Source organism: Helianthus annuus, chromosome 2, assembly GCF_002127325.2.
Source record: "Helianthus annuus cultivar XRQ/B chromosome 2, HanXRQr2.0-SUNRISE, whole genome shotgun sequence".
Classification (NCBI taxonomy): domain Eukaryota; kingdom Viridiplantae; phylum Streptophyta; class Magnoliopsida; order Asterales; family Asteraceae; genus Helianthus; species Helianthus annuus.
Genome location: NC_035434.2, coordinates 38542169 through 38614257, shown reverse-complemented (window position 1 = coordinate 38614257; position 72089 = coordinate 38542169). Strand labels below are relative to the sequence as shown.

Below are 72089 nucleotides of genomic sequence, written 5' to 3'. Positions count from 1 at the left end.
GGAGTTTGGGAGGGAAAATCTGTTACTGAAAAGATAACGGAAGATGCTAACGCCGTAGCAGTTATTTTTCCTTCCGTTAAGTCCTTTTGATCTTCGTTAAGTTGCTTTGATCCTGATGTGAATGCACACGGATCATGACTTGATCTACGGTTGGGGAATTGCCACGTGGAAAGTGGTTTAAGTGGAGATCTTTCCCCAATTACATGCTATCGTTGTGGTTTCAGGAATGTTTGTGATGATGACACGTGTCCAGACGGTTATAACCGTCTGGGTGGTGCACGATCATATTTCTTCTAGAAGGTTACTACTGTAATCTGGTGTGACACCTTACAGTGTGCACACAGCTGAATAGATCCCAAGTCTGGGTAAAATAATATCCAAGTTTGGATATTCGGGCGGACATATTGATCTCAGGGTTTTAACCCTTTGTTAAATGGAAAGCGGCGCAAGGGTTTAGGCTTCCCTTTGGGCGCGCGACTATTGCTTGTTGGTTTCTTTCTTCCTTTTGTAAGACTAATGCGCGGCCGCGCAAGGTTAAAAAGGTTGAAAGGCCAGTTGGTGGTATGGTCTCACATCCTTTATGTGAGGTTTTTGGGACCTTACCCCTTCAAGTCCCCCTAGTCTAGTGTTGTACTTATGTGAATAAGTGGAGCACTGGACTTAGGAGAGGGAAATGTCTTTTGGGGCGCGGAAAAATGAGAAATCTTTTTGTGAGAAGATTGAATTTTGTAATGATATATATATATATATATATATATATATATATATATATATATATAGTTAGAAAGGAAAAAATGTGACCTGTCATGCTCTGTTAGGTAATGACGTCACCTGTCAGTAAGAGTGGGTATTTTCCTCATTGGCCTTGAGATTTGTAATGGCGCTTTGTCAGGCTTTATTAATGAAGAAGTGACCCAAGTTCCTGTAGCGCCGTTTGGATGTGACAGTTCTGACAGTTAATGATGGATTTCTCTTTTCTCGAAGTTTTGAGTTCTCTTTATATATATGTACGTTTGAAACACTTGATCTTCTTAATTGATTTTTGTCAAAGATGATGAAACGTTCTTACCGCACTCGTCTCCTGCTAGATGCTCTTAGGGTGTACGATGCTGCCGAAGGTCTCGTTCTTCTTTCTTGTTCACCACCTCTCATCGTTGCACCAGTGAAGAAACTGATCGAGCCTGCTGTCCCTGCAATCGCTGATTCTGACTGCAAGGTCCCTCATTACACTAACGTTACTGCTGGTGCTGGTATCGCATTGGATGTTGATGGGTTGACGACCCGGTTTCCGATGCTTCGGAGGGGGGAATGTCGGTTGGTGTACCGACGTCGGAGGATTCGTCGGAATATGCAGGTGTCCACTGTTGATGATGGTTCTGGTGCCGATTAAATATTCAAGCCTAGGGCTTGTCTCTGTCTTTTGTTAATGCTTTTTTGTTGTAAGCTTTGGGTACTGGACAGGATTTTTGAAGATCATTGTTATGATCTTGTTAAGTGTTCATGTTACACTTTTTCTTTAGATAATGTATATTATGATATACTTTTTTGAAGATCATTGCTATGATTCGTATATGTGTAGATTACAATATGTTGCATGCGTATAATTACTTTTGTATAGGTAAGGCGAATGAGGAATGGTATTGTGCTCATGTGTGAACGTTTGTCAACAGCTTGCCTGTTTTGAGACTGTTCATGAGGTGTACAATGTTTGACCATATCGTTTTCGCGCGAACCAAAGAAATTTCATGCAATTTGTAATAAACAGTGGTGTAAGCAAAGGTGATATTTGTATTGATAAGAGCGCCAGGCTCGTGATACAAAATAAGATAAGGAAATACATTGCCTGTATGTTCTTTTCGCTTTGTAGGCTTGGTTCACATGTAACACCTGCGCAACTGTTGCGCGTTCCATGTGCGGGGAACTAGAGTCCCATCGACCCTTTTTAGGGTATATGCCCCCTTGCCTAAGACTTCGTTAATGACATACGGTCCTTCCCACCTTGGCGCTAATTTGCCGGGTTTTTCGACGTTTGAAGCCTCGTTGTCGCGCAAGACAAAATCTCCGGGGACAAAGGTGCAAATACGCACACGCGCGTTGTAATATTTTTCTAGCTTGGATTTGTACCTTGCTTCTGCTATGGCCGCGTTTTCGCGCCTTTCTTCCAGAAGATCCAAATCCAGCCTTCGTTCTTGTTCATTGTCCTGCTTCTCCATAGCCAACATGCGCGGTGAAGGTAGGCCTATTTCAGCTGGAATGACAGCCTCTGACCCATAGACTAGACTGAACGGGGTTTCTCCGGTGCTAGTCTTTGGCATTGTTCGATGCGCCCAGAGGATGCTGGGAAGTTCGTCAACCCATCCTCTGCGCGCTGTCCCGAGTCGCGCTTTTATTCCGTCAACGATTTGTTTGTTTATGCTTTCTACCTGGCCATTCGCTTGAGGATGCGCGACGGAGGCGAAGTTGTGCTCAATGTTCATTTCTTTGAACCATTTTTGAAGGTCTTCCGCGGCAAAGTTTGTACCATTGTCAGAAATAATGCGCAATGCCAACCCAAATCTGCAAATGATATGTTCCCATATAAATTTGCGGATTACCATTGCTGTTGTTGAGGCCAAAGCCTTAGCTTCCACCCATTTTATGAAGTAATCCACCGCAACGATGATGAATTTTACTGCACCTGGCGCATCAGGAAATGGGCCAACAAGATCGATGCCCCACTGTTGGAATGGCCAGGCGGAAGTAACGGGAATTAGCGGATTTTTGGGTCGAAGTGTCTTTGGTGCATGGCGTTGACATGCTTCGCACCTTCGTAATAGATCAACTGCGTCCATGTGCATTCCTGGCCAGTAGTACCCGGCGCTCATTATTTTTGCCACGACCATGCGCGGTCCTGCGTGTATCCCGCATAATCCCTCGTGGATCTCTCTGACCAGATACTGAGCGTCCGTTTTATCAACACAACGTAGTAATGGACCCATGAATGATTTCCGATAAAGGACACCATCCACCATCTCGTAGTTTGTTGCTTTGTGTTGTATTTTTCGGGCTTCTGCCTTTCCTTCCGGGAGTTTCCCGTGTTGAAGGTACAAAATAATTGGAGACATCCAGGACGGATTTCCCATTTCTATGACGCTTACTTGCTTTAGGTGAATGGAAGGATTGGATAGTACCTCTATGCGCACTTCTTTTGCTAAGTGTTTAAAGCTAGTCGCGGCTAACTTGCTTAGCGCGTCAGCATGTTTGTTCTCGCTTCTGTTTATGTGATTGACTTTGAATGTCTGAAATTGATTGATTAACATCCGTGCTTGTTCAAGGTACAACGCCATAGCCTCGCCTTTCGCGTCATAGCGACCGTTAACTTGTTCAGCTACTAGTTTTGAGTCGACGTTAGCTTCAAGGTTTTTTGCTCCCATTTTGAGTGCTAGACGTAGACCTGCTAAAAATGCTTCGTATTCTGCTTCATTGTTGGTACTTTGGAAATCTAAGCGTATGGCATATGTGAGTTCGTGATTATCCGGGCTGACTAATCGGAGACCTGCTCCTGCTCCGTCGTCGTTGGAAGCACCGTCGGTGTGTAAGGTCCAGACTCTGTCGTCGAAAACAGGCGTTGGGTTCTGGATTGCCTCACATTCTTGTATTTTATCAATGGGAACTTCAGTGGCGAAGTCTTCTAGGACTTGCCCTTTGATTGCTGGTCTTGGTCTGTAAAAAATGTTGTAGCCTCCTAGCTCGATGGCCCATTTAGCTAATCTCCCCGCTATGTCGGGTTTTGACAAGATTTGGCGCAAATGATAATTTGTCAGTACTGTGATGACATGGCCTGAAAAATACCTGCGCAAACGTCTGGATGCGTGTACTAGCGCTAGAACCAGTTTTTCTATCATTGAGTAACGAGTTTCAGGGCCGGTGAGCATTTTGCTGATGTAGTAGATTGGGGTCTGGATATTTTCCCATTCTACCATTAATACTGCGCCTACTGCTACCTCTGCGGCTGACAGATATAAGATTAATGGTTCTTTTTCTTTTGGCGCAGTCAGCGTTGGTAACTGGATTAAATATTCTTTCATTTGCTTGAATGCTGCTTCCGCTTCAGGTGTCCATTGGAAAGGAGTTTTCTTTCCGCAGTTCCGCAACGTACTGATAAATGGATAAGATTTTGCCGCATGATTGGTCAAAAATCTATTCAGAGCTGCTAATCGCCCGGCGAGTCTTTGCATTTCCTTGACTGTTGCCGGTGATGGCATTAGCTGAATGGTCTGCACCTTCTCTGGATTAACCTTAAAACCATCTTTGGTAACTATGAAACCCAAAAACTTTCCTTCTTCCATGCCGAAGGAGCATTTTGTCGGGTTCAACTTTAAGTTTACGCTTCGTAAGGAATCGAATGTGCGCTGGATATTGTTGAGCATTGTCTCCTCCTCATGGCTCATGATGACGAGGTCATCCATGTATACTTCGACAGTTTTGCCAATATCCTCGCTAAAGATTGTGTCCATTAGGCGTTGATACGTGGCGCCTGCGTTGCGCAACCCAAACGGCATTTTTGTGTAGCAGTAGATGCCTTTGTCTGTGCGGAATGCGGTTTTTTCTTCGTCTTCTTCTTTCATCTGGACCTGGTGATAACCCTTATAACAGTCGAGAAAGCATTTCCACCTGAATGATGCTAAAGAATCGACTTTTTTGTCTATCTCTGGGAGCGCATAGCAGTCTCTGGGGCATGCTTTGTTGAGATCTTTGAAGTCGACACACATTCTCCATCCGCCATTATGTTTTTGTACCATGACTGGATTGGCAACCCATGTATGGTATTTCACTTTGCGCAAGATTCCCGCGTTGAGCAACTCTGTTACTTGCTCGTCCATCGCTTTTGCTTTTTCTTCGCTGAAACTACGCCTTCCCTGAACAACCGGATCTACTGATGGTTTGATGTTTAAACAATGTTGCGCGATATCGCGTGGAACCCCAGTCATGTCTGCTGGGCTCCAGGCAAATATATCTTTGTTGTCAGACAACAACCTTTTCAGCTGTACACGTATTGTTGGTGACATGGCGTGTCCTAGCAAAATGGTTTGCTCTGGGTACTCGCCGTTCAGAACCCATTTATCTGGTTCGTTTGGTGCTGAAGCTTTGACTGCCTTTGCTGGTGGTTCATCATCTACGGACATGACTTCCTTGCTTGAATAGAGGATTGCAACTCCGGTTTCTGTCGGAAATCCACAAGCTGCGTGTGGAATGGAAGTGATCATGCTAAATTCTCTTTGTGACCTTCTCCCGAGCAAAATGTCATGTCGTGATGTTGCTGGCATGACCATGAAATTTACTGTAACTGTTCGTGAGTGTTTGCCATCTGATAAGGTCACCGGGAAAGCAATTTGCCCTAACGGGAAAACAGCTTCATTACAGAATCCGGTGAGAGGAAAATCAACCGGTTCTAAACATGCTTTATCTTCCGGATCTAGCTGTTTAAAGCACTGTTCATATATGATGTCCATCGAACTACCTGGATCTATGAACATATAGTCCGTCTGGTAATGACCAAAAATACCAGTGATAATCACTGGTCGTTCTTCCTGAGGGCCCCCAGGAACAACAGGGAACACCACTTGCTGTTCTCTCCAGTGTTGATCATAGCTTCGCTTGCTTGATCTTCGTGACGGTCCCCCTTGAACCATGTGTATTTGTTCCTGATGACTGCCATCTTTGTATTGGCTGGATTGGATGTTTCCCCAAGGTGGGGTTACTAGATCCAATTCCGTAATGTTGACTCCTTCTCCAGTTCTGATGTTTGGGGAATCAGATCTGGTGATTGTGTTCGAAGCAGTTTGGCATCTGCTAACCCTATGTTTTGGGGATCCTGCTATTTGGAAATTGTTTCCGACATTTGGTCGAGGACCAGGCTGTCGGTGAGGGGATGAATTTTCTGCCATGTGCAAAGGCAGAAAAATGAGATGAACTGAATCGAAACGAGATAGAAACTAGAAAACTGAGAAAACGGTGGGCGCCAATGAAGAAACACTAGATAAATGGTCGGAACCGAGATATCTAGGGGGTTTGAATCCGCATAAAAGGTTAGTTCTCTCTCAATTGATTCAGTTGCAGCTAAGTTCCTTCTCCGGTGATTCTGCAAAACAGAGCACCGTTAGCCTCGTCAAGGGGAGAAGAGGGTTCTCTCCTTGACCCGACTCCGGTGTGAGAATAAGTATTTGTAATGGAGAAGATAAAAGTATTTGAGTAGTGAAATGTGATCTGAGTTTATACCTGAAGAGTTCTCCTATTTATAACCAGGAGTTTGGGAGGGAAAATCTGTTACTGAAAAGATAACGGAAGATGCTAACGCCGTAGCGGTTATTTTTCCTTCCGTTAAGTCCTGTTGATCTTCGTTAAGTTGCTTTGATCCTGATGTGAATGCATACGGATCATGACTTGATCTACGGTTGGGGAATTGCCACGTGGAAAGTGGTTTAAGTGGAGATCTTTCCCCAATTACATGCTATCGTTGTGGTTTCAGGAATGTTTGTGATGATGACACGTGTCCAGACGGTTATAACCGTCTGGGTGGTGCACGATCATATTTCTTCTAGAAGGTTACTTCTGTAATCTGGTGTGACACCTTACAGTGTGCACACAGCTGAATAGATCCCAAGTCTGGGTAAAATAATATCCAAGTTTGGATATTTGGGCGGACATATTGATCTCAGGGTTTTAACCCTTTGTTAAATGGAAAGCGGCGCAAGGGTTTAGGCTTCCCTTTGGGCGCGCGACTATTGCTTGTTGGTTTCTTTCTTCCTTTTGTAAGACTAATGCGCGGCCGCGCAAGGTTAAAAAGGTTGAAAGGCCAGTTGGTGGTATGGTCTCACATCCTTTTTGTGAGGTTTTTGGGACCTTACCCCTTCAAAACCAAACATCTAAATTTGCGCCTTCCACCAAGAAAGCGCGTCTCCTTCAAGCGTACCAGTAGCAAACTTCACCCAATTTGCAGGGGGACACTCACAGACAGCAAAGACGGCTTCAACTTTCTCAATCCAGTGTAGAAGACCTATGGCACCCTCTGTGCCATTGAAAGGGAGTGGTTTGCAATCCATGAAGGTTTTAAAAGTACACACATGTGGTTGCGCAGGTGCATGCTGACTTGTTGTGAGAAGCGAAGCGAATAGGTTTAGGGGTGAAAGACGATGTGGCGGTAGGATCTAAACATCCTAAAATAACGGGTTTACCTCCAGGGTGAGCTGCGAAAGCTGCAGCCACCGTGTTAAGCAGGTTAGTGAATTGAGCCTGAGTCATGTTAATGTTTCCTCTTCCACGTCCACTCATTGTCTTCAAAATCAGAAAACATAGTATGAGTGTGATGTCGTAATGTAGCGAGAATGAGATAGAAGAGGGAGGTGTATCTATCTAACTAGGCACACAAGTACGTATAGCAGAACAGAAAGCATAAGGCAAGCAAGCAAGTAAACACTAGTCCGAGCTATGAGGTCTAATGTGTTGAGTCTTGCACTTGGAGTGTAGTGTCGTCACGAGTCACGGGTTATAGTCTGTTTTTTCTCAAAAAGATTTCCCCTTTTTAAAACCAAGTTCACTATAACCAATGGCTCTAATACCAATCTGTCACACCCCCAAATTCCACATGCGGAGTACCACCGCTTGGAGGCGTGACTGACCAGGATCCAGCCACCAATTATACTGAGCATTTCAATTTATATCATAAGTAGTATTCACCAACCACAAGGTTAGCAAATATCATAACCAAAGTTCAAAAGATTTAGATTCAAATAATAGTTTAGGTAAGTAGCGGAAGCATAGACAAAATAGTTTAAAACAAGGTTCTTAGTTCAAGTTTGTTTAGAACCCAACACACGGGTTAGACGACCACTACACCTCCACAAGTTGTAAGCTCCTGAGTCACTGGGTACCTGTAAAGCATGCAGTAGGGTATCAACATAATGTTGGCGAGTCCACGAGGTGTCAAGTGTTAGTTTTCGAAAACGTAAGTTGTTTAGATAAAGCATTTATAATCACGTTATGGGGAGCTACCCCATCTGTAAGCTCACTAAACTGTAGATACCGAAACTGTTGACGGAAAGTTGTTGTGCCCTGAGTCAATGTCTATCGTCATTCACCAAGATGCAAGGTCTACTAGTTCACGCCCGATCCCCCCGGTCACGGTGTGAGGTTGTCAAACCTAATAGCGCTATCAACTAATAACCCGTTCGCCCCCGGCGATTAATCGGTACTGTAAGCAGGGACTTAAGGTGATAGAGTTTCGTTTAGCTTGGATAGTTGTGATTTATAAATAATATCCAAACGTATCTCCCCCGAAGACAGTGAGTTAAAAGTACCCATTCGTATTTCCCCCGGAAATAATAGTTCAAAAGTATTTTTCCCCAAAGTTGGCAGTTTGTCCGTGTCCCTCCCTGGGACGCATGCTTTTAGTGTGTGAACTCACCTTGGGTTGCTCGGCAGATTAGGTTACTTGGTCAAGCACGCTGGTCACCACGTCCTAGCATGGTTACCAGTATAGGTCAGGTTTGGGTGCAGAGATGTCACGTATAATCCTACACATATCTAACACATAGCATGCATACAGTTATCTGTTGAGCTATTGGGCCGGCTCTAGCAATTGCATAGTCAAACAGTAACAGTTAACACATAGTTCAGTCAACAGGCAGCCCAAACAAATCACGTTTTGGCCCAATAACTAAAGTAAGCAGCCCAGTCGAGACAAGGGGGTCTCGACTCGAGAACATGCGGTCTCGAGTCGCAACCAGGAGGTCTCGAGTTGTAATGGCTGGTCTCGAGTGGTGCAGGCATGTCTCGCAAACTTAGAGGTCTCAAGTCCAGTCTCGAGTTGTCACTATGTGGTCTCGAGTCGCAATCACCGCGGTCTCGAGTCGCAACTTAATGGTCTCGAGTCATCACCTAGACGGTTTCGAGTCGCAACCGAGGGTCTCGACTCGCTTGTCTGAAGTTTCTGAAATACCTGCCAAGACTTGTACTAACCAATAGAATTTTGATTTCATGATATTGTGTACTATCCAATTAAATCACACAAACATGTTTTCTTGTCTAAAACCTTAATCAAATGGATCAAACACAACGATTCAAATCTTCATATCATACTCATATCATATTCATACGGTTCATCTTTTAGGGTTTTTCATATTCATTCAACATGTTCATCCTACACATAATCATGCATTTTGTGAACAAGAAATCATAACACATAATCAAGGCAATCTTGTAAACCATCATTAAACAAGGCATTGTTCCATATTGTCTAGCATAAATCGGATAGCCATAAACATCCCAAAACTATCATTCTTTTGCCATTCAAAACATCTTAACAAAATGTTACCCTACAAAAGTCATGTTCATCTTAGATATTGGAACCAAGCATGTATCATTAACAAACAAGAACCCATAAGATCAAGCAAACACCTTCATCATACATAATCAATAGCCACAATGCACATTATCACATAATCAACACTTTTATTATGCATATATATGTGTTTGCAAAGAAACACTAACCGATTGTGAAAAGGCACCGGGTCAAGGAAGAAAGTGAGAAAATGAAGTGTCCGAGTGATGATGATGAGCTTGACCGAGGCTCCTTGTTGTTGCCGATTGAATCCGAGAGAGAGAGAAGGAGGTGAGCTTGATTGTTAGGGTTTTAGTGAGAGAGAATGAAGGAGTGTGTGTGTGGGAGTGAGTGTGGGAGAATGATGGAAATGTCAAGGAAATGAGGAATGGTTGGCTTGGGTAAGGGGTTTTATACTCCCTTCTATGGTGCACCCTAAAGGGTTCGGAGTGGGCTCAGGGGAGAGGTGCGGCCCAAACGGCCCAACTGGTTTGGTTTACTCGAGACCGGGTGGTCTCGAGTTGGGTACGTTGTGGTCTTGGTTCACTATTATACACATACATATTTATAATACACATACTTAATACAAGGATCACATAACTCGTCAAGATACTTCACGAACTTTCATTTAATAATATAAGTACACCAAAGGCTAATACAAGAAGGTTGCTCGGGAAAACCCAAAGTGTCACATTTAATCCAACAGAAACAAGCAAAAAAAAGACCAATTTGAACCTTTTATTGTTGTTGAAACTTATGTGCATGATGCATGAAAGGCAATATCTTCAAATTAATAAATAGTCACAAAAACACCATGGAAACCAGAACTTTGTTAAATCTTCACCAGGCTCTTTGTTTTAAGAAGATATCAAATATATCCTGCAGCGATACGCTGATACATACTAGCCAGACGTTATCTTAACTTCACGTCCGTTTATTATTCTTTCATCTTCTGCTGGGAAGCTTGAATAGAAAAGGGGGTACCAATATTGCTCACACATAAATATACAAAAGCTTTAAATTTTTTTGAGTTTTTGGCATCAACTAAAACATTCAAAGAAAGTAAATTCTTTCTAACTAAAACCGTACAATAAGTTTACTTGGCTTATATTGTCATAACCACCAGAAGACGTTAATTGTTGACATGCAAAAACATCAAACTAAAAGCACGAGAGAAAAACAAAAAAACAAATCTTAAATTTCGACATGTGACATCGTTTGCAAATTAATAAACTCCACCGGTTTGAATTTTCTGTTAGCAACGCAAACTATAATTTCCATGTGTAATTATAATTAAAAGCTCCTGAGGACTGAAATCACTCCAGCTGGTCAGTAATTTGTATGGCTTATAAACTTATATTATCACCGTTTAAAAAGTTAAAGAAGGTTCTCATTTCTCAACCAGCATCATACAATTAGATATTTTTTTAAAGGTTCCTTAGTACAGTAACACTTGTTGCAATGTAAGTGTACTTTGTAATCCATCTTAAAGACAGTTAATGTACAGTAGTCTAGTTTTTTAAAACTTTAAAAAAAGAAGCAAAATAATTACCTTTGTGTATGGTGAACTTGCTATTAACTTGGTTAACCACAGCTAGGCTAAGTTGAATATTTTTACTCCAACCATATAGCAATGTGCAAAATCAGCAACATCAAGATAAACTCACAAATGGTCGGAGTTGTTACCTTTCGGGAATATGAGCACTCGCCTGACCAAGACACCATATCAGCAAAAATATACTAGCAATCACCATAGTACGTGATCTCTTATATAGAGAATATAATTAAAACAAAACATACCATTTATATCCTCCAACAACGAAAACCTCAGAGTACACCTTTTTGCGAGTCAATTTTGAGAAATTCTCTATTGTCCAAGTGAACCTTTCTACTGATGGTGGATCATCAACAGAATTAGCAGTTTCTGACCAAAAAAGGGTACTAAGTTGGTTAGTTTACTAACTATCAATCAATCAGATTACAAGAGCACGAACACGATATACACAGATTCATGGACAGAAAACAAAACAACACAAATCCATGAATACCTTCCACTGGTTGATATCCTTCAGCAGCAGCAAACAAGGATGTGGGGCTAACATGTCTTGATCGTTGATTAGTGTGAAAAGATTGATTGTTGTTGTTACATCAATGGGAGGCAGAGTCGTGAGAATCATCGACGGAGATTGGTGACGAGATCCGATCGGGAAAATTGCTTGTCTAGGACTAGTGCATTTTAAGAGGCTTGTGCCTAGGCAACAGGCTCACCCTTTGCACCTTCAGTGTGCCTCGAGTTATTAACTACCTAGAAAGAAATACTAAATACACATGCACTATTCACCTTATGTCACACCCCGACCGCGTCAAAACAACGAAACCGCGGCGGAAACGCCGGGGAGTGTTGCGACAGAATTATTGTTTCAACAACCATGGCAATTAAAGTTATGTATTATTAAGATTTAAGTTTACATTGTCTTAAAGTTCAAATAATAACATCATAATAACTGTCTTTTAAGTCACTAAGGCCCGAGTCCGCCTAAGTGAAGCACAACCAACAACATGCATTAACACCTGAAAACACATGTAAATATAGGTACGTCAGCATAAAAATGCCTGTGAGATACATAGGTTTTGTTTATGCAGATTCATGACTTGTATTTGAAAGAAGTGTTTAATAAAATGTAGTCATGAACCTTGTAAAATGTTTTCCTTTATGAAATTATATGAAAATCGATATGAAAATCAAATGATGATGAAAGGACAATGCATGGTTAAATAAATAACCAAGTAGAAGTGAATTTGTATAAAAATGTATACTTTGTAAAACAATGTCATGTTCTTGTAAAAATGTTTCATTTCTTGTCCAAGTGATTTAGATAACGTAAGAATGTATAATACAATAAAAGCACTTACATATAGGAAGTACCAGCGGCGTATCCACCATGCTTTTATCATATAACACATAGCCCCGTTACATAAGTCACTTATTAATAATCAATCAAAATGTCATGTTAAATGTCAAAATGGTTATGTATAAACCATGTATAATGTCATGTGTAATATGTATCATGTATAATCAGTGAAATGCATAGCAAGTAGGAAATCATCTACTTAACTATGTAATGATGTCAAATGTAAAAACAAATGTCATGTATGGTGAATAACTAGAAGTTACTCAACCCCATAGTAAAAAAATGTACAAAACAATGTTTTTGAATAAACCAAAATTTAAATCAAATGTTATGTTTTGCAGAAAAACAATGCTTTAGGATTACAAACATTTATGCAGTAATGTTAATCGCATACATTCAAGCCTTGCGACTGTGGCGACAGACCCTTAAACGAATTAAAGGTTTATCTAAATTATGTAGTCGGATTCTATCATTCCCAACTTCCAAACAAACCTAGGAAGTCGGAAACGGGAGTTGTCAATTCCTATGGTACCATTACATAAGTCCGAGCGGCGTGATCAATGTTAATGAATGTATTATTGTCCCGATTTAACATACCAAATGTCATAACCAATGTAAGCATGCTATGAAAACCATGTACTAGGAATGCTAAGTAAACATGCCTAGTAGAAATGTTCATGTAAAACAATTTGCTAGCATGCTGAGTAAACAGACATAGCAGAAATGTCATGTAAAACAATGTGTTCCATATGCTAAGTAAACATATGCAACAAATGTATAACAAATCAATGTGCTAGCATGCTTGACATACATAGCAAAACACAATTGAAAGCATGTACTATAAGTGTACTAGGTGAAACTAGCATGTTTGTGTCATAAAAGCATGAAATGCACGAAAGTAACACGTATCTACATGTGTATCACCCCAAAGTATTTGAAAACGGTAAAAGAGGGGAACTATGTACTCACTTGGGATTGCTAATTAGTCTTGAGAATAAGACCAATTTAAGCTCCAAGTATCACAGAATCAACCGGCACCTAGTATAGGTAACTATGTTAATAAATCGGCTCCTAAATCAGGAGATAGGATAGAATGAGGTTCTATAAATCAAATGAGTAATTGAACTCATATGGTATGATTTAATAGGCCCTACATTCTGATTGGAAAGTCTACCTAAGTGCTTTTGACCCGTTTCGACATATTATGGTAACATAAGCTACTATAAGGCGTCATTTGCGTAAAACTATGTTCGGATGGTTATCTATGTGCTATGTCAAGTCTTACATGCCCAATTATCCCTAAAAATGTTACTAAATCAGATTACAAGTCAAAAATATGTTCACATTGTCAAAATACGGATTTATGCTTTAAAAGGGCATTTTGGTCATTTCCTATGGGCATACAAGTTAACAAGCATATGACTAACCAATCCTATGTGATCATAAGGTATAACCTCAGTGGTTATTCCCTATGCAACTATGATCACTAACTAAGCTTGGTCGGATCCTAAAGATCGACCAAACTGGTCGGGTTCGGAAGTCTAAGGGGTTGTTTAGACCGCTTACCTTACGACCCTAAACAAGCACTAAACTAATGGTGTCGAGTTAAACATGTCAAAACATGTTTAACCTACTGATTTGGTATCAAAACGAAGTGTTTTGATACCCTAAAGTAGTTCCAAGACAAAATGTGTGCTAAAACGCATTTTGACCGAAACTTTGACTCGACACTACAACTAGTTAACGTGGTAATCAGCGGCTATAATCACGAAGGATTATAACTATCGTGATTACAATCACGTTTCAAAGTTCAATTGAACTTTGACTTGACCAATTGATGGTCAAAACCGAAAGTCAAACTGTTGCCCAAACTGTTTGACTTTCTGCACTACATAAAGAAAAAGTAATAAAAACAATGAAAGAAGGCTCACTTAAGGTCCTTGCTATCTTTTCTACAAAGAAGACAAAGTCCCAAATGCTTGAGAGAGAGCTCCAAAATAGATGTAGAAGAGAAAAGAAGGAAATGAGCAAATGAAACAAGTGAGGGTGTTGGCTATTAATAGTTTTTGATGATGAACAAGATCATTCCACTTATTTGTGTGGCGAACAAGCAAAGATCTCAGCCCTACAAATGTTGTTTGCTGATTGTAGAACTTGCTCAACACACAAAACAGCCCACAATTTGCAGAAACCAGTTTTAAAAACCAAAACAGCAGCTGATTTAGAACATTCTATCGCTGGGCACCCTTTACGGTTCGTAAGGGACTCCTTACGGTCCGTAAGGCCCCTGCATCTGATCAGCAACTTTTGCTTTTTGACAGCTTTGGCCCCTGAGCTTGTTTCGACGTGTTTTGGCACTTCTAACACCCGACAAGCCCATTTTTAAGCTCCATAATGAAGTTAAAGTATGGGGAACATGAAACATGCTCAAAAATATGCCGGATGTTGGTTCGTTTGGCCGTACGGTTGCGTTGTTCGGCTAATTACCACGAAAATCGTAACGAGCGCGAAAATGATCCAAATTGCGAAACGAATGGAATTTTTGCATGCCGATCACCAAAATAAAAATATTTTAGTGTGTAAAAAAATTTTGGATGTCCAGATGTGGCCAGACCGTAAGATATGCGCGAAAATGCAAACTTACGCAATTTTTGACACTTTTAGTCCCTGTAAGATCATATAAGCATGTTTTCGCACACCGAACCTATCAAAGCTTATTTCTAAGCCATGTTTAGGTTATATATGGAATGTTTAATTTATGATCAAGTTCCGGACAGTACGTTTCCTTATGAAACAGCAGACTTTTGCAAGTTGACGCAAATAGTCCCTAAGAGCGAATAAACTTGTTTTTGCCATACCAAAGCCTTTAAAACTTATTTCTGTTAGTGCATAATGTCTATCGCCTTCGTCAATCGGAACCGTAGCTGAAATAGAAGTAAAATAGGCTTTATATTGTAATTTGTAAGCAATAGGCAAGGTGGCATTATTGTAAATAAGGGGAAATCTGTGACAACTCGAACTTTAGACTTGCTTTGTGTAACGCTATGTGCATATGTGAACTAAATTATATGTTTGGATTTAATGAATGTTTTGTTATTGTGTGCTTTGTGTATGTACGTATGTTAATAACTCGGATCGCACAACACTAGGTAACCCGAACGCACAACATTCACACTCGCATAAGCCTTTGGGCCGTTTAGCTTGTTTTTGGGACTCATAGGCAACCGAGTTGGGCTCGGCCCACTCTCCTTTCACGAGAACAAACAAACTATAAGGGGTTTTGTTCTCTCACTTGTTACAACACATTATCACACACACAAACCCTAGGCGATTTCCTCCTCTCTCGTTGCTTGGAACCCGACGGCACACACACACTCTTTCTAACCGAAGACTATTGCTCGGATCACCTTTTCTGCCACTAATCGGTTAGTATGTTTGATTGTGTTTATGTATGATTCGTGTGGTGTTGCTTGTTTGTTTACCGAATGATATGTTTTGAATGAGTATTGTATGATGATTGGTTTATAGTGTTGTTAAATCGACTCTCATGTATGTTCACGTAAATCGGATTGCACGACATAATCAAGTTAAGTGTAGGGTGTTAATCGGCTGATATGTTATGAAATTCGGATTGTTAATTTGATTAATTGGTTTGTGAATGGGTTATGTTGTTGATAGCCGGATTCGTGTTCATGAGTTTGTTGTTCATACTTTGTTAGGGTTCATGTGGATTTAGGAATGATTTGCACTGTTTGATCGATATCATGTTAAACGATTTGATGAAATCGTGTTAATTGATAGAATGCTAAGTATGGAAATTATGTAACTGATAATCTAATCGTAACCGAATAGCTTGATTCATGGAATGATTGAACTAATCGCACAATTGGATCAATCACACAAGACCGGTCGATTGCACAAGGGAGCCCACCCGTACAAGGTTCCTGGATCGCACAAGGTCTGATTATTTGGGCCTGTTACGCTGTGTTGTGTGGGGCTGGATCGCCCAAGGTTCCACACGTACAAACAGGCCAATCGCACAACTGATCTGGTCGCATAAGGCCCAAACGCACAATACTTTTAGTCATTGCCTGATCGCACAACATCTGTGGATCGCACAAGCTGGTGCGGATCGCACAAGGTGTTGGGCCATACACTTATACCGAACTATTGGTGACTGTTGGGCCACAAGGCCCATGTCCCTGATCGCACAATCCAACTGTCGCACAACACGAACTGGATCGCATAAAGCTTTATGTTCATTAACTGTTGGGCCGAATGAGTGAATTGGGCTGAGTAATAGGCTAGTCGCACATGTTAAGCTGTTACATTGATTGGGCCGTGCAAGCCCAAGGCCAGTCGCACAAACAGATCTGAATCGCACAAGCCGGGTGATGTTTAATTATCTGGGCCGAACACATTGGGCTTACTTGTTTAAACCGTACAAGTTGTATGTATTGCTTAACTGTCAAATGTTGCCATGAATTATACGTGATAGTAACGTGTTAACTTATGTGATGCATACGTGTATTACCTTAGTCAAAAACCTGACTCGTGTGGTAACCCTGTTAGGACGTGGTTGACCTCTGTTAATTCAAGAGTCTTTTAGTTTTGTATCTGCCGAGCAAACCAAGGTGAGTTCACACAGCCAAGGCATGGGATTCCCGGGTTGGGAATTGGGTTGGAAATGTTGATATGGAATGACTACTCGTACTTACGCATTCACTAGGCTGTAGACCATCGTCCTCAGGATAGTCAGGACACGTTACGTAAATCCTGCGTAACCCAGTAATTGCCATTTGTCTCCCGGGCCGGGAGGACACGTTACGTAAATCCTGCGTAACCCAATACCCTCTACTGTCTTCCGGGTCAGAAGGACACGCTGCGTAAATCCTGCATAGCCCCCACGCGTACCACTGTCCTCGGGGAAGGGCACGTCACGTAAATCCTGCGTGACCCTGTACGTATTCCTGTTCTCGGTTTAAGAAGAACACATGGTTGCACTAGTCTAGTAGGTACCATAATGGGAATCCCCCATTGTTAAGGATGATCGTGAGAATCCCTCACCACTAGATGAACTTACGCATTACTGTTATGAACTTACTTTCTTTGAACTCGCTCAACTAGTTTGTTGATTATTTGCTGCATGCCTTGCAGGACCTTAGGTAAACTTGGAGCTTGCACCAGAGGAGAAGCGGGTCGTTGTGGACAAGAACACGTGAATGCCTATTAAATACTTTTACATTCACACATTGATACTTACGTTTTGGGTTTTACATTTCATGCTTCCGCTACATAAACAGTGTTTGGTTTTGAACATCAATTGTGTCTATGATTATTATTAAATGCTATGTTTGATATAATTGGTGGCTTGATCCTGGTCATGTCACGCCTCCAAGCGGTGGTACTCCGCGTGTGGATTTTGGGGGTGTGACAGATTGGTATCAGAGCCATTGGTTATAGAGAACTTGGTTTTAATATGGGAAAACGTTTTTATTAAAACCAGACTATAACCAGAACAGTGCTCTCAACGATCCACAACGACGCTTCGCTCCACGAGCAAAGACTCGACATCCTAGGTAATAAGGTTTATGTTTATTGCCTGTTTGCTAGAACTGCTTAGAACTTTGCTCGCATTACGTTTAGATACACATGGTACTATAGCATGAGAATCCCTACGTGCTTACGCTTTTCTGTCATCGCCCTACTCGCGAACCACTCTCATTTACGTTATTTTTACTATGAAGATCATGTCTGGACGAATCAACATGACACAAGCCCAGCTAGAGGCTCTCGTTCAAGCTCAAGTTGCTGCGGCACTTGCAGCTGCTCAAGCAGGTAGTATATCCTGTAGTTATAACTTACGCTAGGATCTTTAGATCCTACATTCCTAAACTAGCCCTTGTATTTAATCTCGTCCTATTCGTACACAATAGGTCAACACGCGCAGCAACCTGTCTGCACTTTTAAGAACTTCATGGACTGTCGTCCAAATTCCTTCAGCGGCACAGAGGGGGCAGTGGGACTCCTCCACTGGTTCGAAAAGCTAGAGTCAGTATTCGAAATGTGCGAGTGCCCTGAGGCTCGCAAGGTTAAGTATGCAACTGGCACCTTGGAAGGAATAGCACTGACTTGGTGGAACGCCCAAGTTCAGATCTTAGGGTTGGCAGCTGCTAACGCCACACCCTGGAACGATTTTAAGGAACTTATCAAGAGGGAGTATTGTACGCGTGAAGATATTCACAAGCTGGAAGACGAGCTGTATAATCTGAAAATGGTTGGATCAGAGATTGAAGCGTATACCAAACGGTCTAATGAGCTAGCCGTGCTATGTCCAACTATGGTGGACCCTCCATACAAGCGCATTGAGATGTATCTCAAGGGATTGGCGCCAGAAATCCAGAGCCATGTTACCTCGGCTAATCTTGACAACATCCAGGAAATTCAACGCCTCGCTCATCGCATCACTGACCAGGCAGTGGATCAGAATAAGCTGCCTAAGCGTGTCAACGCTACTGCTACAGTCACTCCTTCAGTTACTCCTGCTACTACTGGTGACAGCAAAAGAAAATGGGATGGAGATTCTAGTAAAGGTTCAGCATCCGTTCAGTCTCAAGCTCAGCAACAGAAGACTGACCACTACCAGAGTCCCAGTCAGCAATCCTCTGGTGGTCATAGACGGGGAAGATATCAGGGTTTTCACCCCAAGTGTCACAATTGCAACAGGCACCATAGCGGCCCATGCAACAAGGGTCGTTGCCAAAGGTGTCTCAAGATGGGGCATGAGGCCAAAGACTGTAGGAGTCCACGGCCTGCAAACCTGAACCAGCAACCGCAACAACCAGCTCCACAGAACCCACAGCAGCAACAGCAGCCACAGCGTGGAAACCGGGGACGTTTCTAGTGTGGGGCTGAAGGTCATTTCAAACGCGATTGTCCTCAGTTGAACCAGAACCGCAACAACAACCAGGGCAACGGGAATAACAACAACGGGGGAAACAACAATGGCAACGAGGCTAGGGGACGTGCTTTTGTGCTAGGTCGAGGTGACGCAGTGAACGATCCCAACGTGGTTATGGGTAAGTTTCTCCTCGACAATATTTACGTTACTGTTTTATTTGATTCGGGTGCGGATACAAGCTATATGTCTGTGAAAATGTGTCAACTGCTAAAACGTGCACCAACACTTCTACCCACCAAACATGTAGTAGAGTTAGCTAACGGTAAAAGTTTAGAAGCCATGCACGTAGTTCAGGGTTGTAATCTTATCTTAGCTGGTCAAGCTTTCTCTATCGATCTCATTCCCATAGTTTTGGGTAGCTTCGACGTCGTGATTGGGATGGATTGGTTATCCCAACACCAGGCAGAAATTTTATGCAGCGAGAAGATTATTCGCATTCCTCGTTCTGGTCAGGAACCTCTCGAAGTTCAAGGTGACAAGAGTGGTGCAGTGGTCGGCATCATCTCTTTCTTGAAGGCTCAGAAATGCTTACGAAAGGGTCACACTGCCATTCTGGCACTCGTTACAGACGCATCAGCCAAAGAAAAGAAATTGGAGGATATTCCAATTGTACGCGATTACCCTCAGGTGTTTCCTGAAGACTTACCTGGCTTACCGCCTCACCGCCAGGTCGAATTTCAAATCGAGCTCGCTCCAGGAGCAGCACCCATAGCTCGCGCACCGTATCGTCTAGCTCCATCAGAATTGGAAGAATTGTCAAAGCAGCTACAAGAGCTCTTGGAAAAGGGCTTTATTCGTCCAAGTTCTTCGCCTTGGGGAGCTCCAGTACTTTTCGTGAAAAAGAAAGACGGTACGTTCAGGATGTGTATCGACTACCGTGAACTCAACAAGGTGACGGTGAAGAACCGTTATCCTCTTCCACGCATAGACAACTTATTCGACCAGTTGCAAGGGTCGTGTTACTATTCGAAGATAGACTTGAGGTCTGGTTATCATCAGCTGAGAGTCCGGGATGAGGACGTCTCCAAAACCGCATTCAGAACTCGTTATGGCCACTACGAGTTTCTTGTCATGCCGTTCGGGTTAACGAACGCGCCTGCTGTATTTATGGACCTTATGAACAGGGTGTGCAAACCCTATCTTGACAAGTTTGTCATAGTATTCATCGACGATATTCTAATTTACTCCAAGAGTCAGGAGGAACACGAGCAGCATCTTCGCCTGATATTGGAACTCCTTCGGAAGGAACAGCTGTACGCCAAGCTTTCTAAATGCGACTTCTGGCTTCGTGAAGTCCACTTCTTAGGCCATGTAGTGAACAAGGATGGGATTCATGTCGATCCATCCAAGGTAGATTCGATCAGGAACTGGCCTGCACCATGAACGCCAACGGAAATACGCCAATTCTTGGGATTGGCAGGTTACTACAGACGGTTTATTAAAGACTTTTCAAAGATTGCTCAGCCGCTTACATTACTGACACAGAAGGGTGTCACCTATCGCTGGGGAGAACCCCAGGAGACTGCTTTTCAGCACCTAAAGGATAGGCTTTGCAGTGCACCTATCCTCTTTCTGCCAGAGGGCACAGATGACTTCGTAGTATATTGTGATGCATCCATCCAGGGTCTTGGATGTGTATTAATGCAGCGCGACAAGGTTATTGCTTACGCCTCTCGTCAACTCAAGGTTCATGAACGGAACTACACGACGCACGATTTAGAGCTGGGAGCTGTGGTTTTCGCGCTTAAGATATGGCGACACTACCTGTACGGTACCAGGTGCACGATTTACACCGATCACAGGAGTCTCGATCATATTCTTAAGCAGAAGGATTTGAACATGCGTCAACGACGATGGGTTGAACTACTGAACGATTACGAATGCGCCATCAAGTACCATCCAGGCAAAGCCAATGTTGTGGCTGATGCCCTCAGTCGAAAAGACACACTACCTAAGCGCGTGCGAGCGCTACAGCTTACGATCCAGTCTAGCCTTCCAGCACAGATACGAAATGCTCAGGTGGAAGCATTGAAACCAGAAAACGTCAAAGCTGAAGCCTTACGCGGCTCACGACAGCAAATGGAACAGAAGGCAGACGGCGCCTACTATGTAACGGGGCGTATTTGGGTTCGACTTTATGGCGGTCTACGCGAACTTGTGATGGACGAAGCACACAAGTCTCGCTACTCGGTACATCCAGGGTCGGATAAAATGTACCACGACATCAGCACTACTTATTGGTGGCCTAGCATGAAGGCCCACAATGCTACTTACGTCGGCAAGTGCTTGACCTGTGCGAGAGTCAAGGTTGAATATCAGAAACCAGCTGGCCTACTTCAGCAGCCTAAGATACCTCAATGGAAACGGGAAGAAATTTCCATGGATTTCGTCACAGGCCTACCTAGATCCCAGCGGGGGAATGATACCATATGGGTGATTGTGGATCGACTCACCAAGTCTGCACACTTCCTACCTATAAAGGAAACGGATAAGTTCTCCACTCTCGCAGACGTATACTTAAAGGAAGTCGTTTCGAGGCACGGGGTGCCCATATCCATCATTTCGGATCGCGATGCACGATTCACGTCAGAACTTTGGCAAGCGATGCACAAATCTTTCGGCTCACGATTAGACATGAGCACAGCATATCATCCTCAGACGGATGGGCAGTCTGAGCGAACGATTCAAACACTAGAATACATGCTTCGGGCATGCGTTATCGATTTCGGCAACGGCTGGGAGAAGCATCTCCCTTTGGTGGAGTTCTCGTACAATAATAGTTATCACACCAGCATCCAAGCCGCTCCATTTGAGGCATTGTACGGATGTAAATGCCGGTCACCTCTCTGTTGGGCAGAGGTGGGGGATAGTCAGATTACGGGTCCAGAGATTGTAGTGGACGCCACGGAAAAGATTGCACAAATACGACAACGCATGGCGGCAGCACGCGACCGTCAGAAAGCCTACGCGGACAAGCGTAGAAAGCCATTGGAATTTCAGGTCGGGGACCGGGTTTTACTAAAAGTCTCACCCTGGAAGGGTGTGGTTCGTTTTGGCAAACGGGGCAAACTGAATCCGCGATACGTCGGACCATTCGAAATCATAGAAAAGGTTGGCAAGGTAGGCTACAGATTGAACCTACCAGCGGAACTCGGAGCAGTTCACAATGTCTTTCATGTGTCAAACCTAAAGAAGTGCCTATCAGATGAAAACCTCATCATTCCTTTCAAAGAACTCACTATCGACGAGCGGTTGCAGTTCGTCGAGGAACCAGTTGAAATCACGGACCGGGATGTGAATGTCCTCAAAAACAAGAGAATCCCTCTTGTTCGAGTTCATTGGAACTCCAAACGTGGCCCAGAGTACACCTGGGAACGCGAAGACAGGATGACAGAAAAGTACCCCCAATTGTTCGCGAACAGTACAACCACGACTGAGGCTGAAGCTACTACTTCGGAATTTCGGGACGAAATTCCAGATCAACGGGGGGAGGATGTGACACCCCAGGAAAATCAGTGAACAATACAGTTTACCTAGCTTCCTCAGTGAGTGCATACCAAATTTCGGGACGAAATTTCCAATTAGTTGGGGATAATGTGACAACTCGAACTTTAGACTTGCTTTGTGTAACGCTATGTGCATATGTGAACTAAATTATATGTTTGGATTTAATGAATGTTTTGTTATTGTGTGCTTTGTGTATGTACGTATGTTAATAACTCGGATCGCACAACACTAGGTAACCCGAACGCACAACATTCACACTCGCACAAGCCTTTGGGCCGTTTAGCTTGTTTTTGGGACTCATAGGCAACCGAGTTGGACTCGGCCCACTCTCCTTTCACGAGAACAAACAAACTGTAAGGGGTTTTGTTCTCTCACTTGTTACAACACATTATCACACACACAAACCCTAGGCGATTTCCTCCTCTCTCGTTGCTTGGAACCCGACGGCACACACACACTCTTTCTAACCGAAGACTATTGCTCGGCTCACCTTTTCTGCCACTAATCGGTTAGTATGTTTGATTGTGTTTATGTATGATTCGTGTGGTGTTGCTTGTTTGTTTACCGAATGATATGTTTTGAATGAGTATTGTATGATGATGATTGGTTTATAGTGTTGTTGAATCGACTCTCATGTATGTTCACGTAAATCGGATTGCACGGCATAATCAAGTTAAGTGTAGGGTGTTAATCGGCTGATATGTTATGAAATTCGGATTGTTAATTTGATTAATTGGTTTGTGAATGGGTTATGTTGTTGATAGCCGGATTCGTGTTCATGAGTTTGTTGTTCATACTTTGTTAGGGTTCATGTGGATTTAGGAATGATTTGCACTGTTTGATCGATATCATGTTAAACGATTTGATGAAATCGTGTTAATTGATAGAATGCTAAGTATGGAAATTATGTAACTGATAATCTAATCGTAACCGAATAGCTTGATTCATGGAATGATTGAACTAATCGCACAATTGGATCAATCACACAAGACCGGTCGATCGCACAAGGGAGCCCACCCGTACAAGGTTCCTGGATCGCACAAGGTCTGATTATTTGGGCCTGTTACGCTGTGTTGTGTTGGGCTGGATCGCCCAAGGTTCCACACGTACAAACAGGCCAATCGCACAACTGATCTGGTCGCATAAGGCCCAAACGCACAATACTTTTAGTCATTGCCTGATCGCACAACATCTGTGGATCGCACAAGCTGGTGCGGATCGCACAAGGTGTTGGGCCATACACTTATACCGAACTATTGGTGACTGTTGGGCCACAAGGCCCATGTCCCTGATCGCACAATCCAACTGTCGCACAACACGAACTGGATCGCACAAAGCTTTATGTTCATTAACTGTTGGGCCGAATGAGTGAATTGGGCTGAGTAATAGGCTCGTCGCACATGTTAAGCTGTTACATTGATTGGGCCGTGCAAGCCCAAGGCCAGTCGCACAAACAGATCTGAATCGCACAAGCCGGGTGATGTTTAATTATCTGGGCCGAACACATTGGGCTTACTTGTTTAAACCGTACAAGTTGTATGTATTGCTTAACTGTCAAATGTTGCCATGAATTATACGTGATAGTAACGTGTTAACTTATGTGATGCATACGTGTATTACCTTAGTCAAAAACCTGACTCGTGTGGTAACCCTGTTAGGACGTGGTTGACCTCTGTTAATTCAAGAGTCTTTTAATTTTGTATCTGCCGAGCAAACCAAGGTGAGTTCACACAGCCAAGGCATGGGATTCCCGGGTTGGGAATTGGGTTGGAAATGTTGATATGGAATGACTACTCGTACTTACGCATTCACTAGACTGTAGACCATCGTCCTCAGGATAGTTAGGACACGTTACGTAAATCCTGCGTAACCCAGTAATTGCCATTTGTCTCCCGGGCCGGGAGGACACGTTACGTAAATCCTGCGTAACCCAATACCCTCTACTGTCTTCCGGGTCGGAAGGACACGCTGCGTAAATCCTGCATAGCCCCCACGCGTACCACTGTCCTCGGGGAAGGGCACGTCACGTAAATCATGCGTGACCCTGTACGTATTCCTGTTCTCGGTTTAAGAAGAACACATGGTTGCACTAGTCTAGTAGGTACCATAATGGGAATCCCCCATTGTTAAGGATGATCGTGAGAATCCCTCACCACTAGATGAACTTACGCATTACTGTTATGAACTTACTTTCTGTGAACTCGCTCAACTAGTTTGTTGATTATTTGCTGCATGCCTTGCAGGACCTTAGGTAAACTTGGAGCTTGCACCAGAGGAGAAGCGGGTCGTTGTGGACAAGAACACGTGAATGCCTATTAAATACTTTTACATTCACACATTGATACTTACGTTTTGGGTTTTACATTTCATGCTTCTGCTACATAAACAGTGTTTGGTTTTGAACATCAATTATGTCTATGATTATTATTAAATGCTATGTTTGATATAATTGGTGGCTTGATCCTGGTCATGTCACGCCTCCAAGCGGTGGTACTCCGCGTGTGGATTTTGGGGGTGTGACAAAATCCCTTATAATCTTGTGCCTATAAATAGGAGCCTTAGGGTTTAGATTTAGAACTTTTGTCACATTAGAGCTTGGAGAGCTAGGTGCTTAGAGAGAGAAACTAGAAAGAGAAAGTGGCAAAACGTGATTCACGGAGCTTGTATTCGTCACATCATAAATAGAATCACCGATTAGTGTACGTTATTGTGTGTTCGGTCACGCACGTTCACGGATTCCGCACGTCGAACGTTCGTTACGCAATCGTAAGGTGTCAAAACCGATCCTACAAGTGGTATCAGAGCTAGGAGCTCGATTGCACGATCAAACGCATTGATTCGTACCAGATTTCAGCCGATTCAGATCCGATTTCATCTATTTCTTCATCTTCTACCTATTTTTCACGTTTTTTACTGAAATTCGTCAAATTGAACGTGATTTTACGGTCCGAATCGTCTAAATTTTTGACATATTGTGCGAAAATCATTGATTTACAACCCTACCAAGTTTCAGATCCAAATTCGTAATCGTTTAGGAGAAATCTAAGATTTTCAGTTCGAATTCGCGTCATAGTTGCAGGTCCGCTCATAGTGACATAATCAGATAGGTTCGCTTTTAGTGTATTGGTAGATCTGCTTATTTGAACAATACACAGGTTCGCTTTTATGGTCCGTTTATTTGTCAAAGATCAGGTCCGCTTATAGGATAGCAATCAGGTTCGCTCATAGTGTCATACACAGTTGAGGTCCGCTTTTGTGACATTATTTGTTCCATAGGTTCGCTTATACTGTCCAATAGTGGGTTCGCTTATTGGTCATCGTTTAGAACTGTCATCATTGTGTCTGCCATGTTTAAATAAAAGGTCCAATTAGGATTGAGGTGTTAAAACATTGTCGGCTAAGTGATAATAGATAGGTCCAATATTTGATTTGCATATGCATTTAATCAGATTTTGTATGGCAATTAATTGAAGATTGCATGTAACTAAAAATTTGCGGCCCTATCAGCATTGTTATTCAGACCCACTAAACTTTGTGGCCCAATCACAGCCCAATCACATGTAAAGGTGATTTCCAATTAAGGTGAATTGAGAGATTCTCATAACTGTCACTGTCAAAGTTACGTAATCGAGGTCATTAAGGGTCCAATTAACAGCGAAATATCATAACAGTTTGTCGGGCACTTGTTGGTGCATGTGTTTATCAGCCCAACAACATCAGATATTTTCGGCCCAATAAAAGAAACCTATAGGATAATTTGGTCAAATCAGCGCTCATTAATGGCCCATGTAATCATATAGGGTTGTTTGATTAGTGAGCCACTAGCTTGTGGATTTCTTGGTTACAAACATTTTGTGAGCTTCGTGGAGGTTAAAATTTGTGAATTTTGAACGAAAAACAATTTTTGAATCAAGTCACTTAACAAAGAAAGTGAGATCAAAATGTTTGATGAGAAGGAAAATGCTAATCTTGAAAATTTAAATAACTGGACTAAGGAAGCTTGGTATGAGATGAGATATGATAAGGATGTTTATGATAAAAGATACGAAAATTTCTTGTGTATGAAGAATGAATCGATGGAGATGTTGAAAGAAAGGTTTTATGAGTTAATCATCAAATTAGAAAAACATAAGGTTTGGCATTCAAATGATGAAAGAATTTTAAAATTTGTTGATGCTTTACCTTTGGAGTGGGATAAATTCGTGAATGGACTGAAACGGGATTCTAGTTTATCGCGCTATGATTTAAGAAGTTTCATCAATACAATAACAAATCATAGGCTTCATGAAAATTCAAATAAAAGGAAACTATTGGATGAAATAAAAGAAGAATCAGGAAAGATAGATTTTGAATGTAATCATTAAAATAACAAAACGAATCGATGTGTGTCATCCAGCAAAGAATAATATGAGATACGATATTAAGAGGGGTTGTTATATTGATGAAAGTTCGAATCCTCTTGATTTTGTTAAAATTTTTTGTGCAGGTACATACAAGATGGAAACAAAGAAAGAAGCTGATGATGGAAAGATGAATGGAAATTGCTCGAAATGCGAAAAATCAGAAACAGACAATGTCAAACTTCGGAAGGATGTAGAGAGTTTGACATTGGAAAACAAAACTTTGAAGATCGAGAAGAAAGCTGATGATGAACAGATTTTGAGTTTGTGCCTGAACTGTGAAAATTGAGATCTGATAATGACAAACTTTTAAAGATTGTTGAGAGTTTAACATTAGAAAACAAAATTTTGAAAGAAAATGAAAAAGATTTTGAAAGTAAAAGAAAATCTTCAGAAAATGAAGATTTCTGGATAAAATTGGAAAACAAAAATCTGAAAGAAAATGAAACAAGATTTCAAGAACAGTTAACAGTTTTGGAAAATGAAAAATCTGTTCTTGAAAATCTTAAAATTGAAAATGAAAATTCTATCAAGTTTCATCTTGAAAGAATCTCTCGGCTTGAAAAAGAAGCTGAAAATTCAAGAATCAAGATTGATGAACTTGAAAAGAAATTGAAAGGTTTTGTGACTGCATCAGATAGTTTGAATTTTCCCTGTCCAAAACCGATCAATTCTGTTCCAATAAGTGACAAGGTCACAAATTTTGACAAAGTCAAAATTGAAGATTGTGATGAAATATCTGATGATGAAAAAGAAAAGAAAAGAAAAATATTTTTAGATTTACAAGAAAAATTTCAAAATACTGTTTTGCAATCTACTGAAATAGGTGAATGCTCAAAAGCAAAAATCTGTTAAGAAGAATGCAGAACAGAAACAAAAAGATAAAAATTTGAAAAATTCTAAAAATGAAAATAAAAGTTCATCACATAAATCATCCAATCATTATAAAAAATCACAAAAATTTAAAAATGAAAACTCAAAAATAGTTGGTAATAAGTGGTGCAGGTTTGACCACAGTGCTACAAAGCCAAATCCAGTTTTTCGGAGGAGTGATGACTACCACAAAGCCAGACAATGCTATGATCTGAGCGTTTGGTGTGATGGTGGTACATGGTACGATAACAGAGTGTGTTACAACTGTGGTTATCAAGGACACATCGCTGTTAACTGCCAAAGATGGAATTATGAGACGAAAAGATGCTTTAACTGTCAAATCAGAGGTCATATTGCCAGAGATTGCCCAAGGAGATCGATGGGAAGATTGAGGGTTGAATCTCAAAGAACGGAAAAGAAACCAGTTTACGTCAAGCCCAAAGAACAGAAGGTTAAAGAACCTAAAGTTCAGGAAGCAAAAGTAAAACTTTCTCAGGGGCAAAAAGACAGACTGCGAAAGAAGAGGAAGAAGGCCAGAGAGTATCTGGAAAGGATTTTGTCCTCGGATACAACAAGAAAATTAGAAAAGAGTTCTGATAATCCAGTTTGCTCATCAAAGACTGACAAATCAAGCAAACTGAGTTCATCAGATACAAATCTGAGGACAGACAGGTTAAATAAGAAAGAAAAAGTTCCTGGCAAGGAATTTATTTCTTCGGAAACAAAGGAGCCACGTGTTGGTGATGAATCTGACAGATCAAAGTCAGATAAGCCACATTCAGGCAATGATTCTGGTTCGTCAAAACCAGAAGAGCCAAGTTTTGAGGTAAAATTGTCAAAAACACCCAAGGCTGGTCAGGATTGGGTGAATCTTTTCAAATGAAAAACCCTGACTTGCCGGAGTTCCCAGGTTGGTAAGCGTGGAATATGAATCGGCATATTTCTTGAGAAATTTCACTTTGGTGATTTTTCGTCTTACATGTGGTAAATCAGGGACATTAATTTGTACTTGATTTTCTACAAGTGATGTTTGAGATTTAAAATTGAAATTGTTAAATATGTCAAGTGATAAAAAGAAAACAATGTGATGAAAGAACCCCGAATTTGTGAAATGACACACAAAACTAATTTTCTGGAAAAACCATTTTGATTAAAACAAACTTAAGTGTTTTGCAATCTAAATGGGAAAATAGTTTGTTGTCAGGGGGGGTTCTGATTGTTTATGCCAAATGAATGGCGAATTGAAGTGATTCGATATCAGTTTGTCATTTTATTTGTACAGTTTTCAAATTTTCCTTGAAAATCAAAATTGAAACATATTTTGATTTTAGGGGGAGAAAAATTTTTAAAAAATTAGAAAATTTGAAAATACCAAAAACATTGAAAAAGCAAAAATGAGTTTTGTTGAGAAAAGAGGAAATGATAGTACATCAGTGGACTATCACAGCACGCTAAAGAAATGAAATGTCAAATGTGATAAACGGTCTCACTAATGATGTGTCGATAGGTTTTCACACATTTAGTAGATTTATTCGGGATATAAACCTAAAATTTCAAACTTGCGAAATTCGTGGGGAACACTACTTGGATATATAGGTAACCCCTGAAATCTCGTTTGAAAGGTCTCTTATTCTGATATACGAGGTTTTTATACTCGATGATGTCTGGGGTATTATTCCGGGACTTCTGCTGAACAGAAGTTCTGACCTAGTCCTTGGATAATACTTTGCCTTAAATGCTTGAAACACAGCATTAGCCCTCAGCTGATTAGACAATAAAATTGATAATCATCTGTTGTAGTTGAAAAGATCCTCTAAAGGGGACATACTGCAAAGTCGAAACTGATATCTCTCTGCGCATACGGAAGTATCGACCTGAGATCCCTCAGTTCTCGCATTTAACCCCTAAATTATGTACAGATATCATTGTAGTATACTCACCTATAAGACTGAATATTGAGATTCTGGATACGGGAGTATATTCAAGAGGTGGGACACATGAATGAGTTAAGTTCTTAAAACATCTAAATCGTATCCTGAATAGATTGAAAATTGTGTGAAAATTTAAGAGGATAACTATATCGTCAATCTACGTGAATCGTTTAGAACTTAAAATGATTAAAGCTTAACGGTGCTAGTGATTTGTCTCATGAACTGATATGATCCTCTTACACAAACTCACAAAAATATTATCTGTATATATTTGTTTACTGCATTTCATTCAAAAACAAAAATCCAAAAAGATTTTCGGAGTGTTTTAGCATAAAATTTTGAAAATTCAAAAAGATTTTCGACAGATGATAGTGAAAAGCTGATATTCAAAATTCGAGTGCTAAACACGATGAACAGGATTGGGAGAATATGTTGAAAACTTTGAATGTCATTTACAAATGTTTTGAAAGGTTGTGTGCTTAGTTAATCAAGGTCATTCATTTGAACTTGATGTAACTATACAAATTGATGAATTCATGATTTCTACCAGTAAGTTTCTTAAATCTAACTGTTATAAATTTGTGAAACTTATGTTGAGGTAGAGGATGTGCAGGATAACCAGGTTTCAAATCCTGAGCAAATGCAGAACAAAGCCAGGAATTGATCCTGAACTTGTGAAACGGTGAAAGCCAGACTACGATCCCGACAGCTGAGTCTAAGGGGGAGTCTGAAGACGAGCTCAACGCAAACGGAAGCGTGTAAGGAGCCAGGTATCGTTCCTGGAAGAGCTTGTATCTGGAAATCCAGGTGTTGATCCCAAAAGCACGGAAGCTTGACGAAAGGGGGAGCCTGAAGAAAAAGAGTCTAAGCGAGAGGGGGAGCAACGGAAGCTCGTAAACAGATCCACGGGGATTCTGTTTGAGAAAGAGGGAGTCTATGGTTGCTGAAACCGTCAAACCTTCAAGAAGACTCAGAGAGAGAGAGAGAGAAAGTCAAGTTTCTACGAGTTTGACTACAGATTGACTACGGCAATATCCAAGGGGGAGTCTGTTAGTGCAGAATGTCTATCGCCTTCGTCAATCGGAACCGTAGCTGAAATAGAAGTAAAATAGGCTTTATATTGTAATTTGTAAGCAATAGGCAAAATGGCATTATTGTAAATAAGGGGAAATACCTTATAATCTTATGCCTATAAATAGGAGCCTTAGGGTTTAGATTTAGAACTTTTGCCACATTAGAGCTTGGAGAGCTAGGTGCTTAGAGAGAGAAACTAGAGAGAGAAAGTGGCAAAACGTGATTCATGGAGCTTGTATTCGTCACATTATAAATAGAATCACCGATTAGTGTACGTTATTGTGTGTTCGGTCACGCACGTTCACGGATTCCGCACGTCGAACGTTTGTTACGCAATCGTAAGGTGTCGAAACCGATCCTACAATTTCTAAGTTATGTAAAGGTTATTTAAGGTATGTTAAGTTTATGTTGCTGTTCCGGAGTGTTTGTCGCATTAAACTAATTGTATTTACGCATCAGTTTGCGTATAACTCCCTAGAAAGCGATATAGAGTTTGAAATCGATCAAAAATCAACATATGCATAAAATCAAACATAAATGACAAACATTGGGATCAAAACACACTGTTTTATTAATATTGTGTTGTTCAGAGTCTGCAGAATGATTACACAAGCACAGATGTCACAGTCTCCCCTACTTCAGGAAATTTTGTCCCGAAATTTATTTAGAGGAAACTTGTGAGAATAGATGCGGATATTTCGCTTTCATCTAATCTTCACGTTCCCGAGTAAACTCTGGGCCACGTTTAGATTCCCAGCAAACTTTGACCAACCGAATCCTTTTACCCTTCAACTGCTTGAATGTACGGTCCACTATTTCCACAGGTTTCTCAACAAAATGCATCTTGTTATCAACACGAATTTCATCAAGTGGTATGTGGAGGTTCTCATCAGCTAAACACTTTCTGAGATTGGACACGTGGAATGTTGGATGAACATTTCCAAATTCAGGATGTAGCTCTAATCTGTAGGCTACTTTTCCGATTCTTTCAACGATCTTGAATGGTCTAACATAGCGTGGTGCAAGTTTTCTGTGACACCTGTGTCACTTCAACCATCAAACAAATGCCAAACCAATGAAATATTGTATTTCATACTTGGGATTTGTAAAAATATGTGTATCATTTGCACACATCAACTCTTGTTCGATTTTAAGCTTTAAATCGCTTTCTCGAGGGTTATACGCGCTCTGATGCGTAAAAATAACCAGTTTAATCCAACGAACACTCCGGAATAGTGACATAGGCTTAACATACCTTAAATAACCTATACCTAACTTAGAGATAAGTTGTGAAGGCTTTGGTATGACAAAAACAAGTTTATTCGCTTACAGGGACTAAACTTGACAAACTGCGAAAGTATGACAATTCGTACTAAAACAGACATTCCGGAACATGACCATAAGTTAAACACACCTTAAATATCCTTTACAAAGCTTAGAAATAGGCTTTGAGGTGTTCGGTGTACTAAAATAAACTTTTGGGTCATTCAGGGACTAAAAGCGTCAAAAAGTGCACAGGTTTGCACTTTCGCGCATAACTTTCGTTCTGAATACATCCGGACATCCAAAAATTTATGTAAGCACTAAAATAATTTATTTTAGTGTTTGGCATAAGAAAAATCCATTCGTCACGTCATTTGGATCGTTTTTCGCACTTATGCGCATTCCGTCGTAATTAACCGAACATCGCGATCGTACGGCCAAACGAACCAACATCCGACATATTTTTGAGCATGTTTCATGTCCACAATGTTTAGGCATCATTTTAGGGCCTTAAAGTTGGCTTTATGGGCCTTAGAAGTGTCAGAAATGGGTTAAACATGCAACATGGACCAAAACTGCCATTTCTGAAAGTATGTGCAGATCAGACATGCCCAGGCGGCCCGCCTGAGTTTTGTCTGATCCTGACGCGGGCCATATGGCCCCTACAGTTGCAGAAACTTTGTTTTTTTGCAAAACTTGGCCTTTCAAACACTCCAAAGGGCAATGCCCTTTCACAATCAGTAGAGTTAAGGTCATTTTAAGCCACCACAACATCTTGACAAGTGTACGCATAAGATCGTGGCACGATATTCAAGAAACGATCCTAAAGGCTTTACTTTTCCTATAAATACCCCCCCCATTTGTGTTAAAACCCACAAAACTGATCAAAGAGCTCTAAGTTGATGCTATTGCTTCATACCTGAGCTCCTGGATCAAGTTTAGCTTTCAGGGACCCTTAGTAAGTGTTCTTTCGTTCTTTTAATCGCTTTCTAGTCCGAAAGTCAAGACCAGCCTATGGTCAACACGAAGTTCGTTGGAACTTCATAACGTGAGCGTGATCACGATGGTTATAGTCCCTAGTGACTACACCTACTGATCACGTTATCTAGGCTCAGTGACGAGTCGTAGTTTCGGCCAAAATGCGCCTTTCTTGTGTATTTTGTAACCAAACTACTCGTGAGTATCAAAACCGTTTGTTTTGATACCAAACCTGTTTTCTAAACTTAGTTAAGCATGTTTTAACATGCTTAGCTCGTCACTCTTAGTTTAGTGTTTATTTAGGGTCGTAAGGTAAGCGATCTAAACAATCGCTTATACTTTCGAACCCGACCCATTTGGTCGATCATTAAGATCCGACCAAACACTTTATGTGACCATAGTTGTATAGGGAATAACCTTCCGAGGTTATACCTTATGGTCACAATGTTAGGCGTTCCAAACGCGTTATACACGAACGACGCGTTAAGGTAGCATAAGCTACCTAAACGGGTCGTAATGGGTCGTAAGCACTTAGGTTAGGTTTCATTTTAGTATGTAGGTTTTGTTAAACCATATTACACAAGTCTCCATACTCGTTTGGTTTACGAACACGCATACTATCCGATCCTCCGATTTAGGTCCGGTATATTAACATAGTTACCTATATTAGGTGCCGTTGATATCCGTGATCTCTAGCGTTATTTGGTTGTTGTACAAGAACTTCAAAGCAATCTCAGGTGAGTACATAGTCCCCTCTTTTACTGTTTTCAACTGTTTTGGGGTGAAGCATGTGTACCTATCTGCTATTTTCATGATTTCAAAGTATAATTGATTATACATGTTAGTACTTATCTTTTGACAAACTAAATGACTATCTATGGTTTAAACACTGATTATTCAAAGATTATGAAATTAATTGTTAGAATAGTACTTATTTTTGTTCACTAGACCGGTTGGTAGTATGATATAGCGCTATAGGATTTGACACCCCATTCCTGTTCTCATGGAATGTCTGAAACCAATTTGTTTCTCCATCCAAATAGGGATTGCCTTTGTGGTATCCTTATAGTATCAAAGGTGTAGTTTGATGCACTAGGTCTGAATGAATTCATAAATCACTCCTTTAAAGTATATTTTGATATACTCCCAAAAAGTATAGTTTGATATACTCTCATGTGTGGTATTTTACAGAACCAACATATGCATTTTATCAACAAACCAAAACATATTTTTAATATGTTATTTACAAATCCAAAGTATACTTTTAATATGCTACTATAAGGTTATTCGTTTAACCTTACATTATTTTACAAAGCATAACTTTTGATTTATTCAAACACTTTGTTTTGTACATTTTTACTTGTGGTTTAAGAAATCTCATTTTACTTACCATACATAACTTTTGTTTATACATTACATGGTTTACATTTAACTTGAGTTAAACAATAACATTGGACTATTGGTTTAAACAAGAACATTCTATATTGGTGGTTTGGTTTGCGTAAGTGACTTAAGTAACGAGGCGTGTGTAATATGATACAAGCATGGTGGATACGCCGCTGGTACTTCCTATATATAAGTGTTTGTATGGTATTACGTATCGTAGCGTTATTTGAATCATTTCAATTTAAGTCGTATAACATCTTATACAAATAACATACTTTTCATAAGACATTGTTTTACAACAACTTATCTTATACAAACTCATTTTTCATGGTTATTCATTTAACCATACATTATTCCCTTATTTATACATATCATCTGATCTTATCGTTTTTCAAATGAGTTACAAGACAAAGCAAATTACAAGGTTCATGACTAAACATTTTCTTAAACATAAGTCATGAATTCTATTTTCAAAAAACCTATGTATCTCACAGGCAATTTTATGCTGACGTACCAATTTTTACACATGTTTCAGGTGCTGTCTTGAGATGATTGTTGATACATGCTACATTTAGGATGGACTCGTGCCTTAGCAACTTTAAAACTTGGAAGATCATAGTTGTACTTATTTTATTGTATTAGAACAATGAGTTTATTTAATCAATAAAACAATATTTCAATTTCCATGTGTTATGAAACAATGATTCTGTTACAACACTCCCCGACGTTTCCACCACGTTTTGTTGTTCCACGTGGTTGGGGTGTGATAGAAAAATTGGTATCAGAGCCAATGGTTATAGGGAATTAGGTTATTAGTAATGCTTTGACCTAGACTATAACCTTCCTAGGACCCTAACACAAGTTTCCTTGTGTTTAGTTTTAAAACAATACCGTCACTTATTCTTAGGTGATAACCACAATAATAACATAAATTTCTATCCCGCTTTGAAAACTAATCATCTGTTCTAGGATGATTTATTATATGGTTTTGAACCCTTTAAGTTTTCAAAATCCCGTCAAAGTTGGTCTAAATAATGTGAACACGTGCAATCTGGAAGAGTGGATGCCTGTACTCTGAGTTTTCTGTCTAAGGCTAGAGTGTTCGTACAAATCCACATAATCGGACCAGTCACTCTTACCTGGGAACTCTTGGGGTGAGTGTCCACTTATAGGCGAGCATGTGTTCGCGATACATTATTTTTGACCTATTTACTTTGATTAATCACCAGGGTTGTTTGTTGCTTTGTAGTAACAAACAAATGACCACTATCCTTGCTTTCATCAGATTTGTTTCATCTCATTCTTTTCGTCTAATTCTCTCACTCGTTTCCTCTCATGTTTCCTCTTTTAGAATGCCTCCTCGACGTGACAATCAAATAGCGAATGCCGAACTGGCGGAAATCATCGCGCAGCAAATGGCTGCTGCCTTCCCAAATCTTTATGCTCAAATGACTCAAGCCATCAACAACAACAATGCTCCATGCAATTTCAAGAATTTTAACTCGGCTAAACCGCTCAAGTTTAGTGGTCTGAGGGAGCAACTGGGCTTCTTCAATGGTTCGAGAGCATTGAGAATACTTTCTGTCACGTTCAGTGTCCTAAAAATCGCAAGGTCGAGTTTTCTTCGAGTGTGTTTCAGAAGAGGGCTCTTACGTGGTGGAACAGGGTTATGAGAGACCGGGGTGCTAAGGTTGCATTAGCACAGACTTGGGCCGAGCTTAGGGCTCTTATGATGAAGGAATTCTGTCCTCGTCATGAGCTAAGGGCTCTAGAAAGGGAATTTGATGATTTGAAGCAAGACAGTGGGGAACATTGAGCCTATACTGACCGCTATGAGGAATTGAGCTTGTTATGCCCTGCTATGGTTACGCCTCTGGATAAGGCAATTGAGAAATACATTGATGGTCTTCCTGACGTAGTTCAGGATATCGTTACTGGCAGCAACCCTACTACTGTCAGACAAGCCATTGAATTGGCTGCCACTCTGACTGAATCCTATATCAGGAAGCGCAAGCTGTTGCGAAAGGGCGACTTAAGACCATCTGACAAGACTGCTCATGTGGAACCAAAGGAAGAAAATGCTGAGGTGTCCAAGAAGAAGAAGCGCAAAGCCTCTCAAAGCTACGCTGTAACTACTCAAAACAAACAGGTTGCACCAAACCAGCCAGCACAACCTCGTAAAAGACAAAACTATGTTGGTACCGCACCTTTGTGCAACAAGTGCAACCGTCATCATCTCGAGCAAGAGCAGTGTCACAAATGTACCCATTGTGGGCAGTTGGGACATTTGATCAATGTTTGTCGTTATACAAATCAAGCTGCTGCAAACCCTGCTGCTGTTCAAGCACGGTTCCCTCCAGGGTCATGTTATAACTGTGGTGACCTTACCCACTACAGGAACAATTGCCCAAGGCTTGTTAACATACCTCCAGCGCTTGGACGAGTGTTCAACATCAATGAGGCAAACATGAACAATGATGCAGCAGTGAACAATTAGTGTTTTGTATTTCATTGGTTGTTATCTTGTGACACTTCAAGACAATTCCGTTGTTACATAAATAAAGATTTGTTGTTTTTATTTCTGCAAAATTTATGCGTTTGTGTGAATGCTTGATGAAACCTTATGATGTCAACCCAAAGACAAACTACTCGTATGGTTCTGTCATATTATGATCACTTGTGATCTCCCCAAGAACCTTAAACTCTCGTTTCTTTTAAGAAACAAAGCTAAACTCTTATTGAGAATCCCTCTATCTTTATAGGTAGATCTTTAAAAATCATTAAAGTGCCAAATGCAATCCATGGATTGGATTCCTAGTGTGCTTTAAATATCCATACCTAAAGGTAACAAAATAAAGAATCAAGTTAACTAAATTTGTGCTTATGTGCTTTCTTACATGTTTTGTGGTTGTATGTGATCCATCCAAATCCTCATAGAATCTTTCATATCTTATACGAGAGATTCATAATAGGATATCCAAAGATACTATCTTAAACCCTTAATGGACTTCAACATTGTAGTTAAGTCCCTCGGGTTATAAAGTATTATTCTATAATAGGACCTCTTGAATGGTCTGGTTAAACAGATTGATTTTGAAAATCTGATTAGAAATATCATGGGATGATGTAACTAAAAAGGATCCCTTAAGTGGTCTGTTTAAAGAAATCGTACGACGGTCTAGTTAAGAAGATCATGTGTTGATCTAGTTTAAAAAGAGCGTTCGTTGATCTAATTAAAAGGATCCTTTGGTGGTCTAGTCGAGTCGCTTCATGTTTATTCAAGTAATTATTCCTACGCATTATGAAATGAACTGTGCGGACTGTGCAAGGAATTACGTAATTATGGAGGCCTACATAATTATGGAATTCAGTGCACAGGAGCCACAAGAAGCTTCGTCATGTGTTAAGACCTAGTGACAAGAATAATGATACGGGAGAAGTCTTGGACCTCGACCAATGTCATTTATTCTCACACTCCCCCAATTCTGATCTCAATCACACACCAAGTTTCCTATGATAAGCCTTCATAAGAAACGTTCTTCTATCCGTAGTCAAGGAATTCACTTTGAGGGTTAAAAAATTTGCTATGAGTCCTAACATGGCCCAGGGTTTTACTTAAGGGTTCAATGGATCTATTAGAAGGCGAAACCTTCACAGCTGTCCTCACAAGTTTCCTCTAGAATTAAATTTCGGGACGAAATTTCCTAAAGTAGGGGAGACTTTGACACCTGTGTCACTTCAGCCATCAAACAAATGCCAAACCAATGAAATATTGTATTTCATACTTGGGATTTGTAAAAATATGTGTATCATTTGCACACATCAACTCTTGTTCGATTTTAAGCTTTAAATCGCTTTCTGGAGGGTTATACGCGCTCTGATGCGTAAAAATAACCAGTTTAATCCAACGAACACTCCGGAATAGTGACATAGGCTTAACATACATTAAATAACCTATACCTAACTTAGAGATAAGTTTTGAAGGCTTTGGTATGACAAAAACAAGTTTATTCGCTTACAGGGACTAAACTTGACAAACTGCGAAAGTATGACAATTCGTACTAAAACAGACAATCCGGAACATGACCATAAGTTAAACACACCTTAAATATTCTTTACAAAGCTTAGAAATAGGCTTTGAGGTGTTCGGTGTGCTAAAATAAACTTTTGGGTCATTCAGGGACTAAAAGCATCAAAAAGTGCACAAGTTTGCACTTTCGCGCATAACTTACGTTCTGAATACATCCGGACATCCAAAAATTTATGTAAGCACTAAAATAATTTATTTTAGTGTTTGGCATAAGAAAAATCCATTCGTCGCGTCATTTGGATCATTTTTCGCACATATCCACATTCCGTCGTAACCGAACATCGCGATCGTACGGCCAAACGAACTAACATCCGACATATTTTTGAGCATGTTTCATGTCCACAATGTTTAGGCATCATTTTAGGGCCTTAAAGTTGGCTTTATGGGCCTTAGAAGTGTCGGAAATGGCTTAAACATGCAACAGGGACCAAAACTGCCATTTATGAAAGTATGTGCAGATCAGACATGCCCAGGCGGCCCGCCTGAGTTTTGTCTGATCCTGACGCGGGCCGCATGGCCCCTACAGTTGCAGAAACTTTGTTTTCTTGCAAAACTTGGCTTTTCAAACACTCCAAAGGGCAATGCCCTTTCACAATCAGTAGAGTTAAGGTCATTTTAAGCCACCACAACATCTTGACAAGTGTAAGCATAAGATCGTGGCACGATATTCAAGAAACGATCCTAACGGCTTTACTTTTCCTATAAATACCCCCCCCCATTTGTGTTAAAACCCACAAAACTGATCAAAGAGCTCTAAGTTGATGCTATTGCTTCATACATGAGCTCCTGGATCAAGTTTAGCTTTCGGGGACCCTTAGTAAGTGTTCTTTCGTTCTTTTAATCGCTTTCTAGTCCGAAAGTCAAAGTTTTCTTTGACTTTCTGCGTTGACCAGCCTATGGTCAACACGAAGTTCGTTGGAACTTCATAACGTGAGCGTGATCACGATGGTTATAGTCCCTAGTGACTACACCTACTGATCACCACGTTATCTAGGCTCAGTGACGAGTCGTAGTTTTGGCCAAAATGCGCCTTTCTTGTGTATTTTGTAACCAAACTACTCGTGAGTATCAAAACCGTTTGTTTTGATACCAAACCTGTTTTCTAAACTTAGTTAAGCATGTTCTAACATGCTTAGCTCGTCACTCTTAGTTTAGTGTTTATTTAGGGTCGTAAGGTAAGCGATCTAAACAATCGCTTATACTTTCGAACCCGACCTATTTGGTCGATCATTAAGATCCGACCAAACACTTTAGGTGACCATAGTTGTATAGGGAATAACCTTCCGAGGTTATACCTTATGGTCACAATGTTAGGCGTTCCAAACGCGTTCTACGCGAACGATGCGTTAAGGTAGCATAAGCTACCTGAACGGGTCGTAATGGGTCGTAAGCACTTAGGTTAGGTTTCATTTTAGTATGTAGGCTTTGTTAAACCATATTACACGAGTCTCCATACTCGTTTGGTTTACGAACCTGCATACTATCCGATCCTCCGATTTAGGTCCGGTATATAAACATAGTTACCTATATTAGGTGTCGTTGATATCCGTGATCTCTAGCGTTATTTGGTTGTTGTACAAGAACTTCAAAGCAATCTCAGGTGAGTACATAGTCCCCTCTTTTACCGTTTTCAACTGTTTTGGGGTGAAGCATGTGTACCTATCTGTTATTTTCATGATTTTAAAGTATAATTTATTATACATGTTAGTACTTATCTTTTGACAAACTAAATGACTATCTATGGTTTAAACACTGATTATTCAAAGATTATGAAATTAATTGTTGGAATAGTACTTATTTTTGTTCACCAGACCGGTTGGTAGTATGATATAGCGCTATAGGATTTGACACCCCATTCCTGTTGTCATGGAATGTCTGAAACCAATTTGTTTCTCCATCCAAGTAGGGATTGCCTTTGTGGTATCCTTATAGTCTCAAAGGTGTAGTTTGATGCACTAGGTCTGAATGAATTCATAAATCACTCCTTTAAAGTATATTTTGATATACTCCCAAAAAGTATAGTTTGATATACTCTCATGTGTGGTATTGTACAGAACCAACATATGCATTTTATCAACAAACCAAAACATATTTTTAATATGTTATTTACAAATCCAAAGTATACTTTTAATATGCTACTATAAGGTTATTCGTTTAACCTTACATTATTTTACAAAGCATAACTTTTGATTTATTCAAACACTTTGTTTTGTACATTTTTACTTGTGGTTTAAGAAATCTCATTTTACTTACCATACATAACTTTTGTTTATACATTACATGGTTTACATTTAACTTGAGTTAAACAATAACATTGGACTATTGGTTTAAACAAGAACATTCTATATTGGTGGTTTGGTTTGCGTAAGTGACTAAGTAACGAGGCGTGTGTAATATGATACAAGCATGGTGGATACGCCGCTGGTACTTCCTATATATAAGTGTTTGTATGGTATTACATATCGTAGCGTTATTTGAATCATTTCAATTTAAGTGATATAACATCTTATACAAATAACATACTTTTCATAAGACATTGTTTTACAACAACTTATCTTATACAAACTCATTTTTCATGGTTATTCATTTAACCATACATTATTCCCTTATTTATACATATCATCTGATCTTATCGTTTTTCAAATGATTTACAAGACAAAGCAAATTACAAGGTTCATGACTAAACATTTTCTTAAGCATAAGTCATGAATTCTATTTTCACAAAACCTATGTATCTCACAGGCATTTTTATGCTGGCGTACCTATTTTTACACATGTTTCAGGTGCTGTCTTGAGATGATTGTTGATACATGCTACATTTAGGATGGACTCGTGCCTTAGCAACTTTTAAACTTGGAAGATCATAGTTGTACTTATTTTATCGTATTAGAACAATGAGTTCATTTAATCAATAAAACAATATTTCAATTTCCATGTGTTATGAAACAATGATTCTGTTACAACACTCCCCGACATTTCCGCCACGTTTTGTTGTTCCACGTGGTCGGGGTGTGACATTTTCCTTTCTTTCCAAATCTAATCACACCTTTCCAAGGGGATACCTTGAGTAGGACGTGATCACCGACTTGAAATTCCAAGGGCTTGCGTCGTCGATCTGCGTAACTCTTTTGACGGCTTCTAGCTGTCTGAAGGTTTTCACGAATCTTCTTGACCTTATCTGTAGTCTCTAGAATGAGTTCAGGTCCAGTAAGCTGAGCTTCACCTATCTCATTCCAGCAGACTGGTGAACGACATTTTCGACCGTATAAAGCTTCGAAAGGAGCCATATTGATGCTAAGGTGATAACTATTGTTATAGGAGAATTCGATCAATGGTAGATGCGAATCCCAACTACCACCAAAATCAATCACACACGCTCTAAGCATATCCTCCAGTGTCTGGATTGTTCTCTCAGATTGACCATCTGTCTGCGGATGGTACGCTGAGCTCAAATGAAGTTGAGTACCCATGGCAGATTGCATGGTTCTCCAAAAGCGAGACGAGAATCGAGTATCTCTGTCAGATATATTGTTCAAAGGAACACCATGTCGAGATACAATCTCATCAACATAGATTTTGGCCAACTTGTCAGCAGATAGATCCTCACGGATTGGCAAGAAATGTACTAACTTTGTTAGACGATCAACAACAACCCAAATGGCATCATGACCTATTTTAGTACGCGGTAACTTGGTAATGAGATCCATAGAAATGTTTTCCCATTTCCAAACCGGAATCTCTGGTTGCTCCAATAATCCAGAGGGATGTTGGTGTTCTGCCTTAACCTTAAGACAAGTAAGGCATTTGGAAACATATAAGGCAATGTCTTTCTTCATACCCGGCCACCAATATTGGGTTCGAAGATCCTTATACATTTTGTGTGCACCAGGATGAATAGAATAACGAGACTTGTGAGCTTCATCCATTAGCAAGGTGCGAAGATTATCTATACTTGGGACCCACAAATGGCCCATGTAATAGAATATCCCAAAGTCTCTCAGTTCAAGCTCAGGATTGGTATGACACGGTATCTCTTTACCCATCAAGTCTTATATAACACAAGTATGTTGAGCCTGAATTATGCGAGATTGAAGGTCAGATCGAACCTGAACACAGTGAAGCTAGACATGTTCCTTACGACTTAATGCGTCAGCCACGACATTCGCCTTACCAGGATGGTAGCGAATTTCACAATCGTAGTCGTTCAGGAGTTCAACCCAACGTCGTTGCCTCATGTTAAGTTCTTTATGATTGAAGATATGCTGGAGACTTTTGTGGTCAGTAAACACTACACACTTTGTACCATACAGGTAGTGTCTCCAGATTTTGAGAGCGAAGACTACTGCACCCATCTCAAGATCATGAGTGGTGTAGTTTTTCTCGTGCACTTTCAGTTGTCTTGATGCATAGGCTATAACTTTGTTTCTTTGCATAAGAACGCAGCCAAGGCCTAAATTGGATGCATCACAGTACACAACAAAATCGTTGTTACCCTCGGGCAAAGATAGAACAGGTGCATCACAGAGTTTTTGTTTCAAGGTCTGGAAAGCTTCTTCCTGTTTGGATCCCCACTCAAAAGGTTTGCTTTTCTGAGTCAAAGCAGTGAGAGGAACCGCAATCTTGGAGAAGTTTTCTATGAAACGGCGGTAGTAACCCGCTAGACCAAGAAATGAACGAACCTCGGTAGGAGTAGTAGGTGTATCCCAATCCTTAATCGCACTGATTTTGGCGGGATCTACATGTATACCTTGTTCGTTGATGATGTGCCCCAAAAATTGAACTTCCTTAAGCCATAATTCGCACTTGGAGAATTTGGCGAAAAGCTGTTCTTTCTTTAGGAGCTCCATTGTAAGACAAAGATGCTGTTCATGATCAGCTCGAGTCTTAGAATAGATCAAAATATCATCAATGAAGACGATGATGAACTTGTCCAAATAAGGCTTACAAACCCTATTCATTAAGTCCATGAAAACAGCTGGAGCATTTGTTAAACCAAAGGGCATAACAGTGAACTCATAATGACCATAACGAGTACGAAAAGCTGTCTTGGGAATATCTTTTTCGAGAACTCGAAGGTGATGATACCCAGAACGTAGATCAATCTTCGAAAAGCAAGTAGCACCCTGTAGCTGATCAAAGAGATCATCAATGCGAGGTAGGGGATATCGATTCTTGATGGTAAGCTTGTTAAGCTCACGGTAATTGATACACATCCTGAATGATCCATCTTTCTTTTTCACGAATAGGACAGGAGCGCCCCAAGGGGAAAAGCTTGGACGGATGAATCCTTTGTCAGAAAGCTCCTGAAGCTGCTTAGACAACTCTTGCATCTCAGACGGTGCAAGACGATAAGGTGACTTGGCAATGGGATTTGCACCAGGTACAAGATCGATACGGAACTCAACTTGGTGTACAGGGGGTAAGCCAGGTAATTCTTCAGCAAATACTTCAAGATAATCCCGAACAACAGGAATATCTTGGATTGTCTTACCCTTGCCTTTATGCTCTACTACATGTGCCAAGAAAGCAACATATTTCTTTCACAGGTATTTGAAGGCTTGTGTACAAGACATGAGTTTAAGGCTACTAACAGGTTTTTCCCCTTGAATTTCTAAGATCTCACCAGTTGAAAGTGGTATACAAACCAACTTCTCGAAACATACCACCTCAGCACGGTACTTGGATAACCAATCCATTCCTACTATAATATCGAAGCTCCCGAGTTGCATCGGTGTGAGGTCGATAGGGAAAAGATGGTTATTGAGATTCAACTAGCAATTTCGAAGAACTGAGTCGAGTACAACAGGTTCACCACTAGCTACTTCTATTGTCAAGGGCTTTCCTAGTCTTGTTCTAGTCATCGAAAGTAAAGGCTCAAATGCTAAGGATACAAAGCTCTTATCGGCACCCGAATCAAATAGAACAGAAGCAGGATGGTTGTTAACAAGGAACGTACCGTTCACCACTTCGTTATCCGCACGAGACTCGTTTGTATTCAGATTGAAAGCTCTACCACGAGCTGGTGCTTGATTCACATGTGCCAACCTCGGGCAGTTGTTCCTGTAGTGGGTCAGATCCCCACAGTTGAAACATGAACCAGGCGGAAAGTGAGGTCGTGCAGGATTTTGGGCAGGATTTTGTGCAACTTGGTTCTGAGCTGCCTGATTTGGATTAGGAGCAAAGCGGCAGGTGTTCGCAACATGACCAGATTTGCCACAATTCATGCAGATGCGGCATTGCATCTGTGGCTGGTGGTGGCTGTTACATCTGTTGCACAGAGGTGCATTACCAGCATACTGCCTCTTGGCAGCAGGTTGTGCAGCCTGATTCTGTGCTGCCTGATTAGGAGCAGCCTGGTTTGTCTGAGCAGTAACAGCATAGTTCTTGGAAGCCTTACGCTTCCTCAATTTCTTAGAATACTCAGCAGCCTTCTTACCCTTCTGCTCCTTGGTACTATCAGACTGTTTCTGCTTCTTGTCACCTTTCCTGTGGAGTTTACCCTTTTTGAATTGTGATTCAGCAAGGGTAGCAGCTAGCTCAATGGCCTGACAGACGGTAGTAGGGTGACTGCCAGTGACAATATCCTGAACAGGATCTGGCAAACCGTCCATGTACGGACAGAGCAAGCTTAACTCCTCATATCTTTCTGTGTAAGCCCGGTGTTCACCACTGACTGGCTTTAGATCATTGAACTCATCTTCGAGTGCCCTCTGCTCGTGTCGAGGACAAAATTCTCTCATCATAAGAGCCCTGAGTTCCTCCCATGTCTGACGCAAAGAAACATCAGCACCTCTATCTCTCATTACCCCATTCCACCAGGTAAGAGCCCTCTTTTGGAATACACTTGAAGCAAACTCAACCTTACGATTGTTCGGACATTGAACATGGCGAAATGTACTCTCAAGACTCTCAAACCACTGGAGAAGCCCTGTTGCTCCTTCAGTACCACTAAACTTAAGTGGTTTAGCCGAGTTAAACTGTTTAAAGTTGCACGGAGCAGGTGCATTAACATTGTTATTGGTGGCTTGGTTTATTTGAGTTATGAGACCAGGTAGCAGAGCAGCCATCTGCTGTGCTATAATAGTTGCCAGTTCGGCATCAGGTTGAGGAACGTTACGTCGAGGAGGCATTCTAAAAGAGGAAACATGAGAGAAAACGAGTGAGATGATGTGATGAATAATGAGATGCCAATAAAATCGACAAAAAGCAAGGATGGTGGTCATTTGTTTTTTACCACAAAGCAAACAAACAACACACAGTGACAAATCAAAGTAAACGAGTCATAATAATGTATCACTAAAGACATGCTCGCCTATAAGTGAACACTCACCCCAAGAGTTCCCAGGTAAGAGTGACTGGTCCGATACTGCGGATTTGTACGAACACTCTAGCCTTAGACAGAAAACTCAGGGTACAAGCATTCACTCTTCCAGTTTGCACGTGTTCACATTATTTAGACCCAAAACTTTGACGAGATTTTGAAAACTTGGAAGGCACAAGGCCAAAAAGAAATCATCCAAGGATGGATGATTAATTTTCGAAGCGGATTTGTTATTGTGTTCTTGTTGTGGTTATCACCTAAGAATAAGTGACGTGTATTGTTTTAAGATCTAAACACAAGAAAACTTGTGTTAGGGTCCTAGAAAGTTATAGTCTAGGTCAAAGAATTACTAATAACCTAGTTCCCTATAACCATTGGCTCTGATACCAACTCTTCTGTCACACCCCGGCCGCGTCAAAACAACGAAACCGCGGCGGAAACGTCGGGGAGTGTTGCGACAGAATTATTGTTTCAACAACCATGGCAATTAAAGTTATGTATTATTAAGATTTAAGTTTACATTGTCTTAAAGTTCAAATAATAACATCATAATAACTGTCTTTTAAGTCACTAAGGCCCGAGTCTGCTTAAGTGAAGCACAACCAACAACATGCATTAACACCTGAAAACACATGTAAATATAGGTACGTCAGCATAAAAATGCCTGTGAGATACATAGGTTTTGTTTATGCAAATTCATGACTTGTATTTGAAAGAAGTGTTTAATAAAATGTAGTCATGAACCTTGTAAAATGTTTTCCTTTAAGAAATCATATGAAAATCGATATGAAAATCAAATGATGCTGAAAGGACAATGCATGGTTAAATAAATAACCAAGTAGAAGTGAATTTGTATAAAAATGTATACTTTGTAAAACAATGTCATGTTCTTGTAAAAATGTTTCATGTCTTGTCCAAGTGATTTAGATAACGTAACAATGTATAATACAATAAAAGCACTTATATATAGGAAGTACCAGCGGCGTATCCACCATGCTTTTATCATATAACACATAGCCCCGTTACATACGTCACTTATTAATAATCAATCAAAATGTCATGTTAAATGTCAAAATGGTTATGTATAAACCATGTATAATGTCATGTGTAATATGTATCATGTATAATCAGTGAAATGCATAGCAAGTAGGAAATCATCTACTTAACTATGTAATGATGTCAAATGTAAAAACAAATGTCATGTATGGTGAATAACTAGAAGTTACTCAACCCCATAGTAAAAAAATGTACAAAACAATGTTTTTGAATAAACCTAAGTTTAAATCAAATGTTATGTTTTGCAGAAAAACAATGCTTTAGGATTACAAACATTTATGCAGTAATGTTAATCGCATACATTCAAGCCTTGCGACTGTGGCGACAAACCCTTAAACGAATTAAAGGTTTATCTAAATTATGTAGTCGGATTCTGTCATTCCCAACTTCCAAACAAACCTAGGAAGTCGGAAACGGGAGTTGTCAATTCCTATGGTACCATTACATAAGTCCGAGCGGCGTGATCAATGTTAATGAATGTATTATTGTCCCGATTTAACATACCAAATGTCATAACCAATGTAAGCATGCTATGAAAACCATGTACTAGGAATGCTAAGTAAACATGCCTAGTAGAAATGTTCATGTAAAACAATTTGCTAGCATGCTGAGTAAACATACATAGCAGAAATGTCATGTAAAACAATGTGTTCCATATGCTAAGTAAACATATGCAACAAATGTATAACAAATCAATGTGCTAGCATGCTTGACATACATAGCAAAACACAATTGAAAGCATGTACTATAAGTGTACTAAGTGAAACTAGCATGTTTGTGTCATAAAAGCATGAAATGCACGAAAGTAACACGTATGTACATGTGTATCACCCCAAAGTATTTGAAAACGGTAAAAGAGGGGAACTATGTACTCACTTGGGATTGCTAATTAGTCTTGAGAATAAGACCAATTTAAGCTCCAAGTATCACAGAATCAACCGGCACCTAGTATAGGTAACTATGTTAATAAATCGGCTCCTAAATCGGGAGATAGGATAGAATGAGGTTCTATAAATCAAATGACTCATATGGTATGATTTAATAGGCCCTACATTCTGATTACAAGTCAAAAATATGTTCACGTAGTCAAAATATGGATTTATGCTTTAAAAGGGCATTTTGGTCATTTCCTATGGGCATACAAGTTAACAAGCATATGACTAACCAATCCTATGTGATCATAAGGTATAACCTCAGTGGTTATTCCCTATGCAACTATGATCACTAACTAAGCTTGGTCGGATCCTAAAGATCGACCAAACGGGCCGGGTTCGGAAGTCTAAGCGGTTGTTTAGACCGCTTACCTTACGACCCTAAACAAGCACAAAACTAATAGTGTCGAGTTAAACATGTCAAAACATGTTTAACCTACTGATTTGGTATCAAAACGAAGTGTTTTGATACCCTAAAGTAGTTCCAAGACAAAATGCGTGCTAAAATGCATTTTGACCGAAACTTTGACTCGACACTACAACTAGTTAACGTGGTAATCAGCGGCTATAATCACGAAGGATTATAACTATCGTGATTACAATCACGTTTCAAAGTTCAATTGAACTTTGACTTGACCAATTGATGGTCAAAACCGAAAGTCAAACTGTTGGCCAAACTGTTTGACTTTCTGCACTACATACAGAAAAAGTAATAAAAACAATGAAAGAAGGCTCACTTAAGGTCCTTGCTATCTTTTCTACAAAGAAGACAAAGTCCCAAATGCTTGAGAGGGAGCTCCAAAGCAGATGTAGAAGAGAAAAGAAGGAAATGAGCAAATGAAACAAGTGAGGGTGTTGGCTATTTATAGTTTTTGATGATGAACAAGATCATTCCACTTGTTTGTGTGGCCAACAAGCAAAGATCTCAGCCCTACAAATGTTGTTTGCTGATTGTAGAACTTGCTAACACACAAAACAGCCCACAATTTGCAGAAACCAGTTTTAAAAACCAAAACAGCAGCTGATTTAGAACATTCTGTCATTGGGCACCCTTTACGGTCCGTAAGGGACTCCTTACGGTCCGTAAGGCCCCTGCATCTGATCAGCAACTTTTGCTTTTTGACAGCTTTGGCCCCTGAGCTTGTTTCGACGTGTTTTGGCACTTCTAACACCCGTCAAGCCCATTTTTAAGCTCCATAATGAAGCTGAAGTATGGGGAACACGAAACATGCTCAAAAATATGCCGGATGTTGGTTCGTTTGGCCGTACGGTTGCGTTGTTCGGCTAATTACGACGGAAATCGTAATGAGCGTGAAAATGATCCAAATTGCGAAACGAATGGAATTTTTGCATGCCGATCACCAAAATAAAAATATTTTAGTGTGTACAAAAATTTTGGATGTCCAGATGTGGCCAGAACGTAAGATATGCGCGAAAATGCAAACTTACGCCATTTTTGACACTTTTAGTCCCTGTAAGATCATATAAGCATGTTTTCGCACACCGAACCTATCAAAGCTTATTTCTAAGCCATGTTTAGGTTATATATGGTATGTTTAACTTATGATCAAGTTCCGGACAGTACGTTTCCTTACGAAACAGCAGACTTTTGCAAGTTGACGCAAATAGTCCCTGAGAGCGAATAAACTTGTTTTTGCCATACCAAAGCCTTTAAAACTTATTTCTAAGTTATGTAAAGGTTATTTAAGGTATGTTAAGTTTATGTTGCTGTTCCGGAGTGTTTGTCGCATTAAACTGATTGTATTTACGCATCAGTTTGCGTATAACTCCCCAGAAAGCGATATAGAGTTTGAAATCGATCAAAAATCAACATGTGCAAAAATCAAACATAAATGACAAACATTGGGATCAAAACACACTTTTTTATTAATATTGTGTTGTTCAGAGTCTGCAGAATGATTACACAAGCACAGATGTCACACCTTAAACTAGGATTTAGTCTTAATAATATACTGTAATTATCTAACACTACGTCAAAAAAGGCCTACGACCACACATATCTCAAAATCACCCTGCCACGCATTTGAAAAATAGTGTGACGAAAGGTCATTCATAACATTTTATAACACCTTTAGTCACACATTTTATTATTAATGTGACCATTTGATAATAGTTCAAAACCTTTAGCCACAACTTTCGTGAATAATGTGACATTTACTAGCCAATCTAGCCACAACTTGAAAAGTGTGGCCAAATGTGACCTACTGCCATGTTAATTTGATCGATTTTTTAATTCATGTAACGAAAACAATTATCTTCCAAACCTTTAGTCACATATTATCTAAAAAAATGTGTCAAATACTAGCCATAATAGAAAAGTATGGCAAAATATTGCTAATTGCCACAGTGTAGTTTTAATGACTTTAATGACGTAGCTAAAAGATAATACATGTGGTCACTTACGAATTTAGGTGACAAAGAATAATGTTTATTAGCCACTTATAAGTTTTTGTGTGTGACTAAAAGTTATCAATGGCCATTACAAAACAAAAAAACATGGCTGTAACTAGTCTATCGTCATACTTATGTAACCATTTTTCACTCCCTGCTCATCCCTCCAGGTCCATCCTTTTCACTCTGCCTACTCATCCATCTGCTCCAGTGCCTTCGTCTGCAATCAGGTAACTCTCCCCTACAAAAGAATCATAATTTTGAAATTAAAAACCCTAGGCTTACAGAGGAAGACGATGTAGAACTTTTGTATTTCTCCGAGACCAACGATTCATGACACAATTTCACTTGCTAAGAATATGAAGATGGAGATGATGAATTATGTAGATCTGACAGCGATGAATTCTATATAGAGAACGACACTGCATTACCAGCCGCTCTTTTGAGGTACACCGTTATTGTACAGGTTAGTGAGATGTAATTAGGCATTCGTGTTTACATAATTTTGTTTAAATTTCTTTGAACGGTCAGGAATTCGTGTTGTATTCCTTTGTGTAATTTGTTTCTAGGGTGGGGTCTATATAGCAGGTCTACTGATACATCTTGCCTCATATCATATATTTGAGGAATCTGTCATAATTCAACAAATCTATGGGTGAGGTAGTTAGAATATTGTAGATTACGTTGAGTTTTTGTTATAATGTCGTACAACGATTTGATCTAGTATATTCCAATTCTGTTTATGTTCGATTTATTTTTGCATCTGGATCATACCGAATTCGGATCCCAATCTGCTACAGGATTTGCAAATGTTTCAAGATGATGGATGGTGCTGAAATTGTTTGCAGTGAGGTGGTTTATAAGGTGGAGGAGGAGAACTGTGGTTCTAGTATGAATGCAGTTGGTGGTGTTGCTACTGTTGTTTATAATGTCATTAGTAATAGTAATTGTAATGGCAATGACGGTTTCGCCTGTGTATGTGAACGTGAGTGTCGAGGTGAGTGCTGGTGAGTTTGGTGATGTAGGTGGTGTTAATTTTGATGGTGAATTAGAGCAGTTTAATGGTCATCTTGACGAGGTCTCGGGGGAACAGAAGACAGATGTTAAGAGCACCGAAGAAGTGGATGATACTGGTTCAGGGCTTACCGAGTCAACTCTGAACATTGTATAAAGCTCTCGTGTGACTAGTTCTGAGTTTGAGTATGCTATTAAGCCATCTGATGTGACAGTTACTACAAAACCCTATATGATTCTTGATGCAACTGCTTCAGAGAATCTTGAAGTTTTTTAGAACAGTGTAAATCGGGACTCTAAAGGGTACGAGTTAAATTATATTGTTCACACAGAGGTAGGAATTTCGACTCATTTACTTGTAAATGAGTTGATTTGGTGAATGGGTGAAACCGGTTGGAAGTCGCCCAGAATCTATTACTAAACAACCTCATAAATCGTTCTAATTAAAATTGTTGCTACGTCCATACTGCATAGTTAAAAAGATGGACAAAAAGTGTGTGGATCAAACCAACCCGTTTCAACAGTAACCTGTTTTGATCCATTACACGACCCATCCCTCTTGCCATCTTTATATTCACATTTACCAAATGTATAATCCTTCTAATATGCTGTATAAATCTATACAGGACATTGTATGACCAACTAAACCGTTGTGTGACACCATTTGGGAAGAGATTGCTTAAAGCATGGCTTGCTAGACCTTTATATGTCATAATCTCGATCACAGGACGCCAAGAAGCCGTAGCTGGTGTAAAGGTTCTCTAAATTCTTACATTACATCATCTTTTACTCAGTTTTGTTTTTTCATTTGATTGTTTCTAATATAGTTTATTCCAGCTAATCTGCCTCTTGCTCTTGAATTTCGTAAAGAGTTGTCATTATTAACTCATATTTTAGTTATGTTATTATTATTCTAATATTCACTGATTCGAAATGAAACAGTGAAGCTAATGGTAGAAATTCAAATAAAGTTAATCTCTATGAGGATGCAGCAAGGAAACAACTTCAAGAGTTTATAATAGTTCTCAGTGGTGATATTGTTATACTGACGTTGTCACTGTTAAACTGATGCAGGTTAGCTTGATGTTGCTGTTGTTAAACTGATGCGGGTCATGGATGTGCTAAATCAGCAGCTGCAGCTGCTGTCTTTTGCTAACAAACGATGAGGGAGTAGCAGTAGACCACATTAAATATATACAGAGCAGCAATTGAAATACATGGTTATGGACTTCCATCAAGATGTTTTTTCAATACTTTATATTGCAAAATATAGATCATGTCTTAGTGGAATCAGAAAAGTAAATACAATTATTATTGCATTTTATAACTATTTCTCTGCAACTAGACTTCGGTTCACATGTTTTTTTGTTGTCATTATGTATATAGGAAATATTAATGATTATTATTATATATATTTAGTATATTAATAAAATAAAAATAAAACAATAGGCTTGTTTAAGCTCGCGAGCCGGCTCGAGCTCGATAAGTGAAGCTCGCTTATTAAACGAGATTGTTTTTTAGGCTCGGGCTCGAGCTTTTTTTTCGAGCAGAGTTCGAGTAGCTCGACTCATTTGCACCCCTATCAGGAAGCAAGCTTAACATTAAATAAGACCACTTTCGACAACAAGTGTTTTGCTACGGGTCACGGATGTTAAACAACAACATTATTTTGCTATAAAACCTTGTTAAAACAACTGCTGTGTTTAAATGGGTCACGAATGTTAAAACAACAGCAGTGTTTTGGTATAAAACGATGTTTTAACAGGTCACGGATGTTAAAATAACTGTTGTGTTTTGCTATAACATAACAAGGAGAGGGGTGTAGAAACAGTAGCAACAACAGTAACAGTAGGTGGCTGTTAAAACAGTTGACGGCTGCTGCTGTTTTAACACTTTGCCCCACGTCGTTTTATTACAAACATTTTGTTTACATATGTGCTTTTAATTATGCTGCCAATGGCCCTATAAATCTTGACTCTAGATTTAGATCCAATGGTCATGGCTGCAAGAACAGTGACCCATCTGTGAACGATGGTGGCAAATCCGTCGGTCGTCGGCCGGCTAACCGATTGCTGCCAGCTCCATGAGGTTCAGGTTACAGGTATTAGATGGTAGTTAAGGAGAAGTTAGAAGTGCTGATGTATTCTTGTTGGGATGGCCATATCCCTGATCTGCATATTTTGCACTTTCTTGAAATGATGTTATCGTGTGTTTTGTACGCTGACATTCATTGTCGATAGAAGTGCACTTTGGTAGTTTGGTGGTGTTTTTGCAGTTAATTATTTTTCTAAAAGGATGTTGAATAAGATTGGTTGGTTACGTTAACGAATTAATACACGATTATACTTGTACCGAAGTAAGAAACAAACTAATCTGGGCATAGTAACCATGCACAAGTGACTTCGAACCTTTTTTTGAGGTAAACGCAGATAGAAATTGACCCATTGATGATGGTGAGTCCACATGCTTATCTTGCATTAATATGTCATCAGAATGCCATACTTATATATTTTTTGGATTTTAAAAGATCATTAGTTAGTAAGGTAGTCTGATATAAAACTTGGCTTTTTACACGAAAAGGCCCCGATTTTAAGATTCTCTTTAGGCCTCAAAAAAGGTTGAGCCGGCCCTAGTTATTGGGATGAGCATTTGGTACTGGGTACCGGTATTGAACTGTACCGGGTATATTCGGTACCGGTACCGGTTCCCATTTTCCCTGTTTTTCGGTACCGGTACCACTTTTTCCCGTTTTTCGGTACCGGTATCGGTTCGGTACCGAACCAGTACCGTGATCATCCCGACCTAGTTATGATAAAAATATCTCATCCTAAGTCCAAACCCCAAAAGTAGATGTGGTAATAGTATTGAATTTGTAGCCATAGCTAACACATTAATTATCTATCATATATTCTTTTTTTTTTTAATTAATGGATGAAAAATGTGTTACGGGTCAAGCCAACCCAATGTTTTTCATTTCAATTCAAACCGTTATATGCCCCATCTTTACCTGTTACCCCTGATCCGTCCATCGTGCCACATATACTCAAAAGCCTAAAGACTTTTGGTGCATTAGGATTGTCTTTAACATTATACTAATACCACTACTCCTGTATTTTGAACTTGCTATCGAGTTAATTTTCTTGTTTTTTATGTCTATGTCACCTCATTAGTATTGAAGTTATGGATTTTGTTTGAATAGCTTTGACTTTTTGAAAGGATTGGTGAGGAGAAAACTTACGTGAGAGACTTGATTGATATCTTCGTCCGAGTAGTTGCAAATGCTTCTTCAATGTGAAAATTGGGACTTGTATTCAATTTCGATGAACATTCTATGTTGGCCAATAGTAGATCATACTATTTTATTGGACCATATTGTGCTTTAATGGACCATGATGAACAATCGTAAATCAAACATGTCTTATCGGACGATATTGATCCTTAATGGATCACAATGAACAACAATAGATCATACATGCTTTAATGGACCTTATCGGGCCTTAATGGATCACACTGAGCAATGGTAGAGCATACATATATATAACAGACCATATTAGGCCTTAATGGATTACAAAGGACAAATAGTAGATCATACATGTCTTGATGGACCATATTGAGCTTTACTGGATCATGATGGACAATAATAGACCATAGATGTTTTAATGGACCATATTGTGCTTTAATGGATCATGATGAACAATTGTAGATTATACATGTCTTATTGGACGATATTGGCCTTATGGATCACAACCAACAATAGTAGACCATACATGTTTTAATGGATCACAGTGGACAATAGTAGATCATACATGTTTTAATGGACTATATTGAGCCTTAATAGATCACGATGGACAATATTAGATCATACATAGTCTTAATGAATCATAATGGGCTTAATGGATCACAATGCGCAATAGTAAATCATACATGTCTTAATAGACCATATTGGGCATTAATGGATCACAATGGATAATAGTAGACCGTACATGTCTTAATGGACCATATTGGGCCTTAATGGGTCTAAATGAACAATAGTAGACCATACATGTCTTAATGGACTATACTAGGACTTAGTGGATCGCAATGGACAATAGTAGATAATACGTGTCCTAATGGACCATATTGGGCCTTGATGGATCTAAATGGATAATAGTAGATCATACATGTCTTCATGGACCATGTTGAGCCTTGATGGATCACAATGAAATACGGTAGATCATATATGTATTAGTGGATCACAACGAACAACAGTAGATCATATTAATAAACTATAATGGGCCTTGATGGATCATAAAGGACAATAGTACATTATACATGTCTTTATGGACTATTGGGCCTTAATGTATACCATATAATACCTTGATGCAAATTGTACTATAACTTTGCATTCTTCTACGCATTTAATCATACCCATTTTCTCACAATTACGGCCGTTTTTGGTTGAAACCATAAACCAAACAGTACTATACTATTTCAAAATTTTTGAACCGACCGTCCGTAACTTTTTAAAAAACCGTCAACTTAACCAATCCGTTAATCAATTTAGAAGATTTTACGGTTTCAAACCAAAATATAAAGAACCATAATAGCGCCCAATTCTCTTAAGATTTAATTTTTTTTAATTCACTTATCTATTACTAAATTTATTAATTATCCAATTTCAATAAACTTTCAATTTTATTTAAAAATTATTCGTGTTTCCCACCTCACTAAAATCATCCCCGCCCAAATTTTCCCAATTTCTCAAAAACCCAAATTCCCCCTAATCCTTGAAACCTAAATTGAGCATTTTCCCTCGAACATCCCTCTCTTTGTCTCGCTATCAATCCAACAGCAATAAGCATCCATCATTCGAGGTCTGTGTGACCTACAGCTTCTAGCAGTGGTGCTGCTCAAGCGGTAAGAACCGTCTCTTGAATTCTATTTGTTATTCTTGTTCTTGGATTGAAATATGTGCATACTTTTGTAATCTACACTAGTGTTAGGGTTTCAATTTGCAAAAATCGACTCCATCTGCTGTACAACATCCTTATTTTTCTAACGCAGTAGATCTCGGATATAAACAAAAATACAGATTTATCCAAACTCATCTTTCTTTTTCTAACGCAACCTGTAGAGATCTCATGTCCTTCTTTTCTCCCAGTTATCCAAACTCATAATTCTAACCCACAGTTGGTGGTTTTTAGTAAGAGGTTTACCTTTATCCACTTAACAAAAATATCGTGTTATGAATTTACATCAAGATAGATCGTAAACGGGCAACAAGTTGCGCCGCTGCCCCTTTTTGAATAGCAAAACTAAGTCTTTTAAAAATGTTAGTAATTGTATTAATAATGTTAATAATTTGTCTCAGCTGGTTTGGTTTGGTTTGGTTTGTTAACCGAGAATAAAGCCAAAAACTACATCAGTAATTAAGATGGCTTACTATATTTGTATGGCAAAGAGGTTAATTGTGAATTTTAAAAGGTTTATTGTGTTTGCATAAACTTGTGATAATTTAAGTGGCAGAGAGTCTGATTGTGATATGGATTGGGGTAATGATGGTGCAGTGGGGAACTTTATAAACATTGGTTCAATAGGAACTGCTTTTGTAAAATTAGTTAGTTGTGAATTTTAAAAGGTTTATTCCATGTGCCTAAAAAGTTAAAATGTTGATGTGGCTTTATATGCAATGGTGCATATATACACATGGTTTTGTATATATCTGGGTGTTCTTTTCATTTGCAGGTATAAAGGGGCTGACTTGGGGAAGTGGCACATTTGGTCAACTTGTTCATGGAGATCTGGTTAATAACTTAGAGCCAAAATCAGTACAAGTTCTATATAACTTCAATATAACCCATGTTTCAGCCGGATGGAACTAGGGGTGCAAACGTGCCAAGCCGAGCCTAAGCTCTATTAGATTCAAGTTTTGTTTCTAAGAAGGTATTTTGATTTAGTAACATGTCAAAACTTAAAAAAAATTCTAATTTTATAAGGGTGAAAACTTTGATTCATTGTGTTGCTGCATGAAAGAATAGGTAAACAAGTCCATGTTGACTCAAAGCCAAAACTTATTTTACTATGAGAAATCAGTATCGAAAATCTAAACACCTCAGCACCAAGAAGCATGACATGAGATCAAAACTCTAGCCAAATCTTTAAGTTCTATAGCAGCAATAAAACCAAATCATCGAACATGTCAGTTTTTAGGAGGACCCCAACAATTTTAATAATTTGTAATCTGCATGAACTTGATAAACAACATCAACAATTTGGACCCATTTTTAAAACATTGTTTTCTTCATACCTGTGTTCACCCAATTTGTACCCATAGCAAACGTCTAAGTATTTTTATATATAAATTTCTTTATTTTTTCCGTAATTTTATAATTAGTCATTATAATTATTTAAATATATATTTAATATTAATTAAAAAATTATATAAAAATGGGTTCATTTAGGATCACGAGCCGGCTCGAGCACGATAAGCGAAGCTCGGGCTTGGGCTCGTTTACTAAACAAGTTTGTTTTTAGGCTTGGGCTCAAACTCATTTAAGCTCGGCTCTTTTCGAGCGAGCTTAAGTAGCTCGCGGGTTGCCACTCACCTCATTTCTGTATTTTAACTTACACCACCTGCTTGCCACTCACCTCATTTCTTTAAGATCAATCCAGATGTTAAAAAGGTTTTGGAGATTCTCCTTTAGTCTTATATGTTAGCCACTTTAGGATATGTTAAGTTTCATGAGGTTTTTTATAGTTCATTTATTACTGTAAATGTGATCTAAAATAGACTTTCCATCCAAACATTTTGCAAGTTAAATGCTCATAAATTATAATCTAGGTGACACCGCTACACCTACCCTCTGGTGATACATCAATCGAGAGAACAATATAGTTAGATAGAACAAGTGATCATATCGAGGCTAAAAACAAATGGTTAATGAAGTTATGAGTGAGGTATGTCATATCTATATCTATGCATATAGGGAATATTTATTACTGGTGTATTGAAGACGATAAATAGTTAATTATTATACTTATTGTGTAGAATCGTGCAAGAAATTCAATGGGGGCCGGATATTCTCAGCACGGTTATCAAGCCCAACCGGTGTGCCATAACAGTCGGGTTCTATAGATGAGTACATTGAAGTTGAAGAGAAACTGCTAGCCTAAAAACCAAAAACTTGGACTTTGTGCATGCTGCTAGTCTCCCCTATGCAATTGGGACCATGTATAATGGTCTAGAGCGAGCCAGTTTCTCAAAAGGTAAATCAATTCTTGTCTTAAATGGTGCTGGCAGAGTGGGTTCGCTCGTGATTCAGGTTTAACAAAGTCAATGTAACACCCCCAAAATACCAACTGCGGAAACCCCCGCGAGGCGTGTTACACATCCGAGTCTGAGCCACCAATCACATTGAACCAATAGAAAATACTTAATAAAACATGTTATCAATTCAATAATGTCGAGTAGCGGAAGCATATAATAAATTGTTTTGTAATCGTTTCATAATAACTCAAAACCAAAGTGTCAATACTAGTAATCTCAAAGCTTCGATCCATGACAACTCCAGCACTCCCAGATAGCAAGTCCATGTTTCCAGTGTTAATGACCTACAAGCATGCAAACAAGTGTGTCAGACTACGCTGGTGAGTTCAAGGTATTGTTACGCGTGGTGTTACCAGATAGATGTTAATACGATTCGATGATATGTTACGACGTTGCTCAAGTTAGATTACCCTAGGGACTACGCCCTTACGTAACCGAGGAGTGTGCCTCTAAGCAACCCACTATGTTGTCCGGTTAGTTACCCTAGGGAAACCGCCCTTACGTAACCGAGGAGTGTGCCTCTGAACAACCATAGTGAAACCCAGATAATTAGTACCTAATAGCGCTATCAACTAATTACCCTCCCATTGCCCTCCAGGCAATGACCAAAACCGATTAAGTTGTTTACCCAATGTTTCCCTTCCAAATGTTTACCAGTTGTCCCAAACCACCGGGACGCATGCTTGAGAAAATGCAATGAACTCACCTGGGATTGCTCGGTAGGATACACACAGTTCAATTAAGTTACCAAGTGATCAACCCCGTCCTACCAAAGTTATTATGCTAGTCAGATTCGTATACAAGTTGTACAAGTATTCGACATCATATTCCACGTATAGGTATCAGCATATACAATCACGTAAACAGGCATCACGTAAACAGACAGTGTCCAAGTGTTCAGCCCAATCTGTTGGGCTCGTATTGTGCTGGCCCAACAACAGCATGTACGGTTACATGGTCTCGAGTCGCAACAAAGAAAGGTCCCGAGTCGCAACCAGCGATCTCGAGTCGCAACGAGGGGTTTCGGCTAGGCAAGATCCGGTTACGAGTCGCAACGGGACTCGCAACCCCGGTCTCGGCTTGTCATGGTCTGGTTACGAGTCGCAACCGGACTCGCAACCTCGGTTGCGACTTGTGCTGCTTGTGCTAGTGTTGAGGTTTCGAGTCGCAAGGGCTGGTCTCGACTCGCAATCGGTGTCGCAACGGTGCATGTAACAACTTTCCTTGATTACACAGCAACAATCATTCCGTAAATTCAGTAAACATCTATGGCAGTTTCACAATCAGATCAAACACGATTTCAAACAGTTTCATTCGTATTCATATCATTATCAAGAACAGTTAATTCATCAACAACTAATCATACTATCGGTTCACCAAACTAGCCGATTCCACACTAGCATGCAACCTAGTCATGTGTATAACAAATCTGTGAGCATGTTATATAACAAATCCATTAAGTTATATGATCAATATTCAATTCTATTCACAAGAACATAACTATTTAGTATAATCATCATGTAACATCCGAAGGTGTGATATGCTAACCGAGAACACTAAAAATCATGAACCAAGCAATAGTGATATACTAACCGAGAATGTGAAGTGATTAACTAGATCGCGATATGAGCCGAGATCCTAAGAACTTCGATGTTGATGTGTTGCCGTTGGGTTCCAAGGGAAAACGAGAGGGAGAGAGTTCTTTAGGGTTTGTGTGTGTTTGTGTTGTTGTAACAATGAGAGAACAAAACCCCCATAGTGTTTACATGTTTAAGAAAGGTGGGCCGACCCCTACTTGGGCCGTCCCCAAGGTCTCGAGTCCAACCTCATGGACCGAATGGGTTGTGTAGGCAAGTAGGTTGGAGTTTGGTCCGTTTATATCCGATGCACAATGTCACAAAAATCATAATCACATAACATTCAAGTTCACACAATCAGTTCAAATATTCACATAAGGTTCAAGCGAGTCATACTAGGTTAGGTTCAAAATACGAGTTGTCACAGTATCCCCAACTAAAAGGAAATTTCGTCCCGAAATTTGGTACGCACTCACTAACGTAAGCTATATAAGTTAAAGCTAGGTAGGTTACATCGTTTACTGGTTTTCCTGGGGTGTCACATCCTCCCCAACTTGAATGGGAATTTCGTCCCGAAATTCGCTAGTTGCATCAACACTAGGTTCGCTAGGTTTTGACTGGTCTTCGGGGAACAAATGGGGATACTTAAGTTTCATCTGGTCCTCGCATTCCCACATGAACTCTGGACCACGTCTCGAGTTCCAACGAACTCTCACAATTGGTATACGGCTGTGCTTCCGAACTTTAACTTCCCGATCCATAATCTCAATTGGTTCCTCGACAAACTGCAATTTGTCGTCTATCTTCAGCTCTTGAAATGGTACTACTAGTGTTTCATCAACCAAACACTTCTTTAGCAGCGATACGTGAAATACATCATGGACATTACCCAACTCAGCAGGTAATTCCAACCTGTAGGCCACCTTTCCAATCCGTTCTAAAATTTTGAATGGTCCTACATAACGAGGGTTTAGTTTGCCGCGTTTCCCAAAACGCACCACACCCTTCCAGGGTGAAACCTTTAACATAACGCGGTCATTAACTTCAAATTCCAGTGGTTTACTACGCTTGTCAGCGTAGCTTTTCTGACGATCGCGGGCTGCGGCCATACGGTTTCTGATCTGCACAATACTTTCTGATGCTTCAAGGACAAACTCAGGGCCTGTGATCTGGCTGTCACCCACCTCATGCCAACAGAGAGGTGAGCGACATTTTCGTCCGTATAGTGCTTCGAACGGAGCTGCCTTAATGCTTGAATGGTAGCTGTTGTTGTAGGAGAATTCTATCAACGGTAGGTGCTTCTCCCACCCTTTTCCAAAGTCGAGTACGCATGCCCGAAGCATATCTTCGAGTGTTTGGATGGTGCGCTCACTTTGACCATCCGTCTGCGGGTGATAAGCGGTACTCATGTCGAGTTGGGAACCAAACGATTTATGCATAGACTGCCATAACTCTGAAGTGAAAAGTGGATCACGGTCCGAAATGATAGAAGTTGGCACTCCATGCCTAGAAACTACTTCCTTAAGATACACTGCTGCCAGCTGAGAAAACTTGTCTGTTTCCTTGATTGCCAAAAAGTGTGCTGATTTCGTGAGGCGATCCACAATCACCCAAATAGTGTCGTTCCCAGCCTGAGTTCTTGGTAGTCCTGTCACGAAATCCATAGCGATCTGTTCCCACTTCCATGTGGGTATCTCTGGTTGCTGCAGTAGACCCGAGGGCTTTTGATGTTCTGCTTTGACTTTAGCACAGGTCAGACATTTGCTTACGTAGGTTGCTATATGAGCCTTCATGCTGGGCCACCAGTAGGTAGTTTTCAGGTCGTGGTACATCTTATCTGATCCGGGATGTACAGAGTAGCGTGATTTGTGTGCCTCTTCCATTACAAGTTCCCGTAAGTTGCCAAAGAGTGGAACCCAAATGCGTCCAGTTACGTAGTAGGCGCCGTCTCCCTTTTGTTCTAGTCGTTGTCTCGAGCCACGTAAAGCTTCAGCTCGAACATTCTCTGGTTTCAATGCTTCTAACTGAGCATCCCGTATCTGGGAAGGGAGATTGGACTGAATCGTGAGTTGCAATGCTCGCACGCGCCTAGGTGTATTTTCCTTTCTGCTGAGGGCGTCAGCTACAACGTTCGCCTTGCCCGGATGGTACTTGATGGCACATTCATAATCGTTCAATAATTCCACCCATCGTCGTTGTCGCATATTCAACTCTTTCTGGTCGAAGATGTGCTGGAGACTTCTATGGTCGGTGTAGATGGTGCATTTGGTACCGTACAGATAGTGCCTCCAAATCTTCAACGCAAACACCACCGCTCCTAACTCCAAGTCATGCGTCGTGTAGTTCTTCTCGTGCACCTTCAGCTGACGAGAAGCATAAGCTATTACCTTCTCGCGTTGCATCAACACGCAACCGAGACCCTGAATTGACGCGTCACAATATACCACAAAATCTTCGGTGCCCTCTGGTAAAGACAAGATCGGTGCACTGCAAAGTTTCTGTTTTAACAATTGGAAAGCCTCTTCCTGCTTCGTCCCCCAAGAGTACGCCGTGTTCTTCTGTGTTAGTGTAGTGAGAGGTTGCGCGATTTTCGAGAAGTCTTTAATGAACCTTCGATAATACCATGCGAGACCAAGAAATTGTCGCACCTCAGACGGAGTCCTTGGTGCCGCCCAATTCTTTACCGCATCCACCTTCGCAGGATCCACATGTATCCCTTTTTCATTAACAACATGCCCAAGGAAGTGCACTTCTCGAATCCAAAAGTCGCACTTAGAAAATTTCGCATACAATTGTTCCCTTCTCAAAAGTTCCAAAATGAGACGTAGGTGGCGCTCGTGATCTTCCTTGTTCTTGGAATAGACTAAGATGTCGTCAATAAATACTATAACAAACTCGTCGAGATATGGCTTGCATACGCGGTTCATGAGATCCATAAAAACTGCTGGTGCATTGGTCAATCCAAACGGCATGACCAAAAACTCATAGTGTCCGTAGCGCGTTCGAAAGGCTGTCTTGGGAACATCATCTTCCCTAACCCTTACCTGGTGATAACCCGACCTTAAGTCGATCTTTGAATAGAAACTCGACCCTTGCAACTGGTCGAACAAGTCGTCGATACGTGGTAACGGATAGCGGTTCTTAATGGTCACCTTGTTGAGCTCTCGATAGTCGATACACATACGGAATGACCCGTCCTTCTTCTTTACGAACAAAACTGGGGCTCCCCAAGGCGAAGAACTGGGTCGAATAAAGCCCCTGTCCAACAACTCCTGCAGTTGATTAGACAGTTCCTGTAACTCTCCTGGTGCTAACCGGTAAGGAGCTCGAGCAATTGGAGCCGCTCCTGGTGCAAGATCAATCTGAAATTCTACTTGACGGTGAGGAGGTAACCCTGGTAGCTCCTCTGGGAACACATCCGCGAATTCTCGCACCACTGGTAGATCCTCGATCTTACTTTCTTCAGACTGAGCGTTGGTAACTAGCGCTAACAGTGCAGGATACCCCTTTTGTAGATACTGTTGTGCACGCATGGCCGTGATAATCCCAACCATCGTTCCACTACGATGCCCTTGAACTAACAGTGACTCTCCATCAGGGAGAGGAATACGCACAATCTTCTCCTTACATAGAATTTCTGCTTGGTGCTTAGACAACCAATCCATGCCTACCACTATGTCAAAACTACCGAGCGTAACGGGAAGGAGGTCAATATCAAACACCTGACCCACGAGATCTAGTTTGCATCCAAAAAGGACATTTGAGGCTTCTATCGTCTTACCATCTGCTAGTTCTACTACTTGTTTAACTTCTAGAGGTGTTGGGGTTATCCCTAATCGCTGGCTAAACTCTAGGGACACATAACTCCAATCGGCACCCGAATCAAATAATACAGAAGCAATACGATTGTTAACAGGAAACGTACCAGTTACAACGTTGCCGTCATTCCTGGCATCCCCTGCTCCAAGCTGAAACACTCTGCCCCGAGCACCATTACCCCCGTTGTTGCCGTTGTTGTTATTGTTGTTGTTGTTCCCAGCATTGTTATTATTCGGGCGGTTGTTGTCGTTAGCGTTCTGGTTTAACTGAGGGCAATCCCGCTTAAAGTGACCCTCGTCACCGCACTGAAATCACCCCTTTCTGAAACCCTGGTTCTGCTGGGGTGGTTGCCCCTGTTGTCTCTGGTTTTGCTGGTTCTGTTGCTGCTGGTGTTTGGGTTGTGAGGTTCTACAATCCCTGGCCTCATGGCCTGGCTTACCACACTTGTTACACGTCCGACCACACGGCCCCCAATGATGATAGCCACATTTGTTACACCGTGGCTTTCTCCCTGCATATGAACCCTGGCTGTGGCCACTTCCCTGGCCTTGATTGACAGAAGACGACTGGCTGACGTTGCGGTTGCTGTTGTCTGGCCTTTTCTGAGTCTGACAAGCACTGGATGCTTTGTCGTAGTCGCTCCACTTTCGTTTGTTATCATTAGCAGATGCAGTAGCAGTGGGTGTCGCAGCAGCAGTGGCTGAAATGCGCGGAGGTAACGATTCGCTTTCCACCTCTTGGTCCACAATCTTATGAGTCAGACGAACGATCTGTGTCAAATCATTGAGATGGGCTGCAGTGACCAAGCTCTTCACACGCGGAGGCAACCCTTTGATGAATAACTCAATTCTCCGAGACATAGGCCGAGACAAGTTCGGGCACATGTCGGCCAGTTCATACGATCGCTTCACATACGCTTCGACTTCAGATCCAACCATCTTCAAGTCGTAGTATTCATTTTCCAGCTTCTGGACCTCGTCCCGAGGACAGTACTCCTCTCTGATCAGTTCTTTAAAGTCTTCCCAAGTTGTGGCATTCGCTGCCTCGATGCCCAACAACTGTACTTGGGCGTTCCACCATGTTAGGGCACCATCAGCCAAGGTACCCGCAGCATATTTCACCCTGTCCCCAGCGGGACAGTTACAGATAGCAAACACAGACTCTGCTTTTTCGAACCATCTTAGAAGTCCCACAGCCCCTTCAGTCCCGGTGAAGGTCTGTGGCTTGCAGTCCATAAACATTTTGAACGTACACGCAGGCTGGTTAGGTTGAGGTTGCGCTTGTTGACCTAAATATCGGGAGGAAACACATTATAGGAATGAAAAGACGTGTACGTGGTATAAGAGTAAAGAGTACTTGGTACATTCCGTACCAGCTTGATAGGCTGCTAAAGCCTCAGCCACGCGGGTATTGATTAGGTTATTCAACTCGGCCTGAGTCATGTTGATGTTGCCACGTCCGTGTCCTCGTCCACTCATGTTTCTATAGTTGGGAATAAACCGATTTAGAAATCGAAACGAGATGGAAGTCAGGTGTCATACAGATATCTATATACTACCAAGTTTACACATAGTAAGGCAGAACCCTTCTCACGCTCGATAAGCCTCACTGGGACTTGCATGCACCCCGCGTTATTATTAAGTGTGCACCCATAATAATAAGGCGATTTGCATGTTCATCTCAGAGCCTCTTAGCTTACGCTCAAAGTTTCCCCCGTTCAAACAACACAACAGATGGTATCACAGGTCTATAGTTCGTATGAGTCGATGAGTAGTGTCACACTATCAGGTCACTACGGTGTTAAATGTTTCAGCTCATATTCGTTGTGAGTGTGTGACTGCTAAGCAAGAAATGTATAAAGTGAGAGAGAAACGAACCTTGCAATCTGGTGCTGAGTGTCATGATCGATTGTCGAAGTTTTTCGGTTATAGTCTGGTTTTACAAAACGTTTTAACCTAGTTCACTATAACCAGTGGCTCTGATACCAAACTGTAACACCCCCAAAATACCACCTGCGGAAACCCCCGCGAGGCATGTTACACATCCGAGTCTGAGCCACCAATCACATTGAACCAATAGAAAATACTTAATAAAACATGTTATCAATTCAATAATGTCGAGTAGCGGAAGCATATAATAAATTGTTTTGTAATCGTTTCATAATAACTCAAAACCAAAGTGTCAATACTAGTAATCTCAAAGCTTCGATCCATGACAACTCCAGCACTCCCAGATAGCAAGTCCATGTTTCCAGTGTTAATGACCTACAAGCATGCAAACAAGTGTGTCAGACTACGCTGGTGAGTTCAAGGTATTGTTACGCGTGGTGTTACCAGATAGATGTTAATACGATTCGATGATATGTTACGACGTTGCTCAAGTTAGATTACCCTAGGGACTACGCCCTTACGTAACCGAGGAGTGTGCCTCTAAGCAACCCACTATGTTGTCCGGTTAGTTACCCTAGGGAAACCGCCCTTACGTAACCGAGGAGTGTGCCTCTGAACAACCATAGTGAAACCCAGATAATTAGTACCTAATAGCGCTATCAACTAATTACCCTCCCATTGCCCTCCAGGCAATGACCAAAACCGATTAAGTTGTTTACCCAATGTTTCCCTTCCAAATGTTTACCAGTTGTCCCAAACCACCGGGACGCATGCTTGAGAAAATGCAATGAACTCACCTGGGATTGCTCGGTAGGATACACACAGTTCAATTAAGTTACCAAGTGATCAACCCCGTCCTACCAAAGTTATTATGCTAGTCAGATTCGTATACAAGTTGTACAAGTATTCGACATCATATTCCACGTATAGGTATCAGCATATACAATCACGTAAACAGGCAGTGTCCAAGTGTTCAGCCCAATCTGTTGGGCTCGTATTGTGCAGGCCCAACAACAGCATGTACGGTTACATGGTCTCGAGTCGCAACAAATAAAGGTCCCGAGTCGCAACCAGCGATCTCGAGTCGCAACGAGGGGTTTCGGCTAGGCAAGATCCGGTTACGAGTCGCAACGGGACTCGCAACCCCGGTCTCGGCTTGTCATGGTCTGGTTACGAGTCGCAACCGGACTCGCAACCTCGGTTGCGACTTGTGCTGCTTGTGCTAGTGTTGAGGTTTCGAGTCGCAAGGGCTGGTCTCGACTCGCAATCGGTGTCGCAACGGTGCATGTAACAACTTTCCTTGATTACACAGCAACAATCATTCCGTAAATTCAGTAAACATCTATGGCAGTTTCACAATCAGATCAAACACGATTTCAAACAGTTTCATTCGTATTCATATCATTATCAAGAACAGTTAATTCATCAACAACTAATCATACTATCGGTTCACCAAACTAGCCGATTCCACACTAGCATGCAACCTAGTCATGTGTATAACAAATCTGTGAGCATGTTATATAACAAATCCATTAAGTTATATGATCAATATTCAATTCTATTCACAAGAACATAACTATTTAGTATAATCATCATGTAACATCCGAAGGTGTGATATGCTAACCGAGAACACTAAAAATCATGAACCAAGCAATAGTGATATACTAACCGAGAATGTGAAGTGATTAACTAGATCGCGATATGAGCCGAGATCCTAAGAACTTCGATGTTGATGTGTTGCCGTTGGGTTCCAAGGGAAAACGAGAGGGAGAGAGTTCTTTAGGGTTTGTGTGTGTTTGTGTTGTTGTAACAATGAGAGAACAAAACCCCCATAGTGTTTACATGTTTAAGAAAGGTGGGCCGACCCCTACTTGGGCCGTCCCCAAGGTCTCGAGTCCAACCTCATGGACCGAATGGGTTGTGTAGGCAAGTAGGTTGGAGTTTGGTCCGTTTATATCCGATGCACAATGTCACAAAAATCATAATCACATAACATTCAAGTTCACACAATCAGTTCAAATATTCACATAAGGTTCAAGCGAGTCATACTAGGTTAGGTTCAAAATACGAGTTGTCACAGTCAAGATGTTAAATGCTTAAATACAGACAGTAGTGATCTATGTTTGACCCATACTTTGATTCCTTCAGGTTACTATGCTGCTGATTGTTGATGGGGCTGGTATGTGTTATTGTTGGACACATACATCGCTTGCAAGCATACTTGCTAGCAATAACCCAACTTCTACTGTTGCATAGAATTAAACCCCAGCAGCACTAGTTCCAGCAAAGGTAAACAAGGCTTGATCTATCTTGTTTATCTATTGTCGATGTGGCATTGAGTCAGACAAGGAGCAAGAACAAGAAAGAAGCGTGAAACAGTTTTTAGTTTGTGTATAGTCATTTCCCTTTGCAACTTTCGTAGATAGCTTTTGATTAGAAGTTTATGTTTAAGTATATAAATTGAAAACTTATGTATGGATTTGGGTTTATTATTGTTAATACTGTTTGGTTTTAGGGTTTCCATGTTTGGTGCCGTTTTAATTTTACAAAAAAAAAAATTGAAAATAAATTGGCTAATTACACGAAAATGGCCACATAAAACCACAATAAATATGTGTGACAAAAAGGTTAGCAAATAGCCACACTTAAAATTATTGATTTTACATGTGACTATACGTAATCATTCGCCACACATTTGTCGCTTTTTTAAAATTATGTGTGACTAAATATTAGACAACAGCCACACCTAAACTTATAAATGTGTGTCTAGAAATAGTTTTTAGCCATATTTCCAGTAAATTCAAGTGGCTGTTGTCACCCTTTAGCCACATAAATGCTTGATTTTAACAACCCATTCACCACATTTTTTATAGATTAATGTGGCTAATACTAACATTTTAGTGACTATATAATAGAAACGGTCACACTCACAATAAGTCATGTGGCCATTGCAAGCCTTTAGCCACACTTAATGGGAAAAATGCTTGATTAGAACAACCATTTTTGCCACACTCTTTTTAATTGATGTGGCTAAAACAATTTTATTTGGCAATTTATGTGACTATATAGTCGTAACGGTCACACTTAAAGTAAATACATGTGACTGTTGTTATCCTTTAGCCACACTTAATGGAGGAAATGTTAGATTTTAACAAAAAATGTTGGTACCCTTTAGCCACATTTTTAAGTTCTACGGCCACTAAAAGGTGTGTATGGCGGCCGTATGATATCTACAATGACTCGAGCTTTGGTCACACTTGACCTGAAAAAAATATGTGTGGCGAAAGACATATTGTCACACTTTTTTTGTGTGGCTGTGTCCCTATTTTGGCGTAGTGTAACTTACAGTCCTGACATCAACTAAACAAAATCCAACTTATGCTCACTCAAAGTTCTCCCCAACCAACAACGAAACAAAAAAATCTTCGCAACAACAAAGCAAAAACCCTAGAATCCACTAGATAAACATACCTACTATCTATGTAAAATACATGCACACACAGTGTCAACTTGAGCCTAAAACCTATTCGGTGAGTAATCTCCATTTCGTATCCATTATGCTATACCATCCATTTACTAATCAAACCGGTGCCCCTAAAGTTCAAAGTCATCATAGACACCTATATGTACATCAGTCATTCATTACTAACTATAAAAAGAATTTTGCAAACAAACATATTAATTGGCCACTCACAAGCTAAAACATCAATCGTGAACGAAGCATATGACCAATTAAAGCTAAAACCTAACCAATCAAGTAGCCAAACAACAACAAATCAATTTTAGTGTAGAAATATGATACAAATTGAGAGCTAGTTGAGCAATTATCAACCAAGTCGACTGTTCATGTTTGTTTGTTTATTAAATTAACGAATTACAGGCCTATAATATGTTCCTACCAACCGTTACAAATGTTCAGTTAACCTAAAGGAAACATATATAAGGCACAATGAATCAACATTATAACTGATCACAGAAATCACAAATTGAGAAGATAATCATACCTGAGATCACGAATTACAGGCCTATTATCTAGTCTGGAACAGTCGTCGGAGTTTTGCTCCGAAATTTATTCACATCGTGTTGTTGACATCTCTAAATCGATTGAATTTTGTTGTTGAATCTTTGACGATTGAATTGCTTAACCTAGGGTCTAGATTGACAAATGAATTGTTTAACCTAGGGTTTAGATTGACGGATGAAACGATGAATCTAGGTTTAGATTTGATTAACCATTTGATCGAAGTGTGAGGAGATGAGGAGAGAAGAATTGGAAATGAATCTAGGGTTTACGATTTGATAGAAGTTCACAACCCTGTTTCGAGGAGCTGAGTGGATGAACGGGAGGTATGAGGATGTTTAATAAGGCTATACGGTATGGATGGGGTCGTCCCTACCGTCCCGGTCTGTCGCCGGGTGTTTAATAAGGATGTTTATTTTTTTTAAGTTCATGTATTTTTTAAGTTTATGTAATATTTTAAATATTAATGAAAATATTTTGTTAGTTTATTTGTTAAATGTTAAAAAAAAAGTAGAAGATTAAAAAAAAAACATAAAAAGGTGGGGAGGACTATGACTAGTACGATCCTCTCATACCCTCTACTTTTGGGGGATGGAGCATCCTTGGGAGGACTATGACGTGGCGCCTACGTGGCGGATCATCCTCCCTTGAAGGACCATCACCATACCTTGTAACCTAAGGGTAAATCAAGTATTCATATGTTGCCACCACTAAGACAGTGGCAATAATTACGTATTTTTTTTACACTAATTTGACACCAAAAATAACCTCGCGTGGAAAGTTATTTCTTATTTTGCTACTATCTTGATCGGTAGCAAATTATGGTGGCAGTTGCCATATTTTGTAGTAGTGTGCGTGTGTGTTCCAACGTTTTTACATTATTCTTTTGACGGTTTAATGGCCCCATCGCAGTGTGTGGGTTCTAAGTCGACTTAGTCATTCATTTCTTATTTTACGTTTTGATTTAGTTTTTACGAGTTAATACGTTGCAATGTATGTGCATAGTTCAACATTTTTACGTGTATTTTTTTTTTTTCTGATTAAACGGTCCCGCCGCAAAACGCGGGTCCTAAATACTAATTTTATTTATATAACAAGTGCATTTTATAGGTCAATCATTACAACTATATATATAAATATTAGTTTCGTAATATCGTTAAATAAGTTTATAATAATAATAATAATAATAATAATAATAATACTGATAACTTCTGTGGATACTATTGACGTAATTGTTTATTTACAGATGTAGAAACGAAATTTATTTGAATGAATGATATGCAATTTGTGTAATAGGACCTTGAGGTAGTTGATCAAAACTTTCACCAAATTCATCTATGCTTTTCCCAAGTTCGTTGCTAAGAAAATACATAACAAACCTTTGGATACATAAAAAAGAACTATTTGAAAAGTCATTTTGATTTGGTACCAGGTCTTGCAACAAATACCATGATATGTCAAACGTAATTTCGGTACGCAGGACAGTCAGTGGCGGATCCAGGAATTTTTTTCGGTGGGTTCACTATTTTTAGAGGATCCAATTTCAAAGGACCAGACATAAAAAAATTCGGGTCGGTTTGACAGTTCGGGTCGGATAAGGTTCATCACATAATAAAATTCTATATGATAATAAAGAAAACTATCGACTGATGTTTACGTTGGAACAAGCCAAAGAACTATCGACTCCTCTTAACCAATATCGCTTCGCGGGTCACAATCCATTCATCTATGTAACTTGTAAGCTTGGCCATGAGCATGGGAACTTCTATGTATATTATATAGACAACACATGTCCTCCCAACTCTTTTCCTTTTTAAATTATGATCCGTTTTCCATTTTCAGACGAGACGTCTTATGAGCCACCAACTTTTGTAGGCAATATGATAATATAATTCACTGTAAGATTGGACCTTCCTCCATTGCACTACTAATATTTCTCCCTAGTCTAGTTAAGCAGACTTGGATGGTTAATTAATGGCTCGTGCGATGGTATATAAATCTCTAATTTG

The 72089-nt window shown here is 40.2% G+C and overlaps 1 protein-coding gene and 1 long non-coding RNA gene across 10 annotated transcripts; both read left to right on the top strand.

Annotated features, from left to right (window-relative positions):
* Positions 1–50532: 50532 nt before the first annotated feature.
* On the top strand, positions 50533–52831 carry LOC110884056 (DNA mismatch repair protein MutS). 9 transcript variants are annotated; one of them, XR_004887752.1, is made up of 4 exons: positions 50533–50684; positions 50757–50920; positions 51303–52224; positions 52543–52831. XR_004887752.1 is itself a non-coding variant. In XM_022131727.1 (3 exons), the coding sequence occupies exons 1-3, from the start codon at positions 50560–50562 to the stop codon at positions 52570–52572; spliced, it is 285 nt and encodes a 94-aa protein (XP_021987419.1). In that variant the 5' UTR covers positions 50545–50559; the 3' UTR covers positions 52573–52831. The 9 variants fall into 9 exon arrangements, 1 of the variants encoding a protein (XP_021987419.1); XR_004887751.1 differs by having other exon boundaries at positions 50545–50920; positions 51303–51802; positions 52095–52224; XR_002560886.2 differs by having other exon boundaries at positions 50549–50920; positions 51255–51771; positions 52095–52224.
* A 3341-nt stretch (positions 52832–56172) lies between these two features.
* Positions 56173–57461, top strand: LOC110884057. Its single transcript, XR_002560891.2, has 2 exons — positions 56173–56364; positions 57193–57461. It is a non-coding gene; the product is annotated as an uncharacterized LOC110884057 (long non-coding RNA).
* The last annotated feature ends 14628 nt before the right edge of the window (positions 57462–72089 follow it).

Excerpts from the sequence above, each read along its gene's own strand:
- LOC110884056 (XM_022131727.1), top strand. The coding sequence starts at position 50,560 with ATGGCTGTAACTAGTCTATCGTCATACTTATGTAACCATTTTTCACTC. Across the intron at positions 50,685-52,094 it reads GTGCCTTCGTCTGCAATCAG|GACATTGTATGACCAACTAA; the intron begins GTAACTCTCCCC and ends AAATCTATACAG. Across the intron at positions 52,225-52,542 it reads AAGCCGTAGCTGGTGTAAAG|GTTAGCTTGATGTTGCTGTT; the intron begins GTTCTCTAAATT and ends AAACTGATGCAG.